Source organism: Eptatretus burgeri, chromosome 11 (assembly GCF_056783735.1).
Source record: "Eptatretus burgeri isolate ZD-2024b chromosome 11, Ebu_testis_v1, whole genome shotgun sequence".
Lineage (NCBI taxonomy): Eukaryota > Metazoa > Chordata > Myxini > Myxiniformes > Myxinidae > Eptatretus > Eptatretus burgeri.
The window spans coordinates 77,847,101-77,909,961 of record NC_140971.1 but is presented as its reverse complement, the minus strand read 5'-3'; the positions used below and the strand labels follow the sequence as shown (position 1 = coordinate 77,909,961).

Genomic DNA, 62,861 nt, shown 5'->3' with positions numbered 1-62,861 from the left:
TCGCTGCACGGCTCGCTGCACGGCTCGCCTGACTCCATGCACGAAACCGAACCATATAGTACGGTCACCAGTCACCGTTTTCATGCTGCGATACGCCAAAGCTATCTGCTACGGTAAGTGGTGCACAGTACAGTACATCATAGTACACAGTGCAGCACAGTACAGTACAGTACACAGTACAGCACGGTACAGTACACCGTGAAGCACGGTACAGTACAGCACAGTACAGTAGAGTACAGCACACAGCACAGTACAGTACGGCACAATACAGTACACAGTACAGCACACCACAGCACAGTATACCGCACAGCACAGTACAGTACACAGTACAGTACAGTGCACAGTGCAGCACAGTACAGTACACTACAGCACATTGCAGTGCAGTACAGCACAGTACCACCCAGTACACAGCACAGTACAGTACACAGTACAGCATGGTACAGCGCAGTACACAGTACAGCAAAGCACAGTACACCGCACACAGTGCAGTACAGCACAGTACACAGCACAGCACAGCATGGCACAGTACACAGCACAGTACGGCACAGCACAGGACAGCACAGTACAGTACACAGCACAACACAGCACAGCACAGTACTATCCTATTCGCAATCGTCACGCCATGCCCGTCTCTTAAACATGTATCTTACTATAAATTTACAAGGTGTGTGTGTGTGTGTGTGTGTGTGTGTGTGTGTGTGTGTGTGTGTGTGTGTGTGTGTGTGTGTGTGTGTGTGTGTGTGTGTGTGTGTGTGTGTGTGTGTGTGTGTGTGTGTGTGTGATACTTTTTGGTTATTAATTATGTACATCTATTCATTAATCACGCACTATTGGAATTTACCTTTTGACCCTTGAGACTGCTGAGACCTCTTCGAACTTTGAAGACCCGAAAGAGCCTGATGACCCAAAAGTCCCAAAAAGTGCTCGAGGACCCAAAAGTCCCAAAAAGTGCTTAAGGACCCAAAAGTCCAAAAAAGTTCCCGAGGACCCAAAAGTACCAAAAAGTCCCAAAAATTGGAGGACCCAAAAGTCCCTGAGAACTCAAGAAGTCCTTGGGACATTCCCGGTGAGATGTGGTGGAGAATATAGCATCTGTAGCATGGTCGAGCTCCTTGCGGCGCCAAGAACAATGGCCTACGCTGTGTGGTGCTCGAAATGGAGTGGCGAATTGTCGGGAGGCAGAGGTACGAGGGGGTGCGAGAGTATTTTTCCCGTGTGCGGGAGGCGTCTGCGGTCAAGATGGTGAGGCTGTTGAGTGAGATGAGGAGTGAAGTGGCGCTCAAACTCCTGAGGCAGGTTGTCTTGTTTGCAATGAGGAAGGCGATCCAAGCCACGGATCGCACTGCGACGTGCGTGCGTGCTTGTTGTTTACTGTGGCTCAAAGGGTTCGAGTAGAGGTCAGAGTAAGGATTAAATATATATATATATATATATATATATATATATATATATATATATATATATATATATATATATATATATATATATATATATATATATATATATATATATATCCGACCTAACTACGAGTCCCACACAATGCAATTTGTCCCGTCTACCCAATAGACGTGAGGCAAGGACTAATAGCACGAATACTAATGAAATAACTGTCTGAGGATCACTGTATGTTGGGAGCCATTGCCTTAGAGGCATGTGGTTTTGCAGAACCGCAACACTATGTATTTGCTTTCTTCTCCAAAACTACACATACAATTCCGATGAAACTTGACCACCATCAACACCACCCATGATGTACTGAAGTTCGTTCACGACATCAAAAAAAAATTGGGGTCTCGGAGGGTCTATGGGGAGGGGGGGATTGTCCCCCAAAATATGCATTTGCTTTCTTCTCAGAAATTACACACAATTTCGATGAAACTTGACCACAACCTTTATCACCGATGATGTACCAAGGTTTGTTCATGGCTTTAAAATAATTCCATAGGTATTTACTTTGTTGTGGAATTTTCTAATTTGTTCTATTAACCGACCTGGTGTAAATCCTGTTACTCGATTTGTAAGAAACAATTAATTCACTGTCCACAATGAAAAGTACATTTGATCAGAGAACATTTATTTCATGGTACCACAGAGTCCAAAACACTGAGATGGTAAACATCCACAATGATTTGCACGAAGCTAAGATTACATTTCATGGCATTTATATGCTTTTGTGGGAGTGGAGGGGGCTGATAAGCATTAGGCAAAATAACTCCAACTGCAATACGTGTCCATTGGGTGAAAGAGATTGACATAATCATGGCAAATGTTACAGTGTTATCAACCAGGTAACTTTGTTTCATAGTAAGACATTCCTTTTATCAACATTTAGGTAAAAAGACTCGTGGGTAAAGGGAAACATAATTGACAGATGATTCGACGATAATAACTAAATTAAATTTATAAAGCACCAGCAACAATTATGATTCTCAGTTGCATAAGTATTCAAACCCTTTGCCGAATTAACCCTAAATCACTTCCAGAGCAAATTATTTATTTGAAAGATTAGAAAACAAGTGTAGTAGGTTTCACTTGGATGTAATCAGTGGTTTAACTTAAACAACATTAAGCTCCCCCAGATATCTGAGGAGTTTAAAGATGCAACTCACTTGGTCAAACAACAAGGCAAAAATGAAGACAAAGGCACTTATCCCTCTACACATCACTTCTTCAGTCCTCAACCTTGCCCCCCCCCACCCCCGGCTCTCTGTACTCCCCATAGGTATTTCTCACAGCATTTTATTTTGCTTTCCCATCTGATGATCCATAAATCAGGAGTTTCAGTTCACTTTTCAACATCAGTTTCTCTTTGGGACATCAATTTTGATTCGTCATTGCAATTTTTCACGCGAATGGTGCACCAAAAAGTCAACAAAAACTATTTCTGGGGATTTTTTTTTCAGTTTTCTGAGGGGTCCAAACAGGGCTCGATTTTAGGCATGGGCAAGCTGGGCAGTTGTCCAGGGGCCTCCACAACCAGGGGGCCTCCAAATATTTCATGAAAAAAAAATTGTAAGGAAAATGTATTTGTGAGTGCCTGAATGGTAGTTGGTAGTTTGTGGAACAGATATAAGATATTCATCTATAACAGATATGATATTCATCTTATCTCATTCTCTATTTTATATAGAAGTTCAGATTCTTTGTTCTTGAAAAATATACTTTATTAACCTCCGCCATCTTCGAAGATGGATGGAGGTTACTGTTTTCACCCCTTTCAGTTTGTTTGTTTGTTTGTTTGTTTGTGAACAGTATTATGGAAAAACTCCTCGATGGATTTTGACAAAACTTGGTGGGGGGAGGGTTAGGTATGGTCCAAGGATCATGCCATTAAATTTTGGACTTGGTCCCCCCCCCAAAAAGAAATTGTTCGAAAAAATAAAAAAAAAAATTGCATTTCTACATGTTTTAAGTGATTTCCAACCCCCCCCCAAAATTTTTTTTTTACCCCCTTCCAAAAAAAAGAGAATTTTTTTTTTTTTGCATTTCTACATGTTTTAAGTGATTTCCAACCCCCCCCCAAATAAAATTGTTACCCCCCCCCCCCAAAATAGAGAATTTTTTTTTTTGCATTTCCACATGATTTAAGTAATTTCCAACCCCCCCCAAAAAATTATCAGAAAAATTTTTTTTTTGCATTTCTACATATTTTAAGTGATTTCCAACCCCCCCCCCCAAAAAAAATTGTTTGAGAAAAAAATTTTTTTTTTTTTGCATATTTACATGTTTTAAGTGATTTCCAACCCCCCTCCAAAAAAAATTGTTATCCCCCCAAAAAAGAATTTTTTTTTTGCATTTCTACATGTTTTAAGTGATTTTCAACCCCCCCAAAAAAAAACAATTGTTAGAGAAAAAAAAATTTTGCAACTTTTTTTCAACAAAATTTCGATTTTTAATTTTTTTTTTTTACATGTTTTAAGTGATTTCCACCCCCCCCCCCCCAAAAAAAAATGTTGGAGAAAAGAACTATAACTCTCAGCACTGTTGACATCATATTTAATGAATAAGATATAAGGTTCACTTGAGTGACCCAGCAGTATTGGCAGCAGAGGTTTTGCACTCCCGAATGCTCCCCCTCTAGTTGATGACTGTAAATATGTCTCGTCACCTTTTTAGTATTCTAAGGAAGGGTGGGCCTCCACGACTGAAGGCTGCCCAGGTGCCACCACATGTCTAAATCCGGTCCTGGGTCCAAAGTTGCTTAACGGTCTTAAAAGATCAAAAGGGGTTTAAAGGTGTGATGGGTCGAAGGGATCGAGGCGGCAAAAGGGTCTCAGGTGTCGAAAGTGTTTTAAGGTCATAAAAGGGTCTCAAGTGTTTAAAGGGTTGTTGCAGGTTTTTATAAGGGTCTAATGGGTCAAAATTGTTTGAAGGGTCTGAAAAGAGCCTCATGGGTCGAAGGGTCCCAAGGCAAAAGAGAAAAAGGGGTCCAAAGGGTCTTACAAAGTTGATATGTCCAAGAGGTGTCAAAAGGGCTGAAGAAGGTGTGTATGTCACAAAAGGGTCTAAATAGGTGTGAAGTGGTCCAAAGGGTGTAAAAGTATAAAGCAGTGATCTTCATTCTTTTTAGGAGGGGGCCACTTTTGCGATAAGATATCAGTGTAGGAGCTGCCACATTGCCTGCTGGACTCCATAATGGCTGCCATTAGGCCCTGCCTCCACGTACTCTTCTTTGTTGGAGTTTACTGGGCTATAAGCCTAATAAATGTTTGTTTACTCACTGCCACCTACTGATGTAGTTGTGTTACATTTTTGCTTTGCATTGGAACACTCATTTGAAACCATTGGGTCGATTTGATAGCATTTATGGTGGATTATGATGGGGGTATTTTCACATTTATGTATGATCGGCCGCATGCCAGGGGCCGCACTTGAGGCCATCAGGGGGCCGCCAGTGACTCACGGGCCGTACGATGAAGAACAGAGGTCTCAGGGGTCTCAATGGAACAATGGGGTCGAAGCGTGTAAAGGAGTGATGATGGACCACTCCCATCATAATTTAATATGTTACAACTAATATAACAAAATACAATGTCACAACCATTCCTGAGGGAAACAAATATAAACGCCGTTCTGATGTAACATCCTTATTGGGAGCAGCTTCGTATGGATCGAAATTCAAAATTATAATTGTATTGAGATATTTATGAAACCACCCACCCACTTTAGGTTCCGGCTGGGACCCCAAAATGTTCCACAGAAGGTTTGGCGGGACAAGCCCCAAAATTGAGGGATTACTTTGGGGATGGACAGACACACTTCTGCTTTATAATATAAATCCCAGAGCGCTATCTTCCTGAAATCAGCCACCGTTGCCATAAAATCTTGGAACCGCTCCAGACATAGAATATTTAATGATCACCTGCAGCAGTTCCCACTTACCTATAGTTGATGCAGTCAAGAGTACGTATCGGTGTACGATGCTGATGAATATTTGGTAAACCTGAATGGAAATGCATGGGGCCTCGAACATAATCCTGTAAAAGACCTCTTTTCGCATGAGATGGCAACTTTAATGGTCTACTGTTACCTGGCTAGATATCAGGGTGCTCGAAAATTATAAAGTCAAGAGTAATTGCTGACATTAGAGACTTCCACAATTCCCAGAGCCCATGGATTAGTGTTTGGAAATTCATGAGCTGTAAACATTCGACATCAGTTTGTTTTTGCCCCTTTTAAACAAAAAAAGGCGTTTCAATTTGTCGTCAAAAGCCTGTCTTCATATTCACGGTGCCATGATTTTAGGAACAGAAAGTCATGCTGTGGGACTGATAGAAATTTGAGTAATCTGGGCTTCTTTGTGGAACAGTTATCGAGGAACAAACATGGCCTCAGTGACAACAAAGCATACTTTTTCACCCCATAGTTGCCACTTTGAGTTCATATTGACACGATTTGGCACAGTATCTCATGGAGAACGTTTAATACAGGGCCAGGTATGTCATTGGCTCCGATAAAATAAACACATAGATCCACGAGGTCAAGAACGATACTCAATTTTAGCCACCATTTTGACGTTCAGCTGACGGCCTGTTGCGTTTTCGACCAAACTTAGTAAAATGCCTCTTTTTGTTATTTGGGTTGTTGACCCCTGCTGTAGGGTGACCATCGCCACCAGATGATCCACCCCATACTCGGGTGATGTATACAACTGCCGGGCAGACCTTTGTTGTGCAGTAAAATCAGCCAACACGTAAGTCCTTTGGCTCAACCATTTAATGGCGGCTCTCAACTCCACTCACTCGACAGCCTGCTGGCGTCACTCTCAGTTCCCCCTCATCAGTTCAGGCTCATCATGCATTGATTCATATTTGTGCTAGTCCCAATATCACATATTCCTTTTTGTGTAAAAATAACAACTAATAATGAAAAAAAAAAAAAACAAAGAACATAGTAAGCATGTAATTGTCATGCATTCATCAACATTCATGTAACTCCCAAAACCACATATTCCTTTTTTTGTGAAAATAAGAACTGGAGATGAACCCCTCCCCCCACCCCCCCCCCCAAAAAAAAATAGTAAGCATGTCACATGACAAAGTCCTTGGTCCATTCAGGGGCTCGACGATATCTTGTCTCACGAAAAACACCTCGGGTAAAAACTTGTGGAGGCATTTGTTGAACAGGGCTGTGGGCCCTATATAGCCGATCAGCCCCGGTCCGAAATTTTGGTCACCGGTATCAAATTAGGGGAGAATGCTCATAGTGTTTTTTATGAAGGTATAAACCCGTAGAGTTGGAAAACATGTGATAGCATTGTGGCGGTGGCAGCTTTATGGGAGTTATCCCCCTTTTTCCAAAATGGCCGCCAAATGCTCAATACCCTATATATAGCAGATTTTAGACCACCTAGAGCAGTGATACTGGTGTCTACGACTAGGTTGAGGGGTCAGATATATCATTTCTGTATTTACCTAAAATATTGGATACATCCTTAATATTAAAATTCAAGATGGCCACCAAAATGGCTGCAGACACATATTTAAATGACCGCGTTTAAGGTCCTAGAACAGTTACGACTGATTTTGGTGTACATTTCCAATATTTTAGGTAAATACAGAAATGATATATCCGACCCCTCAAACTTAGTCATAGACATCAGTATCACTGCTCTAAGTGGTCTAAAACCTGCTATATATAGGGTACTGGGCATTTTGGCGGCCAAGATAGTCACTATGAGTATCCCCTCCCCCCCCCCCGATTTAATACCGCCAAACCCCCCAGGCTGAATGTATGTATATATATGTATATATATATATATATATATATATATATATATATATATATATATGTAATATAATGTTTATATTCTCTTTTTCAGGTATCGTGGTAGCTGTGGAAGTTCTACGTAAGAGGCCTGGAATACAGTAGACTAGCATTAGATGTCCGTCAGCATGGAAACGCCCCAGGGACCCGCCAAGAAACTGTGCATCATACACCAGGCAGTATCTGACGAACATGAACATTGAATCATTCCTCAAAGTCATGACTCCTGGCTAACCTTACTTGAAGCCGCCAAAGTCAGGAACCATGTCCCCATTTTAGACGTTGCAAAAACGCTTGAGGACAAAGAAGTTCCAATTATGTTCTTGAAAGCTGACCGGTCTCTGTTTGGTCAAATCATAGTGATGGCATAAGGGCGCAATCTCACGATGGAGGACATCCTCTCTCACCCCTTGGGACCACTACCCTGGGCTCTCTCTATCCCAGACGGATTACTCAGGAAAACAAACAAAGCTTCCTTAGCCACTACTTTGCAGAAGAATGTGACCGTAGCAGACCAACTCCCACAAAATCCGGCTTCTGTGGTCGATGGAATGAACTTAGTTCAAAGAGTAAAGGGTGATCAAGCTACGTTTGGAGTCATTGCCACTACAATACTGTCTATGGCATTGCGTGAAGGAAGTAAAAGTACCAGAATAGATGTTGTGTTCCACACGTATCGCGAGAATTCTATCAAGAACAGTGAGAGATCGGCACAAGGTGAAGAGACTGGATACCAGCTGCAGGGTATCACAAGCGCACAGGTTGTGAGGCAATGGAGAAGTTTCCTGACAGGAATAACTAACAAAACCAGTCTGATTAGCTTCATTGTCAGTGAATGGAGGAAGCCAGTGTACAGAGAGAAACTACATGAGAAGATTCTGTATGTAACTGTAGATGACAAATGCTACAGAATTACATCACAGGGCAGTGAAGAGGTACCAGATCTCCAGTGCCAGCAGGAGGAAGCAGATGGGCACCTACTTTTCCATGCTGTCCATGCTGCTAGAGAGGGCTACCAGGCTGTCGTGATATGCACAGAGGACACAGATGTCTTTATCATGTGTTTGGCATTCCATGACAAGATAGGAGCTCCGTTATTCCAGAAATATGGAACTAGAACCAGAACTAAATTAGTTGATATCGGGAAAGTCGCTGCCACTGTCGGCATAGATGTCTGCAGAGCTCTTATTGGTATACATGCATACACTGGATGTGACACTACCAGTGCTTTCGCAGGTAAAGGGAAGGCAAGTGCTTTAAAATTAGTGACCAACAACAGGGAAATCAAGAACACATTCACAGAGTTGGGCCAGGAATGGGACCTCTCCTCAGAACTGATGAACAAACTAGAGTGTGTCACATGTCTCCTCTATGGCCCCAAAGCAGCATTCACCAAGGTCAATGATCTCAGGTACAACTTGTTCTGTGTTAAGAAAGGTGAGATAGAGAGTCATCAGCTTCCACCCTGCAGGGACTGCTTAGTCTAACATGCACAAAGGGCAAACTACCAGGCTGGAATATGGAGAAGATGTCTTGAGCAAGACCCAGGTGTACCAAGTCCCATTGGCAGAGGGTGGGAAATTGACATGGATGGAGTCGATAAATTAATGGTAGTGGATTGGATGGATGGTCAGCCAGCACCTGAGGCTATCTTGGCCCGACTGGCCTGCAAATGTTCAAGGAAGTGTACGCTGCCAAATTGTGTATGTCTGGCAAATGGACTTAAATGCACTGATATGTGCAAACTGTCAGACTGCGAGAATCGCTCATCAGATGATGTGGAGAGTACGGACGAGGATGACGATGTGGATGCCGATGAACAGTAATTATTGACAGTAAATGATGAGTATTAGAGTCATCACGTACATTTCACTACAGTTGGATATATCATTTCTGTATTTACCTAAAATATTGGAAATGTACACTAAAATCACTGTCGTAACTGTTCTAGGACCTTAAACGCGGTCATTTAAATATGTGTCTGCACCCATTTTGGTGGCCATCTTGAATTTTAATATTAAGGCTGTATCCAATATTTTAGGTAAATACAGAAATGATATATCTGACCTCTCAAACCTAGTCGTAGACACCAGTATCACTGCTCTAGGTGGTCTAAAATCTGCTATGTATAGGGTATTGAGCATTTGGTGGCCATTTTGGAAAAAGGGGGATAACTCCCATAAAGCTGCCACTGCCACAATGCTATCACATATTTTCTAACTCTAGGGGTCTACACCATCCCAAAAATCACTATGAGCATTCTCCCCCAATTTGATACCGACCAACCCCCCAGGCTGATCGGCTAATAGTCCTCAGAACCTGCAGTACTTCCAGCAGAAAGTCCATTTGAGGTCAACATTAATTGCATTCCACACTTTCACATCAGAGAGTCTGGAGGTAGCAGGACCTCACTGTTCACCGATCTTGAGGGGTTGGGTAAACTTGTTTTGTCCTTTCTGGTGAAGTCCAGGTTTCTGAACTCGCACGAAAGAACCACATTGAAAGGTGGGAGGTTTTGCTCCCCGACGCTTGTCTGTGTATTGTTTAGACTTCTTTTGTTTCTGTTGAACACAGCATCTCACATCCTTGAGTCATGCAGCAGGTGCGCTGATTTGACGGTCCCCAACGTGCAACTTGGTGTGCAATGTACGTCCATGTAGAAGTTCAGCAGGGGTCTGATGAGTTGTTGCATGTCTTGTAGCTCGATACGTTTGCCAGAAGTCAGGTACGAATGATTCCCAGGGCTTCCCTTCGACATTTGCAGGATATAAACAGTCCTTAAACACTCTGTTGAATCGTTCTATCTGCCCGTTGGCTTGTAGGTAAGAGATAGAATAGATGTTTCTTTCCTTGCAGGAATGTTTCAAACTCAGTTGAAACAAACTGAGATCCATTGCCAAAGATAAGTTCCCGAAGATTTCTTTCACCACTGAAATCTGTAGTCAGGAACTTGATAACTGTCGCAGATGGTACTTGGGACATAAAGGCTATTTCTGGCCATTTGCTGAAGTAATCAATTAAGGTAATGGCATAGCGACAGTCCATTTGGCCCTTTTCAAGTGGTCCCATTATAATCGATGGCAAGCTTTTCCCAAGCAGCATTAGGGAGCGGAACTGGTTGCAAAGGTGGAATCCAAGTGACAACTGTTTTATCATGCATTTGACAAGTAATGCACGACTTGATGGCAACTTCCACTTGGCATTCCATCCCAGGCCACTAGTTGAGCTCACCCAGCCTTAATTTAGTCCTTACAATGCCTTGATATGTATCATGAACAAGTTGGATTAACTTGGGTTGAAGTTCTGTCAGCACTATCACATGCTGAGTGCCCCAAATCAAGTAATCCTTCTGTACAGCCAGTTCATTCCCATTGCGAAAGTAGGGAAGTACTTTGGGTCAAGACCCTTCGCATTGCAAGGCTATCCTCTGGACACATATCCTCGCACCTTCTGGAGAATAGGGCATCTATTGCAAGTTTCCGTGAATTGTTGCACAGGTACAGCAGCGCAGTCACCGGACACTAAAGCCACCACTTCCACATCCGGTTCATGGTAAGGCTTTGTCATGGGGAGTGGTAACCACGATAAAGTCTGCAGTCACATTTTTATGGCCAGGTTTGTGCACAATTTCATAGTTAAATGACAGTAAGTGTGCAGGCCAACGTGCAATTCTCATTCCAGCTTGACCAAGACCTTTCGAAGACAGTTGTGTGGTCAGTGGAATGTGGTCTTAACAGGATCAATTCCAGCCCCACAGGTAAGTATGCCATTTCCCAGTTGCCGAGTCGCAGACTAGTGCTTCCTTCTCTACTGTAGGTTACTTGCGTTCGCATTGTGCGAGTGTTCGTGAGACAAATGCTCGTTTCCTCTGTAGAGTCCTCATGAAGTTGAGTGAGCACTGCTCTGAGTCCATAATCAAATGTGTCTGTGGTCACAATGGTGGTCAGAGTAGGGTCAAACAAAGCAAGTGCAGGGCTCTTGGCAACTTTTTTATCCTTTCAAATTGAGTGTGTGCAGCCTCGGTCCAGGAGAAGTCAGCATCCTTGTGCAGTAAGGCACAAAGTGGCTCCAGGACTGTCGCATAATTTGGAATGAATTTGGAGTATCAAGAAGTCAAACCCAAAGAATATTGAAGAACAGATGCATCCTTTGGGGGTGTTGCTTGTGTGACTGCCACCACCTGTTCGGTGTTTGAGCTCATGTCATTTTCTGAGATCACGTGACCCAGAAAAGAAAGTTCAGCCTTCCTGAAAGGACATTTGTCATAATGCAGTTTTAAGCCTGCTTGATCAATACGATTCAAAACAGCTTGAAGACGTTCCTCATGTTTCTCAGGAGACGACGTACACACAATTATGTCGTCTAGGTAACACTGGACGCCCTCCTGGCCAGCAAAGATCTGTGATGTCATTCGCTGGAATGCACTGGGAGCAGAAGCAAGACCATAAGGAACACGGCAAAAATGGAAATGTTCCTCGTGTGTTATGAAAGCCGTAAGACCTCCGCTTTCCTCATGCAAGTGCACTTGATGGTATGCACTCTGAAGATCAAGAGTAGAGAACATTCTCGCTCCCCAAAGTTCTGTGAATACCTCCTCAATTTGTGGGAGTGGATGACCATCTATTGTGATCACCTTATTGGGTTCACGAAGATCCACGCACAGTCGTATACCTCCTGTTTTCTTCTGCATCACGACAATAGGGCGAAACCCATTCGGAAGCATCAATTCTCTCAATGATACCCGCTTCTTCAAGCATTTTCACTTCTTGCGAGACAGCATCACGGACAGCAAAAAGTAAACGATGAAGCTTCTGCTGGATTGGCACCACATCGGGCATTATCTTCACTCTGTGTGTACAAATCCTTTTGCATAGCCTAGAGTTCCAGTGACATGAGGATTAGATGTCTACCAAGCCGATGTTTGATGCACAGAGGTACTTAGCACAGATGCAGGAGTAACACATCTATAAACAATCTTCAGTCCAAGAGCAGTGAAGAGGTCCATGCCAAGTAGAGGTGTTCCAGAAGGCACAATTAAGAAATCAGTAGGCACAGAAACATGGTTGTCACACCTGTACTTGAAGACAACCAACTCCAGTAATCGTTTTTATATTTTAGGTAAGTCACCGAGTGTAATTTTGGTTCTGTAACAAGTGCATTCTTGAAATGCTCCAGGTAGGTAGATTCTGGAACAATGGAAACGACTGGTTCGAACTCAGGACCCTAAGATCCCAAACCACCACCCTAACCGCTAAGCTAACGCCAGACTTCCAGGGCATTTGGGGGTAATTGGCTAAGTGCATTGCAGATCCACAACAATGACAAGTACTCTCTTGGTGTACCTTTTGAGCTTGTGAAATATTTGGGTTTGCAGGTTCATTTGATGTGTCCATGTGGATGGGGCCACGTCTGTATTGTCCCGCGCTGGTATGTGCTGGTGTAGTATTTACATCCTGAAAGCACGTTGATGTGCCACGTGTAATCGCTTTTGCTTCTCCCATGGCTGATTCGATTTGTCCCGCCATTATGAGGGCTTCCTGCAGTGTAAGCTCTGGTTCCAAAAGCAACCCTTCACGTGTACGAGCTGAAAGGGTTTTTTTTTCCACGAGCTGATCTCGCATCATTTCATCAGAGAGGTCACTAAACTCACAATTAACCGCAATCTCACACAAAGCAGCAACGAACTGAGCAGTCGATTCACCCAGCCTCTGTGCTCGTTAGCAAAACTTATATCGTTCCAAGACAACGTTCAACTTTGGCATGAAAAAGGTTGTTAATGCACCGATAGCAGCAGAGTACGTGTCCCCATCAACTGGGAGGGTTTAGAATAAACGCTGCCCTTCAGGTCCGCGTCAGTGTATAAGCAATGCATGCTTCCTCGCATCAGAATTTCTGCATCGTCATTTACCGCCAGCATGAAGTTCTCGAACATGCGCATCCATGAGGGTAAAAGGTATCGAAGGTTAACCCGGACAAGGTAAGAATGCAGCAGGCGCTGTAAGAGCAAGGTGAGCCATCCTTGTCGCCAATATGTTGTGTAGTAAAATCAGCCAACACGTAAGTCCTTTGGCTCAACCGTTTAACGGCGGCTCTCACCTCCTCCACTCACTCGCCAGCCCGCTGACATCACTCTCGGCCCCCCCCCCCCGGTCAGTTCCAGCTCATCATGCATTCATTCATATTGATGCAACTCCCAATTCCACAACCTTACAGTGCTGCTTAACCCCCAGGGATCTTTGCCTGGTTGAGGGTTAAACCATAACCATCATCGCCACGCCTCAGCACAGAGCGCCATTTCCTGTGTGTTTTATATTTCACGGCGATGGCCCCGCTTCACACAGGAGCGACAAAGGCTTCATTGGCTTGAGCCGTGACTGATGGCCGACTGAACTACAACACAATGATGGGGAAATCTCAGATATGAAAGGGCGGAAAAAATCAAAAACACTAAACCCAAAACATTTATATTCCTTTTGTTTATTCCCTTCTGGTTGTGTCCAACTGTCCCCACAGTTGTCCCCACATAGAAACTGAATTTCCTCCTGATGTGCTAATGGCAGAGGTAGTTTTGGAAGGAGTCATCACTACCCCTGGTATCTTTACAGGTATATGGGATCTGCTTGGCGAACTCATCGCTGATCTTTTCACAAAGTTTTGACTGAAATATATTGGGATCTCAACTGACAAAGGCATGTTGCCTTGTTCGGTTTAATTTTCTGATCCTAGTGAAACCGGATGGTTTTCAGGATCAGAACATCCCTGTCGCTTCGGGACTGAGGAAGAAATTTTATCTTTCGGCATGTCTTGAGTTGATGCAGATGAGCCCAGTGCATTCTTACAGCCTGACTGTCCGTGTTCATGCTGTTCAGGTCGAGATATTCCTAATGTGTTGTGTGTTCCAATTCCTGCTGATGCCGATTAAATGATAGGCCATCGATTGTTTACACATCAGGTCGACTGAACCGTGATTACTTCCTGATTGTTTGTCGTGAACAAGCTCAACGTCAAATTGAGGATGGTACCAAATTATATATATATATATATATATATATATATATATATATATATATATATATATATATATATATATATATATATATATATATATACATTCTCCTTTCCATGAGACCCAAGAGAAACATTCTTCCTGGCCTCTGATCTGATCCCATATGATCTGAAACCATCCTGAATCAGTGTGGATACAACATGATGGCTCAGAACCATGGACGTCTGATTCTGCAGAGCTGTCTTGTGCTGTAATGTCACACATGATTGGGATGTGTGATCCTGTTGGAATTAATTGGCACAAGAGCATTCACTCCCGGGATCTCAGAATCCCATCTTCTGGTGTTTCTGCTTCTCTGTGTGGATTTAGAGCAGTCTGTGAATGAGAACAAAATCATTATCAGATGGAATTATAATTCCTCAATTTAAATAAATTTTATTATTCATGTACTTGAGTGAAATGTGACAATCTCGATTTCAGTAACTTACAGCACTTGTTGTGATATTGGTGAATCTGGAGTGCAAGTGTGATGATCTGTAACACAAAGTGCAGCAAACAATACACCGTTAGAGAGTACCTTGTGTCACGTGACATCCTGTTTGATTTCACACAAGTTCTGAACAAAGCTTAATGAAGAATCAATTTGGCTTGTCATGTATGTAACCCCACACTGTTATGTACTGCATACATTAACTTACTTTCTCCCTTAACCTGATCCAGAATTGTCCCTTACAGTTGTCGACTCAGGTTTTCACTCCAGAGAGATGTAATGGATTCTGAATTAACTAAAACATAAACTAAACATTTTTAATGGACTGTGAATAGTCACCAGGTAGTCATCAAATGCATACCTGGATGTTGACATTGAGGCACACTACAACAGCAGTGAAAATTTGACATTTCACAATCACATCCAATTGCCGCCGGCATTTCAATAACTCATTCCAAGACGATGATAGAGTCGATGTCAATCCTGTAAAGAATAGCAAAGAGAGTGTTAAGACTTATTCTTACTTACGTTGATGTAAAGACAATGGAGGAGATCATACGTCCATCAAATGGGAGAGGAGGAGATTAATATAAATATCTCTGTCCTTCAACGTGAACTACAAAGACATTGGTGGACAATGAACAATATTTGTGAGATTTGAACTCATGTAGTTAACTCACTCTCACAAAACACACACACACACACACACACACACACACACACACACACACACACACACACACACACACACACACACACACACACACACACACACACACACACACACACACACACACACACACACACACACTTCCAGTGCATCTTGAAAATGAGCAACAAATTTATTTTGGCCCTGTGCAGGAGGCAAATATAGCTGCTGGACCACCTTCAGCAACACAGCTGACAGCTTGGTTTGATTATACAGCTTCACACAGGGGCCAAAAAGCAACTTTACTGTTACCGTCCATGCTACTATACCTGGGATCAGGCTCTAAATGAGGACAAATTCTGTTCCCAGAATCATTTCCCAGAACAGCTCACATTTGGCATGACAATAAATAAATGAATAAGGCTCTCGATCAAGCTTTGTAAAGATTTGGAGCATTCCTGCATGATCCAGTTTTCACACATGGCCAACTTCATATTTTTGCTTTCCACATTTGTCATCCACAAAGTATTTGGTTTTCAGTTGCAACAGATTCATTCAACAAAACCATAAATGTTCCACATGGAGAAGTGCTTTGAATTTTTTTGTTTAAATAAAAAGAAAACTACAAGTGCACTCTTCAATGTCACGACTGCCAGATATGCGTCTGCCCACAGTCATTATTACATCGTAAAAGATAGTTGTACCAAGTTTGATTTAAATCCCTGAACACAGATTCAAAATATTAAATAATTCTGACTGCCAGACCATGCGTCCAATCAGGTTCAAATTTAAAAACATATTCCCCATGGCGACTAGATCATAACTGTGACGTTTCATGTTGATTGATGAAGCGGTTCAAGAGAAAGAATTTTTCAAAGATTTTCGTTCTATCCAATATGGCTGACAGACCTTGTGACTGATTGATTATAATTTGTAAACACTCGTATCAGCAAGGCTTGGGGAACATGTGGGTGAAGTTTCCCCTCGATCTGTCAAGCCGTTCTGGAGACGATGATTCCTGAAGGTTTGAGGGTAAATCCAAAATGGCTGCCAAACCATGTGACCTATGATGTCATAGTTGGAGAAATTTTTGTTCCTCATGGATAGGTGATCATACCTGTAAAAATTCGCCTCAATCTGTTCAGCCGTTTCAGAGAAGAAGATTTTTGAAGGTTTTGATGTTAAAAACAATATGGCTGCCGAACCACGTGACCGATGACATTATCATTTTTTTTTCATCCCCAACACAATTTAGCCCGAGATTACCTTCAAAAATATTCATACTGATTGGATAAAGCATTCGATGTATGCAATTACGACGCGTTTCCCATGAGCAGTACTTCACATGTACAAGTTCCAATTTTTTCCATGAAGCGGTTTTTCAGAGTTGCAGAGGTCCAACGTTTTTCCTTTTTTACAACATGGCTGCCACACGATGTGACCTATGACATCTTAAATATCAAAACATTCCACATGAGTAGTCGCACCTATAAGGAAAATTTTGTGTCAATCGGATAAGCGGTTGCAGAGAAAACTAGCATGGAGAGATATAGGTTTGTACATACGGACGGATGGACAACTCAAAACCATAACGCCACTGGCGACTTCATCAGCAGAGGCATAAAAATTTGTCATATGAATCTTAAAATATTGTTGCGGGCCGGGGTTCGGCGGTGAGAACGACCGCGAGGTGGGGGAGGTTACGCCATCTCCCACCAGACTCCCCGGAATTGTAGGCCGTCGCTCCGGATAATTCCGTGAGCTGGCGGGTCGCTAAACCGACCGTGGACGCCAATATCTCAACCGCGTAGCATAGGGTCTATTTGTCTCTAACCAATTTACCTAATTAACTACGCGATTTCGACTACTGGGGGAACCACGCCCTCGGCACGTCTTGCTCGAACTGGGTCACTCTACCGACTGCGATAGAGTTTCAACTACCAACTACCAACAACGGTTCGGGTGCAGCCGAGCGGAAACTGCCAAAGCCGTGCCGGCTGGAATGAACGGATTATCGGGGATAAATCCCCACCTAAACTCAGATCCGAACAATGCTGGACCAATGAAGGAAAATACGAAAACGAACTGGGGACATTTCTACAATTGTTTATTTACAATAAAAAGACACAGGGAAGACTTATCGGGGATATGCAAGTAATATTTACAATGATCAAAAACAAACACTTAAACAGTTTCTACTTATGAGACGGGCCCACACGCACACACACACACAAATGAAAATAAACCCAGAGTTCTTTATTGGACCCTCGCAGCCGAGGAGATAGACGAGCTGGGGGTCAGAGTCTGGCTGGGTACCTGACGGTCGGAGGAAGGGGGTGCTCCGTGGTGTGGCACCTGGCAATGGTCGTTGGTTTGGTCCCCAGTCACACGTGTGGGACTTGTGGTTCGTAGCGGAGCTCGGGTGGTGAATAGCGGGGTCCACGGAGGGGGGTCAGGGTCGTTCTTTCCTTTCCTTGTAGAGGGCCAGCAGGGACATGTTCACCACCTTCACAACCTTCTGCTCAACTCTCCGCTTCAAAAGAACTGCACTCTCAACAACAACCCTCAGATCCCTATCCAAAACCTTGTCAGAAACCCGTGGAGAACTTCCCCCAAGACCTTTCTTCCTCACTCGACTCTCAACCACCACAACCCTGTCAAAAACCTCAGAACAACCTTCGTAATAACCCCCTTCCTCAGAGATTCCTCGGCAATTTATGGTCCTCCCTCAACGGGGAGGGCTCGCTTGTACACATGTCACTCCCCGCCCTAATTGGACAGGGTCCTATGGGTTCGCCCTTTCTGGGCGGGGTTTCGGTCCCTGCAGGAAACCCCACTTACTCTTCCATGCGGGTTCATACTTGTCAACCAACAGTATCAATGTTGCAAAGGTCGTCGTGAAAGAGTTAAAACGTTTGTGGAAGCTGAGAAACTGGAACCGCGAGATCCCGCCTCGGCACGTCAGGGTACGAGAAGGCAGCCGGTTGGCGGTGGATCGTGACGGGGGATGGGATGGTTGTTAGATGGCTTGTTAGATGTAATAACCTAACTAAAAGAAATCGCAACGCACGCCTTTGATTCTCCCACTAGACAAAAGGAAGGGGATCTGACTACACACATACTTAACGACGTAACTGACTTTTGGGACATCTGTATGTTGAATGCAAATGGTTTCCAGATCCGTAACAGCATATATATATATATATATATATATATATATATATATATATATATATATATATATATATATATATATATATATATATATATATATATATATATATACACACACACACACACATACACAGGGTGTCCCAAAATTCACCGAGATTTCGAAATTAAATAACATTTCTGTTTTTTAATAATTTGTTTTTCTTTTCTTTTCAGAATTTAGATGCACATTTGGAAATTACCCATGGAAAAATTCACAACTAAACAAAGACCCAAAATCGTGGAATTTTATTCTATATTTCAATGAAAAATTATTCTCACCCGAAGAGCGTGGACACCAAATAATTTCACGAAATTCAGAAATTTCTTGGCCATCACGTTCTCCTGATTTGATGCCTCCCGATTATTTTCTTTTGGGTTACCTGAAGGAGCGTGTATTCATCAATGAGCCCCATACAATTCAGCAGCTCAAGGACAACATCCATGAAGAAATTGGAGGGCCGCAGCCAGAGTTATTGTCCGTTGTTCTAGAAAATGCTGTCAAAAGAGCCCGTCTCTGCGAAGCCGAAAATGGAGGACATCGAAGCTGCATCATTTTTCATTAATAAAGGAAATTTATCTCCATTTTGTAAATTTTCTATTGGTATAAAAATAATCATAAATTATTAAAAACATAAATGTTATTGAATTTCTAAATCCCTGGGTGACTTTTGGGACACCCTGTATATTGTTGTGGTTGAGGAAATTCGCAAACCACCATTCAGGTCCCGTAGGTGAGATATCTCTGTAAGTACATGTGTAGTTAGCCCCAAACCCGTTGTTTAGAGGGAATAAATGTGATTCATTCGGGCTGCGACCCTTTAAGATAGCCGTTTTTCTGTTCTATCTTTATTTTGAGCCAACCACGTCTCAACTGCCATCACACAACAACCACCAACCGCAACGCCGCTTCACAACAACAACAACGCCAACAGCCACGACCTTTACCGTCACAACTCGCTCTCGCAACCATCGCATCACCGCCATTCCAAGCGTCACCGTGGCCAGGGACCACCACAATAAACCCTCCACCACCTTCACCTCTCCTCCTGCCGCCATTCCCGCACCGCTTGTGGGCACCGATCCTGGACTCGTACAGGGCGCGCGCCGAGCAGCGGGTGCAAAAAGCGGCCTTTCCGGGGAAGTCGGATCAGGAATGATTTACGCCCACTTCCGATCCGTACAATCATTAAGCGCGGGGCGATTTGGCCCCGCCTCCAGGCGCGTCGGAGTAGAATCGCTATATGCAAATTCGCGGATCAGGAATGATTCACGCCCACTTTTCCTCCGTCCAATGGGCGAGCGTGGCTCCGCCCCCGAGCCGATCCTGATCCGAAAATCTTCATATGGTTTCTCCTGCTCCACTACAAAGCGCCGAGAGCAGGGCGAATTGAGTAGGGATGTTTTTCTGTTTCGGGCTCGGGCGAGTCGTGGCGGCAGCGGAGTGTGGCAGCAGCAGTCAAGACGGGTCTGGAGGAGAGTCGGTCTGTCGGGGAGCTGCAGAGAGGAGAAGCCGGGAACGCGGTCGAGGGCGCAGTGGAGTCGCTCGTTGCGGGACCCAAGCAAGCCAGCTATCCTCTTTCCCCAGAGCATCAACAACCCCCCCTGTTTCCCCCGCGCTGAGATAGTGCGAAAAGGGGGCCCCGTTCCCACCCCATTCCAGGCAGTGCCAGCGAGGCCCGCGGAGGAGCGCGGAGTCGGGGCGCCGCCGCCATTTTGCGGCTCATCACAAGACGGATAGGCTCCACGCGGTTTCGGCCCCAGGCTCGTCTGCCCCCTTGTCGTAGAGGGTGGCCCTATTTCTTTTGATTTTGAGTATATGTGTTGTCGGCGCCGTCTGTAAAGTAAAACCGTGTAAGTGTTGCCGTGTGCTCGCGTAGTCGGTGGTAGATCTGCATTGTGTTTCTTTTGTTGCATGTGCTTTTGGTGCATAATTGTGTTTCTTTTACATTTGCTTTTGGTGCATAATTGTTGTAATTGTATATGTGTGCTTTCCGTTTGCCGCGGAATAAATGTGAATTATGTTGAACTGTTTTTCCCGTTTCGCTTCGTCTTTTCTTTAATTGAATCTCCATCTTACTTCACGTAAAGGGTTGGTAGTGGGCTAAAAAACGCCCGGCAATTAATCGGAACCGTCGAGGTTGACGATAACACCGCTCGGTTATCCCGATAGTACGGAACGGGTCGCTTAAAGTGGCCCGTGTCCGAAGTCGACCTGCGGGGAGGTGCGATCGCCCGGTCTACCCTCCGTGTGGGTACTTAGGTAGGTCGAATTTGGCGAACAACCCTATCCCACGCGGGGGGCCGATTGGCACGATCGTGGTGAGGCCGAAAGGCCCACCCGTGACTAGTTCCCGGCGTTAGTCCGAGAGGGTCACGACGGGATTGTCCGTCCGGTGAGCGACGTGCCGCGATTCGAGTTACGTGGCCGCTCGCACGCCGGCGGGCGCGAATCCGCAACACTGGTGTCAGGAGTGGGATACAAACTCATCCCCCTCCTCGCGGCACTGGTGTCGGAGAGCGGGAAAACGGGCTCTCCTGTCTCCAGCTAAATTCACGGGAATCGGTCCAGGGGTGAGAGGAGCGACCCCCGATTCCCTCCAAATTACGAGCGATTTAAATTAACCCTTTACGAGAAATAAGATGGCGTCTCAAGGTGAGCGGGAGCCGGGGGTATTAGGTATGTGTAGTCATGTAGGATCCATGGCCCAGGTCGGTTCTTTTTATAATTATAACCCCACCACTAACTGTGGTCAGTGGGAGCGGCTTGAGCACGAACGTTGCCGGCAAACGGAGTCACACAATGGCAGCGCGATCGCACCTCAGCGCAGCAAGGAGCGGGCTGATAATGGCACAGCACGAGGCGTGAGCTCCCAGTCACCGGTTCAAGGCATGTGGTCACGGCATGTGCCATGGCAGGCATGGCAGGATGACTATGCGAGCATTGGCAGGCTTCAGACACAATTGGGGGATGTCTTGGAAAAGGTGAAGCGTTATGAAGAATATATCGAGGAGGTGCAAAGTGGAGTGGACGAGTCACAACGGCACGCAGACGCGCTTCAGAAAAATTACGTGTACAGGGGGACACAGCGATTGGACGATTTACTGGAACGAATTCGGTGGCAAAAACATGACTTGGCCAATAGAGTCGACAAATTATGTGGGAAAAAGAATTTGGTAGTGTTTTATACCCGTCATTTGGAATATGCAAAGAGCAAACTGAACAAAAGAATAGAGGAACAGCAGATTGGTATCTCCCAGGAAAGGAAACAATGGGAGGAAGAATGGAAAACCGAACTTGAAAAGAAACAAAAGGAGCACGACTTGGAAGTAAAACAATTCATGGAAAAATTATTGGAGCAAGCAAGGCGGTTCAAAGAACTAGAGGGGAGAGTGAGGGAAATACAGTTGGAAGATAAAAAATGTGAACACGATGGGGAGTTGGAACAATTGAAGGAAGAAATAAGAGCAGGCAATCAGGAAAGAGAAAGCCTAGAATGGAAGATAAAAAGAGGAGAGAGACAGCTGGAGGAAAGGGCGGAGGAATTGCTTGAAAAGTCAGAACAGTTCGAAGAACTGCAGGGAGAATTGAGGGAGGAAGGAGAAAGGAAAACAAAGCTCGAAAAGGAAAAACGCGAACAAGATGGGGAATTGGAACTACTGAAGCGAGAGGTAAGGGCAAGCCAGTTTAAAAGAGAAATCCTGGAACGGGAGATAAGAATGGGAAAGGAATGGCAGAAAAAACTAAATGAATACAGTAAAAAAAAGGGACGAATTGAGGAGGGAAGCGGTGGAAAGAAGAGATGAAATGAGTGAAGAAGCATGCAAATTGAGGGAGGAATTAGAAACAAAAACTTCTGAGATACTGAAACACGAAAACAAAGAAAGAGGATTACAAGACGAACTGAGGATGTTAAAAGAGGAAAGGAAGAGAACAGAGAATGAAACGTTAAGGAACCACACTGAGCAGATTGAACAATTAGAAGCCAAAGCAAAGTCGGAGTGTGCGGAGATGAGAAAGGAATTGGAAAAGAAAGTTTCTGAGTTACAGAAACACCAAAACAAAGAGAGGGAATTACAAAACGAGTTGAGGATGGTGAGAAAAGAAAGAACGACAGCAGAGAATGAAACGTTAAGGAACCACAGTGTACGGATCGAACAGCTGGAAGCGAAGGCCAGATTAAAGAATGAGATGCAAGAAAGAGTTATGATGGAAGAACGAATCAGACAGGAGAAGGAAGTCAGCCAACTGAAAGAAATAACGAGATTGCAGAATGAGGAACAAGGAAGACAGTGGAATAGGAAATACAAAGAACAAGGAATGAGACAGGAGAAAGAAATCGTTCAATTAAAGGAAACGATGAGATTGCCGAACGAGGAACAAGAGAGACAGTGGAATAAAAAACTGAAAGAGTATGAATTTGAAACTGAACGACAAAAGGGAAAAAATAGGTTGGAATACGAGGAGAAGTTGAAGGAGCAAGGAATGAAGCAGGAAGGAGAAATCAGGAGATTGAAGGACACAAGGAGATTGGAGAGGGAAGAACGAGAGGAACAATGGAATAGAAAACAAAAAGAACATGAATCTGAGGTTGACCAATTGAAAGAAAAGCTGAGGCTGGAGTACGAGGAGATAGACAAAGAACAGCGAATGAAACAAAATGGAGATGAACCAAATGAAGAAAACCATGAAACTGGATAAGGAAAGACAGGAGAGGAAACAAGGAAGAGTAATGAGACAGCAGCAAATGAAACACAAAAAGGAAATTAACCAAATGAAGCAAACCATGAAACTGGAGAAGGAAGGACAGGAGAGGAAACGAGGACGAGTAATGAGACAGCAGCAAATGAAACACAAAAAGGAAATTAACCAAATGAAGCAAACCATGAAACTGGAGAAGGAAAGACAGGAGAGGAAACGAGGAAGAGTAATGAGACAGCAGCAAATGAAACACAAAAAGGAAATTAACCAAATGAAGCAAACCATGAAACTGGAGAAGGAAGGACAGGAGAGGAAACGAGGACGAGTAATGAGACAGCAGCAAATGAAACACAAAAAGGAGATTAACCAAATGAAGCAAACCATGAAACTGGAGAAGGAAAGACAGGAGAAAATAATTCGGGGTACGTATTGGGCGAGAAGCGTGACGGTGACCGAGAGGGAAAAACTAATTGGGGTGATGGAGACGTGCAAGAGGGAGATAAGAGACGAGATGAAAGGAATTGCGAGGGAGAGAAAAGAACAATTAAGACGGAAAGCAAGGATGAGGTACGCGGAGATCGTGAAAGAGCAAGGAGTGAAACAGAGGGAAGGACGGGAGCGACTTAAGGAGAAAGCAAGGTTGACCTACATAAAGATAAGGGAAAGACGCCAGAAAGAAGCAGAGACTAATAGACACGAGGGGACAACAGAAACTAATAAATGTACAGAGACACGGGAGATGGGAACGATAGAGGGAAGACTACACGATGAAGACAGGGTTAGAGACGCACACACACACACGGAGGTAGTGGAGGACAATGGGGGTGAGCTGGCGGACTGGGTGGAGACCCAGTGCGAGCAGCTGGATGGCCTCCTCCAGGAACGAGGGGAGGGAGTATGCCCCCTTGAGGCGAGTCACGACCAGGTGGGTTCGGTCATGCTTTGCGAGGTTGAGGGGACGGGTGCTGTGGACAGGTGCACGACAGCTTGGGGGATATAGAGGCCCCGGAGACCCTTGTGGGGACACGAATCCCCAGTGTGGTTGTCCTGGTGTGTGTTGTGCAAGGTGTGAGTGCGTCCCCGTGTGTGGAAGCGACCCCGTGTGTGAGTGGTGTGGTGGCAAGTGTGCCGAAGGGCGTGATCCCCAGCACGCCGTGTGTGGATGAGGCACCGCAGGCGAGTGCCCCCGCGTGTGTGAGTGGAAGGCCGCGTGTGCGCCAGAAACTGCACGCGTGTGCGAGGCACGGTGTATGAGGGAAATGGCACGAGTGAGTGAGCGGCCGAGTGTGAGAGAGACAGTGTGTGCAAGGTCGCTTTATGTGAGGGAGATGACGGTGGGCATGCGTGAGCATGCAGCCGCGTCTCCCGGGGTGAATGTAATGGAGTGGTGTATGAGTGTCGTGACACGCAGGTGTGCGTGGGTCGAATGGCGACGACGGCGACATGTGAGGGACAAAAGCCGGGTAGCGGCTGTAGCTGTTTCGGGAACCGCGCCGGGTTCACCCAGCAGCGAGCACGAGGTCCGTGCTGTACAACGCACGAGGCCCCCACGTGCTCGCTTGCGGGAGTGAAGTCCCGGTCCGGAAACGCACGCGGTGGATTTGCCGATCCCGCGGATGGACAAACTTTTGGCAGGATTTCGGATTTGGACCGGACGGGTTCTCCACACGGGCGTGTGTGTTACGCTCCAACGGGCAGAGCACATGTGTTCGCGTGGGGAACCCCTCGAGACGTGGGGCTTGTGTTTTTTTTTTATGCGCACGGTGACGTCATGGCTGCACGTGGGGTTGGAATCCGGCAGGAGGGGTATCCCTGCCGGATGGTACCGTCCAAGGAGAGACGAGGTACACGTGCAGCTGCATGACCTCACGGGCAGGTGCAAAGTGCGCGAGCTGTGAGTTTCCGCGCTGGTGCTGCGCATGTGAAAAAAAAAAAGCAAGCCTCGCTTTCGGGTGAAAAGGATTCCCGGGCAAGGGGTGGAAGACACCCTTACCTGGGCACAGGATGAAACTAGTTAGGGGGAAGGGTTAGCTTAGCTAGACCGACTTCATGGGGCAGGGGTAAGTCCTCATGGAGTCCGTGAAATGGATTGGGTAGAGGGATTTAGTCAGATTTAGGTGGGGAAATGAGTTGATGACATTTTGGAGACAGTGACACACTTTGGATGTGTAGAGGGGACGTAGTTTAGCTACGTAGTGTTAAATGGAACGTGCTATAGTTTAAGGGACGACGTGGGAGCACGAGTTAGTTAGGGGTTGTAGTTAGAAGGATGGCAGAATTCAGCGGTGTGTGTGTTGAAGAGTTGGTGAGTGAGGTGGAAGCATGTGCTTGGTGAGTGAGTGAGGCCAGCGGGGCTGTGTGAGTGGAGCGAATGGGGAATGCATGGTGCGATGAGTGATTGGGGGGAGGAGTGACTCCCGCCCAAGGGACCCCGGGGTCAGTGTAAAGTAAGTTAGCTGGGTTAGTCAAATTACAAAATGGAGGTCGTTTTGCTGTTGGTGGGAAAATAGGCTCGAAACCCGTTTGGAGGGGTGCAGGAGGCTCGGAGGCAGTGTAGTGCCCGGGGGTGCCAACGTAGGGGAATTGGCAGAGGGTCGTGCCTGCCAAAGGGAGCCACGCGTCCCAGCCATGAGACCGTGTGAGGGCACGGAAATAAAATTGGGGGGCAAGGCCCGAAATTGTGAGGACACCAACACAGGTGACGGGAATCTGGGTTGTTAGAACCAATAGTTTAAGCGAGGGGCGCTTGTTGAAAGCCCCGGGGTAGTTTAACAGTGAAATCGTTAGGGTAGATTAGGAAGTGTACCCCTCTGCACCATCCATCCCCTCGCTCTCGTTGTGGGCCGCTGGACACACTTTGGGTTAGATCGCTGAACTCTGGGGAGGCCATCCTGAGGCTTCGTTGGGCCTCGACACAGGACGCTAGCTCTCCCTTGTTCCCCTTCGGGAAGGGAACGTAGGGGTTGGGAGTAGGCTAGGTGACAGGATAGGTTAGCCGAACAAGGACGATAAAGGGGGTTAGGGGACGATTTATAGTGGGGAAGTAAACATAAAAACAACAAAAAAATAAGTTGGGGCTAAATTGTGTTTTTTACAAATTAAGGGGGTGGGTATGGACAGTGACAGGCAAAGGCGATAGGTTGGGACGGAGACCGTAGGGTAGGTCCGAGCCCGCCTTCCGAGTGGCCAGCACCACCGCACTCCCTCCACCAACCTCCACTGCAAGGCAAAGGCCGGCCCACTTCATCGGCAGCTGTTGTTTTGCTGCAAGGCCTGTGCCAGCTGGATCGTCTGCAGCTGTTTGCTGCAAGGCCTGTGCCGGCCGGATCATCTGCAGCTGCTGTGCTTCACGGCCTGTGCCGGCCAGATTGTCTGCCGGCTGTGTTTGCCTGCAGCGGCACTGTTCTGCCGGCTTTGTTTGCCTGCTGCCTTTGCCATGCCATGCCCACTGCCCCTGTTCTCCAGCCCCGTTCAAGTTTGCTTTGCCCCCCCCCCTGTTCATTTCCATGTGTGCTAGGATCAGAAAGCAACAGTTTGCAAGGTGCCAGAACTGCCCTGTTGGCAGCTACAACACGGGCCTGCAGTGGCGGCCCGTGCACCGTGTTTGCGTCCATCCATTCATTCATCCATCCATCCATCCATCCGTTGTGTTCATTGCGTGTGCCACTTGAGCTGGCACGGAGACTGCGTTTGTGCAGCCCATGCACCGTTGTGGTTCACTGGGTTCATTTCAAAAGGGAAGGCCTTGGACTGCGTGTGAGCAGCCGGCCACGTTCCTTGTCACCTGCATTTTTTGAGCCAGAGACTGCATGCGAGCAGCCTGGCTCCCTGCTAACTGCTTTCTTTTTGCAGAGTCCATTGATCCTGGGCCATGATTTAGTGTAAAAATTTTAAGTTAAGGTTAAGATGTACTGTACATATGAGTGCGCCCCCGGCATGTATGTCTTAGCGCCGGCAATTTTATTTAAGTCGTCCGTGTGAGTGGGTTTGTTTAGTTAGTTACTCAGCCCCCAGGTTATTTATTTTGGGGACACGAATACCATGAATGTCGCACTCAGGGATCCGTAGGTAAAACGTACTAGGGGAGAACTACACATGATGGCACACGAAAATTTGACGACTCGGGACGAGTCTGTAAAAAGGGGAGGGGGTAGTGTTGTGGTTGAGGAAATTCGCAAACCACCATTCAGGTCCTGTAGGTGAGATATCTCTGTAAGTACATGTGTAGTTAGCCCCAAACCCGTTGTTTAGAGGGAATAAATGTGATTCATTCGGGCTGCGACCCTTTAAGATAGCCGTTTTTCTGTTCTGTCTTTATTTTGAGCCAACCACGTCTCAACCGCCATCACACAACAACCACCAACCGCAACGCCACTTCACAACAACGCCAACAGCCACGACCTTTACCGTCACAACTCGCTCTCGCAACCATCGCATCACCGCCATTCCAAGTGTCACCGTGGCCAGGGACCACCACAATAAACCCTCCACCACCTTCACCTCTCCTCCTTCTGGCGCCATTCCCGCACCGCTTGTGGGCACCGATCCTGGACTCGTACAGGGCGCGCGCCGAGCAGCGGGTGCAAAAAGCGGCCTTTCCGGGGAAGTCGGATCAGGAATGATTCACGCCCACTTCCGATCCGTCCAATCATTAAGCGCGGGGCGATTTGGCCCCGCCTCCAGGCGCGTCGGAGTAGAATTGCTATATGCAAATTCGAGGATCAAGAATGATTCACGCCCACTTTTCCTCCGTCCAATGGGCGAGCGTGGCTCCGCCCCCGAGCCGAACCTGATCCGAAAATCTGCATATGGTTTCTCCTGCTCCACTATAAAGCGCCGAGCGCAGGGCGAATTGAGTAGGGAGGTTTTTCTGTTTCGGGCTCGGGCGAGTCGTGGCGGCGGCGAAGTGTGGCAGCAGCAGTCAAGACGGGTCTGGAGGAGAGTCGGTCTGTCGGGGAGCTGCAGAGAGGAGAAGCAGGGAACGCGGTCGAGGGTGCAGTGGAGTCGCTCGTCGCGGGACCCAAGCAAGCCAGCTATCCTCTTTCCCCAGAGCATCAACAACCCCCCGTTTCCCCCGCGCTGAGATAGTGCGAAAAGGGGGCCCCGTTCCCACCCCATTCCAGGCAGTGCCAGCGAGGCCCGCGGAGGAGCGCGGAGTCGGGGCGCCGCCGCCATTTTGCGGCTCATCACAAGACGGGTCGGCTCCACGCGGTTTCGGCCCCAGGCTCGTCTGCCCCCTTGTCGTAGAGGGTGGCCCTTTTTCTTTTGATTTTGAGTATATGTGTTGTCGGCGCCGTCTGTAAAGTAAAACTGTGTAAGTGTTGCCGTGTGCTCGCGTAGTCGGTGGTAAATCTGCATTGTGTTTCTTTTGTTGCATTTGCTTTTGGTGCATAATTGTTGTGTTTCTTTTACATTTACTTTTGGTGCATAATTGTTGTAATTGTATATGTGTGCTTTCCGTTTGCCGCGGAATAAATGTGAATTATGTTGAACTGTTTTTCCCGTTTCGCTTCCTCTTTTCTTTAATTGAATCTCCATCTTACTTCACGTAAAGGGTTGGTAGTGGGCTAAAAAACGCCCGACAATTCATCGGAACCGTCGAGGTTGATGATAACACCGCTCGGTTATCCCGATAGTACGGAACGGGTCGCTTAAAGTGACCCGTGTCCGAAGTCGACCTGCGGCGAGGTGCGATCACCCGGTCTACCCTCCGTGTGGGTACTTAGGTATGTCGAATTTGGCGAACAACCCTATCCGACGCGGGGAGCCGATTGGCACGATCGTGGTGAGGCCGAAAGGACCACCCGTGACTAGTTCCCGGCGTTAGTCCGAGAGGGTCACGACGGAATTGTCCGTTCGGTGGGCGACGTGCCGCGATTTGAGTTACGTGGCCGCTCGCACGCCGGCGGGCGCGAATTCGGAACAATACATATACATATATATATATATATATATATATATATATATATATATATATATATATATGTATATACATACACACACACACACACACACACACACACACACACACACACACACACACACACACAAGTCTGAAGACGACGATGGTTCACGAGCGGTATTTGACGATGTAGATTGTTTCAGAAGTCAAGGATGAGACAATGTGATAATGTTTGACCAAGTTATAAAAATGATCAACATGATGTGGTACGGGTGACAGGTTATTCGCTGCAAAATGTCGAAAACCCGGTTTCGTTCAACAACTTAAAAAATTTGACCTTTGCATAACCTTTAAAGGTCACAAAATAATGTTGTGGACATTAAAATAAGGAAACAGGATACGTGCTATAGCTTATTGGAGTTAGTTCGTCGAAGAAGGTCGAAAACCCGGTTTGATTCGCACAACTTTGAAAATTTGACCTTTGTGAACTTTAAAGGTCAAAGGTCAAGGATTATGACCTTTGGTGCAAAACTTCCTCTGGAACATTCCAGGAACAATATAACGTCATATAGGCTATATGGCATTTCGCACTCCTCGGATTATCCATACTTTGATGAAATCAGCGTAAAAACAAACTTGAAGGGGGCGCCACGGGCAAAGGTGTTCGAGATAGAGAAAAATGGTTTCAACACTTTAGGTGGGGAATGACCTCAAGATTATGCATAACAATATTGTCATCCTAGCTCTCAAAGTTTGCGCGGTCGTATGATTTTTATGTCAAAATTCGAAATTTTCTAAGTTTGTGACCTTGTGACCTTGACCTTGGGACGAAAATGAAAAATCGAGCTCCGTGGGGCTATGCAGGTGCCATTGGGCTAACCAAATACCGAAACCCCTGTCAGACTCGACAAACCCCTCGGAGAAGATGAATTTTTATGTCAAAATTCGTAATTTTCTAAGTTCGTGACCTTGTGACCTTGACGTTGGGACGAAAATGAAAAACAAAATCGAGCTCCGTGGGGCTATGCAGGTGCCATTGGGCTAACCCAATACCGAAACCCCTGTCAGATTCGACAAACCCCTCGGAGAAGATGGATTTTTACGTCAAAATTCGCAATTTTCTAAGTTCGTGACCTTGTGACCTTGACCTTGGGATGAAAATGAAAAATCGAGCTCCGTGGGGCTTTGCAGGTGCCATTGGGCTAACCAAATACCGAAACCCCTGCCAGATTCGACAAACCCCCAGGGAGAAGATGCAAATTGAAATCGGCTACCCCCTAAAAACACAATTCGCAATTTTCTAAGTTCGTGACCTTGTGACCTTGACCTTGGGATGAAAATGAAAAATCGAGCTCTGTGGGGCTATGCAGGTGCCATTGGGCTAACCAAATACCGAAACCCATCAGATTCGACAAAACCCCTTGGAGAAGATGCAAATTGAAATCGGCTACCCCCTGAAAACACGTTTTTTGGGCGTGGCTCCGCCCATAATGGGTGCACCACGCCCATTTTCAGGAAAACACAACTCGATCATGATATAAACCTCTCTCCAAAATTTTATCAGGATCGGATCAAAACCCACGGAGCTATGCTCGGGACAGACAGACAGACAGACAGACAGAAATAACGAATGTAGTGGTCACTTATTTTTTTCGTGAACCAATATACATATATATATATATATATATATATATATATATATATATATATATATATATATATATATATATATATATATATATTTAATTATGAAAATCAGGAGATCATGATTTCGGATGCAGCCTCTGGCGACTGTTTGCATAATTGCTGGGAGCACGGCTGTGCCGCTGATGCAGGGCCCCCTACTTCCTCGAAGCTTGTCCTCATTTTGCCGATCTCGGAAGGATGACGGACTGAGTCAAGACACCTGGTGTTATTTAACATCAGAACAAGGGCTCAAACTCAAGACCCTCAGATCTTGTAGGCGATATTGGTATAGGCAATTTCCATTAGCGGCGATATTATGACGTCACCTTTTTTTCTCGGAAGAATTTCCAAAATCGGAGATGGTTACTGCCTGCGCGTGGGCTTTCTGCATATACAGGGAAAGTTTCACGAAGATGCGATGAAAACTCTGGGTTGTGAAACAAAAAATAGGAATGACGTCATAAAAATTGATCGACGTCATAGTGATGTATCATACGTGCGGTAATTAATCTCTGCTAATGCCCTGTTCGATTCCCGCAAACAGAATTCAAAAAGCTTGCCTCGTTTCGGAGATAATTTTTTAGGCGATTTCCATTAGCGAAGATATTTTGACGTGATAACTTTTTTCTCGGAGGAATTTTCAAAATCGGAGATGGTTACTGTCTGCGCAGGATATTTTTACATGTATATGCCAAGTTTCAGGAAGTTTCGGTGAAAACTGTAGGCTGTGAAACAAAAATGTCCACAAGAAGAAGAAGAACAACAACAACGTGAGTAAGACTTGGAGATCCTCCACGAAGATCTAAAAATTAAGGAAATAGAGCACATCACTCCTGTGCTGGTAATTCCTTGCCAATATCACATGAAAGCCAATGCCGCTGTTCGGAGAAGTCACCAAGCCGATTGTCATGTCTCGTCGTCATGTGTTCTGTTGTGGATTTTAAATATCCAGACGGTGTGTTTTTGAAAACAGTCACCCAATGTGTGTTCGTGAAATTCCTTATCACTGTCCTGGTTGGTTTGGTGGGGGTCACTCAATCGATGGCCTTAAAAGGCTGAGGCTAAAACACTAGGTTTGTGATTCTTCAAAGATCCATGCGAGCCATCTGTCACCGTTTGTGAAGTGTTGGTGCCACTTAGTGGCATTATCTATCCTTTACTGCCACTTAGTGGTGTGATCTCGTCGTGCAGCCAAAGTTGCTGATGTCCATGATCCTGGAATGAATCAAACTCAAAACACCACAAATGTTGCACCAAGGAACACCAGCATTCACCAACGAAGCGGTGACTCGGACACCGATTCTTAGTGAAAGACGCAACAGGACCATTGACATCCAAGAGCAGTTTAAAGCAGACTGGACAGCCATGTCATGTTCAAATGTGGTGGTGTGCTCGCTGATCAATTGTCTGGTCCAGATTTGAGTCTTGATTGAGTCGGATTCAATAAAAAGTTCCTGTTCCGGGTTTCTTCACGTGTGATACCGGTTCTTGAGTTTCTCCCTCCAGCTCACCAAAGTCAATTTCCTGGACCAAAAACTTGTGTTTTATCGTTTTGCTTTCATTCCTGTGTTGTCGGTCACATTTTCATCCAATCTTTCCGCACTAAACTGAACCTAGACGTGTTGAATTGTCGAATTTGCGTCCATGTTGAAGTCCAGCCAACTTCTCTTGTGGTCGGCCAGTCGGCTTGTTGCTTCTTTCTCTGTTTATACCCTGTTTATACATATGATGAAATAATAAGAGATCCCACTATTCTCACCCACCTTATTGTCAGGTCGTCCCAGGAACATTTTTGGCTCAATTATCTCACAAATCGGCTGGACAGGCCTGACGTTCAACTGAAGATGGCAAGAATCTGTAATTTAGCCAGGATGCCGTGATGACTCGTGAATACTATTCGTGAATGAGGATGTTTTTTATCTTTGCAGAGAGTGAGACTCAAAAGCTTGAATGAAAGGACCTCAACAAAAGGATTGTTGAGAAGGTAGAGAGTGGGGGGGGGGGGTTCAGATGGTCCTTTCGGAATGACATAGTGAGAGTGTGACAATTGTCAGGATTGCAAGACATGTTCCAAATGTTGGACCAGTTTGTGATTTTACCCAGATCTGCAGAGAGTGAAGAGGCTGCTACTTGCCGATCTGAGGGATGATAGATGGTGCAGCAGAGAGTGGAGTCATCAGCAAAGAGATAGAGGATTTTCCAGAGTCAGAGAGATCATTGATGAAAAGCAGAAAAAGAACAGGGCTCAGAACACTGCCTTGAGGAACTCCAGCCTGGACAGGAAGAGGGGATGAGACAATTCCATTAAGGGCCACACGTTGGCTGCGACAGTAGAGGAAGTCTGCGAGCCACGAGTGGAGATGTCCTTGGATGCCATAGGAAGAGAGTTTGGTGAGCAGGGCAGGGTGCCAGACTGTATCGAAAGCACGCGATATGTCTCGGGAGATGGCTCTAATCTCATGTCTGGCACTGAGGACCTCCATCCATTGTTGAGATAGCAGCAGCAGCATATCCAGGGTAGAGTGACCTCATTGGCTGCCAGGTAGGTATTATTTTGTCGGGGCACAACTATGCTGCTGATGCCATGCCCCTATACCAGCACATTGGTATTCACTTTGCCAACCTCAGAAGGATGACAGGCTGAGTCAACCCGACCTGGTGTTAATTCAGTAGCCAACAGGACTCAAACTCCGGACCCTAAGATCCCAAGCCAGACACCCTAACCACAAAGCCAACACCAGGCTAAAGAGGTTTGTTCACAGTGTTCAAGTAAATTAATTCCAGGTTTTACCGCCATTTTACCCAGTGTCTATTACACCACTCAATCGGACACCTTGCATTAGTTCATCGTACCCATTGTTTGTGTCCTTTATCACGTCCTTAAAACGGTGAGTTTCCTGTTTGTAATGATTTTCAATTTTGTTTGGCTGCCAGACAAGGTTAAAATATTTTCTCATTCCTCTCTGTGCATGCGCAATCGGGATGGATTCAGAGACAACGTACGGTAAACTGACAGACATGGCTTCCTATTCTATTAAATAAGTTATTCCTGATTATAAACTGACGATCAGACGGACAGACGGATGGACATGAACCAATTGCTTAACCCCGCGTTTCGCTTCGCGTGCGTGGAGTAAAAATGAAACGGAGAGTAGAGTGGTGAATGCGCTGAGTAAATGTGTGTGCCTTCAGACACACATGGCTGCAAAATGATCGCATGTAGTCAGCTTCCCTCAGAAGAAGGAAGGAGGAAGATAGAATGAGAGATAGTAATTGTGGAAGACTTATTACTGCTGTCAAAACAAAGTTGTGGAAAGTCGTAACTAACTTATCATGCGATATAGAAGCCTTGACATTTGTGAGCTACTACATTCTGAACAGCTATGCTTTATCTTTATTATCTAAAAATGGACAAAAATTCATTATAGCAACCAAGAAGTGGGTAAATAAATAATGTTGATTAATATTAGGTGACAAATGGTTGATCGATTTTTACGTGGGAATACATCTAAAGCTCATTCTAAACACTGACTCACTTACTGACTGACTGATGTTAAAGTTCAGAACCTTCCGGGTGACGTAGAAAGCTGATATTTTGCGTGCCGATGGTCATCGAAGCCGATCCACCAGGAAAAATCACAGAACCGTCGGAAAGCATCCGGAAATGAAAATATAAATGAACGAAAAAATTAATGAAAATAAATTAATGAAAGATCAAATGCAGGTGAGCGACCCGAGACGATGGGGAAGCACGGTAATTTTGTGTGCCGACAGACATTGAAGCCAACACACCGGGAAATATCAGAACTGTTTGAAAGCATCTGTAAATAAAAATATAGACTAGAAGGGAACTCGGGAGAGCACGTACCTCCGCCACATAATGCTTGATACACGAGAACATATCGGGCCCAATACATTTTTGAAATATCGTGCTATCCAGTACTATTGTTGTGGGGCCGAGTTTTGGCGGCGAGCGCGACCGCTAGATGGAGCAGTAGAGTCGGCTCCACCGAACACCCGGAATTCAGATCGTCACCCTCGGATAACTCCGAAGGTACGGGTCCCTTACAGGACCGTGAATTGTCAATAAGCCAACCGCGTGGGCACAGGGTTATTTGCCAAACTTCCAAATACCTAGAGGCCCACGTGGTGAGTTACCGAGTATTCACACCCTCGACGGGGCTCGAACGGGACGAGCCGTTACCGTGCTCGGCCCGTGCGTAACCCGAGCGGATGGTTACCGAGGTCCCGTCGGTCCAAATGTACTTCTACAGCAGCAACGGCCTTTTTAATTTCCCAACACGCACCGTGTTAAACCAATGAAGAAAACACAGAAACGAGCTGATACATTCAACAAATGGATATTTATTTACTATAGGTGGGGAAGGAACACATAAAGGGCAGAGTTATCCGACCATAAGAAATGCAGTATGTACAAGGCAAAAAGCACTTAACAGTTCCTACTTAAAGATGGGGCCCCAAGGACACACACACACGTACACAGATACCCAGAAAAAAAAAATGGACCTTCCCTCCTCGTGCGGTTTGGCCGAGATGAGCGAACCAGACCGGCGTCGAGATGCGACCAGCCCAGCGCCAGCGAGATGCGACCATCCCGGCGTCGACGAGAGGCGACCCACGCTCCAGCAGACGAGAGCAGCGTCGAGATGCGACCAGCGTCGAGAGAAGCGTTCAGCGCTCGAGCGGACCAAACGCAATTATCCTTGTTCTTCTCGCGCTCGTCCCGACAACCACGCTCCCCGCCTGTCCGATCGCGCCGCAACCTTATTTCCACTTGTCCAGGGGGGGCAGGGGGGGAGGGGGGGCTCCTCGCTACCCGCTCTCCCTCACTGGACGGTTTTGGCGCGCAAATGTGCTCATCGCCTCTGTCATTCGCCGAAACGGGTGCCAACTCCGCTGATTGGACCGGAGGGGCGTGACGGCCGTCGAGGCGGACCACCCTTCAAACAAGGAGAGTAATATTGTCCTGCGTGGGCTCCGCCCACGTACGTGCTGACACGCACGCGTGCAATGGTGCCGGTGGAGGATGGTGGGAGGAATGAAGGCAGGTGTGTTGTTGTAGTTATAAGAGGTGTAAAAATGAAAGAAAACCCTGACTATAAATAACTCCGCAGCGCACGACCATTTAATTCCCATTCGACTAGGGACGGGACCCTAACTAGAAACACACACTTATCGAAATAACTAAGCTACGGGGACGGCTGTCTGTCTGTGTGCACAAGGCTTCCAGATTCTTAACAATATATCGTTTTTGGCTTTATCTCTCAATAGTGAAGAATCACTATATATTAAATGATTCTCGTATCCAGATCTGGATTCGGATCTTCACCAAAATCGAATCAATTCGTCCTTGCCACACACCCAACCTGTCCACTAAGTTTTATCCGAATCCGTCCACAACTTTTTGAGATATTGTTCTATATATCGTTATTGGCCATATCTCTCAATGGTGAAGGAGGAGGAGGGGAGGCGGGGGAGAAGGAGGAGGAGGGGAGGCGGGGGAGGTGGAGGGAGAGGAGGGGAGGGGGAGGGGAGAAGGGGGAGGAATAGGGGAAGGGGGAGGGGGAGAAGGGGGAGGAGGAGGAGAAGGGGAGGGGAGGAGGAGAAGGGGGAGGGGAGGAGAAGGGGGAGGAGGAGGAGGGGAGGTGGGGGAGGAGGAGAAGGGGGAGGAGGAGGAGGGGAGGCGGGGGAGAAGGAGAAGGAGGAGGGGAGAAGGGGGAGGAGGAGGGGAGGCGGGGAGAAGGAGAAGGAGGAGGGGAGAAGGAGGAGGGGAGAAGGAGGTGGAGGGGAGGTGGAGGGAGAGGAGGAGGGAGGAGGCGGGGAGAAGGGGAGGGGGAGAAGGGGGAGGAGGAGGGGGAGGAGGAGAAGGGGGGAGGGAGGAGAAGGGGAGGGAGGAGGAGGAGGGGAGGCGGGGGAGGAGGAGGAGAAGGGGGAGGAGGAGGAGGGAGGCGGGGGAGAAGGAGGAGGGGAGAAGGGGGAGGAGGAGGAGGGGAGGCGGGGGAGGAGGAGAAGGGGGAGGAGGAGGAGGAGGAGGGAGGCGGGGGAGAAAGGAGGAGGGAGAAGGGGGAGGAGGAGGAGGGAGGCGGGGAGAAAGGAGAAGGAGGAGGGAGAAGGAGGTGGAGGGGGGGCGGGGGAGGTGGAGGGAGAGGAGGAGGAGGCGGGGAGAAGGGGGAGGGGAGAAGAGGGGAGGAGAAGGGGGAGGAGGAGGAGGGAGGAGGAGGAGGAGGGGAGGAGGAGGAGGGGTAGGAGGAGGGGGAGGAGGAGGAGGGGGGAGGAGAAGGGGGGAGGAGAAGGGGGAGGCGGGGGAGGTGGAGGGAGAGGAGGGAGGAGGAGGCGGGGAGAAGGAGGAGGGGAGGAGGAGGGAGAGGGAGGCGAAGGGGAGGAGGAGGGAGGGAGGAAGAGAGGGGAGGGGAGGAGAAGGGGGAGGAGGAGGGGAGGAGGAGGAGGGGGGAGGCGAAGGGGAGGAGGAGGAGGGGAGGGGAGGAGAAGGGGGAGGAGGAGGGGGAGGAGGAGGAGGGGGGAGGAGAAGGGGGGAGGAGAAGGGGAGGGGAGGAGAAGGGGAGGGGAGGTAAAGGGGAGAGAGGAGGAGAAGGGGGAGGGAGGTAAAGGGGGAGAGGAGGAGAAGGGGGAGGGAGGAGGAAGAAAGGGAGGAGGGAGGAGAAGGGGGAGGGGAGGAGGAGGAGAAGGGGGAGGGAGAGGTGAAGGGGGAGGGAGAGGTGAAGGGGGAGGGGAGGAGGAGAAGAAGGGGAGGAGGAGGAGGGAGGCGGGGGAGAAGGAGGAGGGAGAAGGGGGAGGAGGGAGGAGGGGAGGCGGGGGAGAAGGAGAAGGAGGTGGAGGGGAGGCGGGGGAGGTGGAGGGAGAGGAGGGGAGGAGGCGGGGAGAAGGGGGAGGAGGGAGAAGGGGGGAGGAGAAGGGGGAGGAGGAGGGGGGAGGAGAAGGGGGGAGGAGAAAAGGGAGGCGGGGAGGTGGAGGGAGAGGAGGGGGAGGAGGCGGGGAGAAGGAAGGGGAGGGGGAGAAGGGGGAGGAGGAGGGGGAGGAGGGGGAGGAGAAGGGGAGGAGGAGGAGGGGGAGGAGAAGGGGAGGAGGGAGGAGGAAGAAGGGGAGGAGGAGGGGGAGGAGAAGGGGAGGAGGAGGAGGGGGAGGAGGAGAAGGAGGGGAGGAGAAGGGGAGGGAGGAGAAGGGGGAGGAGGAGGGGGAGGAGAAGGGGAGGAGGAGGAGGGGGGGAGGAGAAGGGGGAGGAGAAGGGGGAGGGGAGGAGAAGGGGGAGGGGAGGTAAAGGGGGAGAGAGGAGGAGAAGGGGAGGGGAGGTAAAGGGGGAGAGGAGGAGGAGAAGGGGGAGGGAGGAGGAGAAGGGGGAGGGGAGGAGGAGAAGGGGGAGGAGGAGAGGTGAAGGGGGAGGGGAGGAGGAGAAGGGGGAGGGAGGAGAAGGGAGGGGAGGGAGGAGGGGGAGGAGAAGGAGGCGGGGAGGGGAGGAGGCGGGGAGGGAGGAGGAGGGGAAGGGGGAGGAGGAGGGGAAGGGGGAGGAGGAGGGAGGGGGAGGGAAGGGGAGGAGGAGGGGAAGGGGAGAAGGGGAGGAGAAGCAGGAGGAGAAGGGGGAGAGGAGAAGGGGGGAGGGGAGGAGAAGGAGGAGGGGAGGAGAAGAGGTGGAGGAGGTTCCGCTCTGATTATTACCAAAGGCGTCAATGAACAGGTTCATTACTTTAGTGTAAAACGTCGCTCCAAACAAGACAAGTGTTATTATTATTTTTATTTTTTGATCATCAAGTGAACTCCGCCATTCGGGAAGATGGATTCTGAATCGATCGTCACCCCCAACCTCCCAACCCGGTTTTTTTTTCAACTTTTAAAATGTCTTTCAACTTTGGTGGTGCACAATGAGATTCCACACGGCACAGTCATTCTCTTCTACTCATCCGGTGTGTCCCCCAACCTCATCCGGTGTTCCCCCCAAACCTCGTCTGGTTTGCCCTCTCAACATCCGTCCCAGCAAATCCCCCTTCTCACCTCTGCATTCTCCCTCCCTCTCGCACCCCTCGGTCCTCCCTGTCCTTCTCGTACCTCCCTCTCCCCGCGCCCCTCGTTCACCCCCATCATCCCCACATAGTATACACATCCTCACCCACATTTGTCTTCATCCACATCCACCCCTGCCCCCTCAACCCCACCACCCCTGCACCCTCACAAACACACGCACCTTATCCTAGTTATTGTTTTGTTTTGGATTCCCAGAACAATGAAGATATTTTGTCCATCTTTCCTCGGGGCGAAACCCGAACATCTTGCGGACAGATGTGTGAAACTGTGGAAACGAACATTGTGATTGTAAGTAAGAAATGAGTGAGTCGTGACGAAGGTGAACGATCCGCCGTGTTACATCCGCTGTGTCATTCGACGCACCTCGAGTAAAGTGTAAAATCGATTTTAAATGCGTAAATACAAGTGACGGATTTTTCGGTGTTTGTTTCCATGTCGACTAGTGCGCACGTGATTCGATTGGCATCGAATGGGAATTAAAATCCAATAAGATACTTCAACCATGGCGTTGAATGTAGTAATTGTGAGGTAGAGTATGTAGTCGGAGTTAAAGTTTGTACTTTTCAAATTACCAAAGGGGGAGGGGAAGGACGAGGGGACTCGGAAGTCCTTCGTCATCACAGGAACACTTCCCCCCTCAGCGTATAAATCACGTGAGGCGGACTCTTCTTCCTCTTTCTTCCCCGTTTTGGTGAGTGTGCCTCGTTTCTGAGCGAATCCTTCGCCATCTCTGTGGAAATCTTTCCTCCGCTCACCCCACATCCCATCGAACGTGTTCGCTAGTCGTTCGTTTCTTGAATATGCTGGAAATTCCGAGCCGCCTCGTTGTTGGTTCGTATGTGAAAGCAATGACAATGTGTGGTCTCTTCGGGGCTCTGTTCGTCGTCGCCATGACGGGTTCGCCACGACTGTTGCGTTTTACGATTCCTTTTTTTTGTTGTTGTTTTTACTGTTTTCATGTCCATCCTGAAGGTTCTATAGTGATTTTGCCCGTGAGATTTTTTTTTGTGTGGATATAAAGCGTTTGGTGTATTCGTTTCAAGGTGGATTTCTCCGATGCCATTGTGTGTTTCCTCGGCCGCCATGCCTTGCGGTGCGGTGCCGGGTCAGTTCCAACCTGCCAGCTCAACCTGTGTGGACCCATTCTCTTGGTTGTTCCAAGTGGAGCTTCAAGTTTCTGAACTTTAATGGCGTTTTGTACGACTAACGCATGGTTATTGAGAGGCCTAACTTGCATGGTGATGCAGGGTGTGGTTTTGAGTTCGCTGGGTCGACTTGACCTCCTTCCCTTCCCTCACCAATGTCCTTGAATCCAATGAACGTCCTTTTGGCTCTCCATTCGACTTTTCGTGTTAACGGCCTTGGTGTGAAAGTAGTTTAAAGAGGGCCAGAAGCTCCAAGCAATGGCGTTGCAGTGCTATTCCACGTTGCACGCAACTTGCCGCCATTTTGTGACCACGCTGTGATTCAGCATCACCCCCATATCCCTCACCCTGTTCACCCGCCCTCATATCCCTGTTCACCCGCCCTCATATCCCTGTTCACCCGCCCTCATATCCCTGTTCACCCGCCCTCATATCCCTGTTCACCCCCCATATCCCTCGTCACCCTGTGCACCCCCTCCCCCATATCCCTCGTCACCCTGTGCACCCCCCCATATCCATATCCCTCCTCACCCTGTTCACCCCCCCCATATCCATATCCCTCCTCACCCCCCATATCCCTCCTCACCCTGTTCACTCCCCCATATCCCTCCTCACCCTGTTCACCCCCCATATCCCTCCTCACCCTGTTCACCCCCCATATCCCTCCTCACCCTGTTCCCCCCATATCCCTCCTCACCCTGTTCACCCCCCCATATCCCTCCTCGCCCTGTTCACCCCCCCATATCCCTCCTCGCCCTGTTCACCCCCATATCCCTCCTCGCCCTGTTCACCCCCCATATCCCTCCTCGCCCTGTTCACCCCCCCATATCCCTCCTCGCCCTGTTCACCCCCCATATCCCTCCTCACCCTGTTCACCCCCCCATATCCCTCCTCACCCTGTTCACCCCCCATATCCCTCCTCACCCTGTTCACCCCCCATATCCCTCCTCGCCCTGTTCACCCCCCCATATCCCTCCTCACCCTGTTCACACCCCCCATATCCCTCCTCACCCTGTTCACCCCCCCCATATCCCTCCTCACCCTGTTCACCCCCCATATCCCTCCTCACCCTGTTCACCCCCCATATCCCTCCTCGCCCTGTTCACCCCCCATATCCCTCCTCGCCCTGTTCACCCCCCATATCCCTCCTCGCCCTGTTCACCCCCCATATCCCTCCTCGCCCTGTTCACCCCCCATATCCCTCCTCGCCCTGTTCACCCCCATATCCCTCCTCGCCCTGTTCACCCCCCCATATCCCTCCTCACCCAGTTCACCCCCCATATCCCTCCTCACCCAGTTCACCCCCCATATCCCTCCTCACCCAGTTCACCCCCCATATCCCTCCTCACCCAGTTCACCCCCGATATCCCTCCTCACCCAGTTCACCCCCGATATCCCTCCTCACCCAGTTCACCCCCGATATCCCTCCTCACCCAGTCCACCCCCATATCTTCCTCCTCACCCTGTTCACCCCCCATATCCCTCCTCGCCCTGTTCACCCCCCATATCCCTCCTCGCCCTGTTCACCCCCCATATCCCTCCTCGCCCTGTTCACCCCCATATCCCTCCTCGCCCTGTTCACCCCCATATCCCTCCTCGCCCTGTTCACCCCCCATATCCCTCCTCGCCCTGTTCACCCCCCATATCCCTCCTCGCCCTGTTCACCCCCCCATATCCCTCCTCGCCCTGTTCACCCCCCATATCCCTCCTCGCCCTGTTCACCCCCCCATATCCCTCCTCGCCCTGTTCACCCCCCATATCCCTCCTCGCCCTGTTCACCCCCCATATCCCTCCTCGCCCTGTTCACCCCCCATATCCCTCCTCGCCCTGTTCACCCCCATATCCCTCCTCACCCAATTCAACCCCCATATCCCTCCTTTCCATGTTCGCCCCCCCATATCCCTCCTCACCCTGTTCACCCCCCATATCCCTCCTCACCCAGTTCACCCCCCGATATCCCTCCTCACCCAGTCCACCCCCCATTCTTCCTCCTCACCCAGTTCACCCCCCATTCTTCCTCCTCACCCAGTTCACCCCCCATATCCCTCCTCACCCTGTTCACCCCCCATATCCCTCCTCACCCTGTTCACCCCCCATATCCCTCCTCACCCTGTTCACCCCCCATATCCCTCCTCACCCTGTTCACCCCCCCATATCCCTCCTCACCCTGTTCACCCTCCCAATATCCCTCCTCACCCTGTTCACCCCCCATATCCCTCCTCACCCTGTTCACCCCCCCATATCCCTCCTCACCCTGTTCACCCCCATATCCCTCCTCACCCAGTTCACCCCCCGATATCCCTCCTCACCCAGTCCACCCCCATATCCCTCCTCACCCAGTTCACCCCCCATATCCCTCCTCACCCATTTCAACCCCCATATCCCTCCTTTCCATGTTCGCCCCCCCATATCCCTCCTCACCCTGTTCACCCCCATATCCCTCCTTAGTTTGTTCACCCCCATATCCCTACTTTGTTCACCCCCCATATCCCTCCTTAGTTTGTTCACCCCCCCATATCCCTCCTTAGTTTGTTCACCCCCCATATCCCTCCTTAGTTTGTTCACCCCCCCATATCCCTCCTTAGTTTGTTCACCCCCCCATATCCCTCCTTAGTTTGTTCACCCCCCCATATCCCTCCTTCGTTTGTTCACCCCCCCCATATCCCTCCTTAGTTTGTTCACCCCCCATATCCCTCCTTAGTTTGTTCACCCCCCCATATCCCTCCTTAGTTTGTTCACCCCCCATATCCCTCCTTAGTTTGTTCACCCCCCATATCCCTCCTTAGTTTGTTCACCCCCCCCCATATCCCTCCTTAGTTTGTTCACCCCCCATATCCCTCCTTAGTTTGTTCACCCCCCATATCCCTCCTTAGTTTGTTCACCCCCCATATCCCTCCTCACCCTGTTCACCCCCCATATCCCTCCTCACCCTGTTCACCCCCATATCCCTCCTTAGTTTGTTCACCCCCCCCCATATCCCTCCTCACCCAGTTCACCCCCCCACCCCCATATCCCTCCTCACCCAATTCAACCCCCATATCCATCCTTTCCACGTTCACCACCCCATATCCATCCTTTCCACGTTCACCACCCCATATCCATCCTTATCCTGTTCACCTCCATCCATCTGATGATAATTAAATAAACCAACTCGTGTCCAAACCATCTGTAACTGACTTTTACATGCTGTGATGGCAGTTGCTGGTGATTGCTTGTGGTGTGGCTCTCAGTGCATGTTCTTGAATTTGCTTAATCATATTTGTAATTGAAATTGCTAGCCCACCAAGGCATGGTAATGTTAGTATAAATATTTCAATCTTGTATTGACATTTAAACTTTTTTGTTTGTTTTTACCTTCATTTATCATTCCCCCCCTCCCCCCCCCCCCAAAGCGTTCACATTTGCTGGCAACTTGAGCCTCCAGCACTGCCAACATGCCCAAGGAGAAGATTCACATCAACATTGTTGTCATTGGCCATGTCGATTCTGGGAAGTCCACAAGCACTGGCCATCTTATCTACAAATGTGGTGGAATCGACGTTCGTACCATCACCAAGTTTGAGAAGGAAGCCGCCGAGGTACCATTGAGCAAATTGTCTCCGTTGTGTGAATTTAATTGCTTGATTAATACTCTTTACTATTACTTATTGTTGCTTTTCCGAGTGCTCATCTATTTTATTTTGCAGATGGGAAAGGGTTCGTTCAAATACGCTTGGGTGCTTGACAAACTGAAGGCAGAGCGTGAGCGTGGTATCACCATTGACATCTCCCTGTGGAAGTTTGAATCTGTCAAATACCTTGTAACTATTATTGATGCTCCCGGTCACAGAGATTTCATCAAGAACATGATCACAGGAACGTCTCAGGTGTGGTTTGGTTCGTTGTTGTTTTCTGATTGGTGCAGGTGGGAATTGAATGTGAAAATAATGGTATTTACTTATTTTAACCTCTCTCTCAGGCTGACTGTGCTGTGCTCATTGTTGCTGCTGGCACGGGAGAGTTTGAGGCGGGGATATCCAAAAACGGGCAGACCCGTGAGCATGCGCTTTTGGCTTACACACTTGGTGTCAAGCAGCTGATTGTCTGCGTGAACAAGATGGACTCAACCGAGCCCCCCTATAGCGAGGGACGCTACAATGAAATAGTCAAGGAGGTGTCCAGCTACATCAAGAAGATTGGTTATAACCCAGCAACTGTTGCCTTCGTGCCAATTTCAGGCTGGCACGGTGACAACATGCTGGAGCAAAGCAAGAATGTACGTTCTGAGATTTTCTTGTTTGTGGACATTGTCTTTGGTGAAGGGGCTTTCAAAGCATGTTCTCTAAACTATCTCTAAAATTGTGCTGTTGCAGATGGCGTGGTTTAAAGGCTGGAAAGTGGAACGCAAGGAAGGAGTAAGCACTGGATTCACCCTCCTGCAGTCCCTTGACTCTGTGGTACCACCATCCCGCCCAACCGATAAGCCTCTGCGTTTGCCTCTGCAGGATGTGTACAAAATTGGAGGTGTGTAGACTACGTTAGTTTTTGGAAATGATTGTTGTATATTGCTTTTTAAAAATATTTTTATTTATGTTTATGTATTTTATTGATTTCCTCCAGGCATTGGAACTGTGCCTGTGGGCCGTGTTGAGACTGGCATATTGAAGCCTGGTGTGGTGGTCACATTTTCTCCGGCGGGCTTAAGCACGGAGGTGAAGTCTGTGGAGATGCACCATGAGGCACTGTCCGAGGCGCAGCCTGGTGATAATGTGGGCTTCAACGTGAAGAACGTCTCTGTGAAGGAAATCCGTCGTGGGAATGTCGTTGGAAACAGCAATAATTGCCCCCCACAGCAATGCAGCACATTCACAGCTCAGGTAAGTTTTTTTTTTGTTTTTTTTTGCTTCCTGAATGACGCTTGGTTTGAGGAATCTCATCGTGTTGATGTGAACCTTCTGAATCATTTTTCAGGTGATTGTTCTGAACCATCCTGGTGAGATTGGTGCCGGATACACGCCGGTGCTGGACTGCCACACTGCTCACATTGCCTGCAAGTTCGCCGAGCTTCAGGAGAAGATCGATCGCCGTTCTGGCAAAAAGCTGGAGGACAACCCATCAAAAATCAAGTCTGGAGATGCAGCCATTGTGTTGATGATCCCCTCAAAACCCATGTGTGTGGAGTCCTTTTCCGAGTTTCCACCCCTCGGTACGTGAACACTGACTCCTGACTGGTTTGCCAATATCTGTTGCCATCATGATTTTGCAGTTTGGCTGATTATTTATTTGTGTGCTCGTTTCATTTTGCAGGTCGCTTTGCTGTTCGTGACATGAGGCAGACCGTGGCTGTTGGTGTCATAAAGTCCGTCGTGAAGAAGGAAAAAGATACCAAGGTGACCAAGTCTGCTTCGAAAGCCGCAAAGAGATGAACGTGCTTCCCCATTGAATGCTTTGTTTGCAGACGGCTTTTCGTTAAATTCAGACCATCATACAAAGTGTTGCCGTTTGGAAGTGTGTGCGACTCGCTAGTTGCAATTATGGTGTTTTTGATTTTGATGCAGTGGAAACATCACAGGAGGAAAAACTGAAGTATGGCATTTGTGACGCAAATTTAATAAACATCCCGATATGAAGCACGAGTTGCTTTTGTTTCTTTGTTTGTTACTTGTTATTCAATGTACCTTTTCTTTTGAACATGGCTTTGTTTATGGGAGAAGGCAGCATTGAGAATGATAGGTGAATCACCCATGCTTTATGGGAGAGGAAAAGAAGGGGGTGGGTCCACTCCATCATCCCCCCTTTCCCCAAACATGTCATTGTGTCTGGTGTTCAAGATTGGTGACATCAGTGCCCAGACTTCCTTCAGTGTGGCAGATACTCTGGTGCTGCTTGCAATTCAGGGTGAGAATTGATGAAGTAGCTTTTTTTTTTTATTTTTTAAACCAGCATCTGTAATTTTTACGTTGAATCTTGGAGTTCAACGGGTGTTCCATCACGAATTGGCTGAGAGGGCTTGCCAAAGCTTTAAGCACTCAATGAAATTGTGGGTTTGGCAAGCGAGATGAGGCTCATTGTTAATAGAACACATCCCAGCTTAATGACAGGTTTTGCTCGAGTCTTCCAAGTACCAACAGCTGCTTCTGCAAGTTTAGTGAATTCCAGCCACCAGGGTGAGGTGAGCCATAAGCCTCGAGTAGTATAACAGGAGTAATGCAATAACAATATCGAGTGCATCTCATGTCTGCCGTTGTCATGGTACACGATAATGTTCTCCATGTGTGGTGTGAAAACCGAGGTAAAATACCATGTGTTATGTTGTCAAATGCTTTCTGCATGCGTTGTTTTAGTTCAACATATACCATGTGATGTTCTGTAATCTTGGTTTCAACGTACCCTCACATGGCATTGTCACAAGTGGTCAGGTGAGGACTGCGCAGTGGCCACAAGCTCACACCGAGGTGTTCACGAAAACCTGCCAATCCAACAGTTGGGAAAAAATTGATTTCGGTGTATTTTGTATCGCACAGGTGCCCCACTTTGCTGGAAATAAATCTCACGGGCTCGCCCACATTGTTAGACAAATTGTGTGAAAGAAGCTCAAACAGTGTCTTGGGACACCGTGTCGTTTAAATCTATCCAATGGCTCTGCTGCCACCACCTTTCCAGGGTGGCCATTCCATGCAACCACACACCAAGTGAACGACCCGTTCACAACGTCTTGATACTTCTCTGGGCGGTGTTTATATGACCCTGTTTGTGTACGCTTTCTGACAGCTTGTGTTGCAGCTGTTGCAGTCCCAATTGTCTATGGGAGGTGGTATGTTGTGGAAAAATGGATATCGAAAATCCCAGTTGTCCAAAGAAAAATAGGGCATGAGACGAGTCTGAATAATGGTTTCGTTTTGAGATTGGGGGGGGGGGCAGCCGAGGGGATGGTGTGGGCCCCAGCCTTTGAGTTTGGTTTGCAAGAATCACACTCAAAATGTGAAAAGTGGTCCAGAACCAACTGTGTGTGTCATGATTTTTGTGGAGTTCTGTTGAAGCTTTCTGATGTGGAGTGATACACCGACAAGATCATAATTATCTCCTGAGTTGATTTGGCTAATTAACTGCAAAGAATCCAGAATAATTCCGATGTTTTATACGCGTGCCATGTTAAGGTGTATAGAGCAGCTTAAAGAGCAGGTTTTGGGTCGCTGATGACCGGGTGATTCGAAGGTTGTAAGCACATTAATAAACATGGGGTATTTATTTTCCTACATTTGAAACAAAAAATATGCTAAAATTAACTTTTATGTCAAAACTTTTCTCGGTGATCGAAAAACACCGGAGATGCTATGACGTCACGTTCTCCGAAAACTTCGTGAACATTCAGAAACAGCGTGTAAACAATGGCGAGATGCGAATCAGAGAGTGATTTCAGCAGCGATGAAATTGAGTGTGTTCATTCTGATATTGCCGAGGACGAGTCTCAGGATGATGGGAATTTATACTTTGGAGTTTCTGGCCCTGAGCCATATAAATTTGAGCCACTTGCAAGTGCCAGAAAACGGCCTATTTCGTGTGCGAGTGACAGGACTGACTGTCCGGCAGTTCACACTGACAGACTCCACGAGACAGATTGGTTTGGAGATTTTCATTTTCTTGTTCGATGCATAAAATAATGTGAAGTTTGATTAATCTGTGACTTGATATAATAATTTTTTTTAACCCTCCAGTAGCCTGGTGTTGGCTCAGTGGTTAGGGTGGTGGCTTGGGATCCTGGGGTCCTGAGTTAAAGCCCTGTCGGCCGCTGAATTAATACACCAGGGGGCTGACTCAGCCCGCTCAACTCGACACTTCTTCAATGAGTGAGCAAGTGAGTGCCGCTTTCTTTTGGAGAACGTGACGTCACCATCCAGACAGTGGGGAGAACAAGTATTTGATACACTGCCGATTTTGCAGGTTTTCCCACTTACAAAGCATGTAGAGGTCTGTAATTTTTTTATCATAGGTACACTTCAACTGTGAAAGACGGAATCTAAAACAAAAATCCTGAAAATCACATTGTATGATTTTTTAAAGAATTTATTTGCATTTTATTGCATGAAATAAGTATTTGATCACCTACCAACCAGTAAGAATTCCAACTCTCACAGACCTGTTAATTTTGTCTTAAAGAAGCCCTCCCATTCTCCACTCATTACCTGTATTAACTGCACCTGTTTGAACTCATTATCTGCATAAAAGATAGCTGTCCACACTTAATCAATCAGACTCCAACCTCTCCACAATGGGCAAGACCAGAGAGCTGTCTCAGGACATCAGGGACAAAATTGTAGACTTTCACAAGGCTGGGATGGGCTATAGGACAATAGGCAAGCAGCTTGGTGAGAATGCAACAACTGTTGGTGCAATTATTAGAAAATGGAAGAAGTTCAAGATAACAGTCAATCTCCCTCGGTCTGGAACTCCATGCAAGATCTCATCTCGTGGAGCCTCAATGATCATGAGAAAGGTGAGGGATCAGCCTAGAACTACATGGCAGGACCTGGTCAATGACCTGAAGAGAGCTGCGACCCCAGTATCAAAGAAAACCATAAGTGACACACCACGCCGTCATCTATCTTTTATTCCAACAATGTGTGTGTGTGTGGGTGTGTGTGTGTGTGTGTGTGTCTGTGACCACTGTTTCTCGACAACCGCTGCTCCGATCTAATTGAAACTTGCCAGGTATATTCCTGGGGACCTGAGGATGTGCCTTTTCAAGGTTTGATATTAATCGGACAAGTGCTTCCCAAGTTATGGCCATATATTTACCAAACCAATGACAATACACGTTGTTGCGTGGGCCTGGCCGATGGGGAAGGGAAGGGAAGCCATGTTCCCCATTACGGGTTACAACGTACGGACTTCCGGAGAGTGATGACTTCATGTATTCTAATAATTTCTCGATTTCTTCTGCGCATTTATAGATAAACACAATGCCCCAAGTTATGATCGTTTTCATATGAGACGGTGCATAAATTTCGGTAACATCAGAGTGCTGGTATGCTCTGAACGAGGAAGTAATTTTTTTTCTCTCTTCTCTTCTCTTTTTGTTTTTCCTTGCGAGGACATTGCGAAAAGGCAAAATACGTTGGCGCAAATGGAATAATTGGCCATTAAAACCTAAATTGCGAGTCATCGTAACTGTGATATGCGAACTTCCGCGCCACCCACGTAAGGGCACATGAGAGCAAAGAAACGGCCTGTGTGGTTGTTTTTTGTTGCTCGCGGTTTGAATATTTATTTATTTATTTTTACGGGCAGCCACGTTCCCCATTACGGGTTACAACGTACGGGCTTCCGGATAATGATGACTTCGTGTGTTCTAATAATTTCTCGATTTATGCACATTTATGGATAAACACAATGCCCCAAGTTATGATCGTTTTCATATTTGACGGTGCATAAATTTCGGTGACATCAGAGTGCTGGTATGCTCCGAAGCAGGAAGTAAATTATTTTTTGCACATTTTTTTCTCCTCTTTCCTCTTCTCTTTGTGTTTTTCCTTGCGATAAAAGGCAAAATACGTTGGCGCTAATTGAATAATTGGCCATTAAAACGAAATTGCGAATAATCGTAACTGCCATATGTGAACTTCCGGACAGTGAGGACTTCACTTCCAGATAGTGACGATTACTGTATTGTGAAGTCCACGGGACTTGAACAGTGCCGCCAACGTAGAATGAGCCGAAACTATGGAGGCGATTTATTTGTTTATAACCCAAACATGGCGGTTCTAATCGCTCTACTGCAAACGGGACGAGGAAGGTGGCACGAGTCACTTTTCACTGAGTTGATGATGTTTATTCCTTTTTTATTTTTACTAGAAATAACAAGACTCGGCAAGAAGAGGGATCCGGGGCGATTCGAAGGGATGGTGTGGGATCGGGCGTGGGGAAAAACACAGACAATTCCAATGAATATACAGTTCTCAATCCCTCTAAGGCACCAAGCAGACACACACACACACACACACACACACACACACACACAAAACGTAGCTATCTCTGGTGGTCAGGCTGGACCGTGGTGTGGACGCAACTGTCCCTGGATCGGCGCCGGACGAGCCGGCCTTGCTCTCCTCAGGGGGCAGGAGAAACCGCGGTGCTGTCGACCTCCTGGTCCTGGCCCAAGTCCGCCCACAGCTGCCAGGGAACCAGCTCCCGCGCCAAGCCGCGAGCAGGAGAGGGAGGCAGGTCTGCCCGCCGCCCGACCCCATACCCCGAGTCAGCAGAACCCCAGAGCCAACCAAAGCGAGGCACGAGGCTCGGCAAGGCTCCCAGGCACGATCAAGAGCACGATCGACTCAGCACAGCAGCCAGGACGCTCTCTGTCGCCACAGGTTCAACACCAAAAAAACACGATCGTTTGGTTGTAATCTTCTTCTTCTTCCTTTTCGACCCCGAACAGAACCTTTTTATCCTTCGTCCTCGTCACTCCCAATCGAGCCGTTTATTGGCCCACCGCCATCGCCTTCCGCCAATCGTGATCACGGGGCGGAGCCATCCGCTGCACTGTCCTGTGACGTCACGGCCAGTCTCCAGAGAATACCAAAAGGGGTTTACGCAGACACACTTACCCTATCCCGTGTCCCTATCTAATTATGTGACATTTATCATTTCCCCCTTGAAGAAATGAACATTTACTAGACAACTTATCACCACTGAATTGCTACTTATTACATCGAGATCCTGGTAAACTCGAACAGCATGGCATACCTAATTAAACATCCTAATTACCCTTTGAATGCATACCCCACCCTCAAACGTAACACTGCCCCCTCTTCTGGTACCGCAGCTCCTGCAAGGTATATCACAGGCGCTACCGTACCAGCCTTAACACTTACTGACTCACACCTAATTAACCTAACGAAATAAAGTAGGAGGGGCAATGGGCAGCGAGTCGCAGCTAACTTACCTATCCTGATTAATGTACTACCCCCTTATGGCCTTATCCTCGCCTAAACAATCATTCGCAGCAATGCCAACCCTCCCGATTTCATCGGGAGGCTTCCGAAAATTCACCCAAACTCCCGCCCTTACGATCACTATCCTTATCCTCCCGAAATTTTGATATTTTTGCACTGTTCACTAATCAGAATGTACTAGTATGAGAATTGAATGAAAAGCATCGTCTGCTACGTATAGCATGTGGTAACTCCATAACGTTCGCTGCTACCAAATTGTACGTAAAAAATTGCAAATTCAAATGAGGAGCAGCGAAACATTGGGTCTGGATCTCGCTTATGCGATCATGCACTGAGATTTAGTGCATGCGGTATGTGTGCAATACAGTGCATGCGGTATGTATGCACAGTGTATATGCATGCGATACGCTCACTGCATGCAGCTGGGCCCCGTACCAGCCCGGCGGTCGCGACCACCGTGCGGTGTTTAACAGCCGCTAGAGTTCTACGAGTCGCGCTGCAGCTGTGGAACATCGACTTCGAAGTTACCGATGCTTCAAGCCCTCGATGTTGATTACGAAATGGCGGAAAAGAAGCTTACGAAGACCAAGAAATGGTCTCAGAAGTACAAGACCGAATACCGTCTCCAATACCCGTGTATTCAAAAGTCTGAAAGAGGAATTCATCATGCGTATTGTACAGTATGCAGCGTTGATATTTCAGTTGAGCACGGAGGTCGCGATGATATTCGGAAGCACGTTGGAAGCAAACGGCACACAGACATTGCAAAGGAGAGATCTTCGAGCACGAGTACCGGTACACTTCTGAATTATTTCACCAAACAAGGGACAAGCGAGGAAGAGGATGTTACCCGAGCAGAACTTCTCTTTAGTGGATTTATTGTGGAACATAACTTGCCCATATCAGTCTCAGATCATGCTGGACCTCTATTTCAAAAGATGTTTCCAGATTCAAAAGTTGCTTCAAAGTATGGATGTGCAAGAACAAAAACTTCAGCAATAATTGGTGAGTTGTCAAATGTTACTGCTTCATCTATTGCCGATATTGCTAGACTAGCTCCATTTAGCCTAGCTACAGACGGTAGCAATGACAGTGGTGAGGCCCAGCTATATCCTGTCCTGATTTCGTACTATGACAACAGTGCTGGGATTGTGAAGCAAGGTTTGCTAAGTTTGCCTGCGTGCAAACAAGATTCCACTGGAGAAAACATTTTCAAACTGCTTGATCATGAGTTCAGTGACAGGAAAATTCCGTGGGGAAATTGTGTTTCCTTTTGTGCTGATAATGCCTCTGTCATGGTGGGCAAGCACAAAGGAGTCGCTGCTTATATCCACAAACAAAATCCAGAGTGCTACATCATGGGATGCCCTTGCCATATGATGCACAATACGACCAAGAAGCGGCTCCAGGCCTTACCCATTGAATTAGATGACTTTCTCATCGATATTTACTACTACTTGGACAAAAGTAGTAAGCGCGTCAAAGGAGTGAAAGCACTGCAAGAACTCTGTGATGCCCGACACACAAGATTCTGAAGCATGTCACAACAAGGTGGCTGTCCCTTGGTCAGTCCCTAGACAGGCTGATTGAACAGTGGGAGCCACTTCGCCTCTTCTTCAAGAAGAAGTACGAAGAAAAATGCAACCAACTGTAGCCAAGACTCTAACAACGAGCAAGAAGGACGGCACTGTATCTACTGCCAGTACTGGCACTGCAGGATCAAGCACTAGTGGAGCAGCATTCACCACTACCACTGCAGTATCTGCTGCGAAGAAGACAGCAGGGACAGCACCAAAACCAATGCTGAGAGCAGGTAGCATCACCGGCCCTTCATCACGTTCATCTACAAAGCAGATCCCTTCAGAGTCGAGAAAGACTGTGATAGTCCCATCTACAGGCAAAGAAGGACCCAAGTTAAGTTCTGCTTTTGCCAAATCACTTGATAGAAGCTCAGCAAAACCTTCGAATCAGAGGTCTTCTTCCTTGGCTGCACCTACCTCAAGCTCTCTCCTCAAACGTAAAATTGGATCTGGTACTACGAGTCTGACCTCTCTTCTGCTGGCAGTAAACGCAAGTGTGATCGCCCTGCGGCTAAGTGTACTACGAGTTCTACAACTAAAAGCGCATCTTCCTCAAACACTGTGCAGGAATCTAGAGAAAAAACGTGTCAACAGGATGTTCTTGTCTCCACAAACAAAACTCTATTGTTTCTTCCTTCGATATGCTAACAAGCTTTTTGAGAAGGGAATCTTCTGCTCAAAGAGACGAACCCTGTATTTATCTCCTGCACGGAGAATTGAATGGTCTTCTGAAAGATATCTTCGTACGGTTTTGAAACCATCGGTGTCATCGGTTGCTCTGGTAAATGTACCCTTCTCTGACAGAAAGCATCAGAAGAATGATGAGGACCTCATGATTGGACAGAACGATGCCAAACTGTATATAAGGGAACAAAGGAGTCTCAAGAAATCCACCTTCACTCTGAGTGAGTCAGACATCCAAGGTTTCTTCAGTGCAGTTCGCTCATATTATGTGAAAGCCTGCAATTACATCTTCAAAACCTGGCCGCTAGATGATGAATTAGCCAAGCATGCTCAGGTGCTGGATGTTAAGCTACACCAAGAAGTGGGGTTTGACTGTGTTGAGTTTTTCATCAAGAAATTCCCCTGTCTGTTCAGTGGCGGTGATAGTGACATAGACAGTCTTGAGAGTGAATCGCTCACTACCAGGCAGACGCCTCCATAGCTACAATTGCTACTGAGACAGTGAGAGTGGATGAGCAGTGGCATCGGATTTCACAGCTCACAGATCCCTGCACTGGTGCCAAGAAGTATCCTAATTTGAGCAAAGTGATGAAGGGAATCTTGGTCATTCCTCATTCGAACGCATCATGTGAGCGGGCACTCAGTCTTGTACGGAAGAATCATACTGAATTTCGTCCCAATTTGAGTGTCAAAACCCTGGAAGCTCTCTTAATTGAAAAACTAGCTCATAGCACCGCTTGCTACCAGAGAGAATACAGCAAAGACATAATCAGAAGGGCTAAAAGAGCCACACAGCTGTCACTCAGCAAAGCTGCCATGGAAAAAGCAAGCAGCAGTAGTACCAGCCAGTAAGGTAAGAAAAATATTGCTTCTTTTGTGCTTTTTGTTAATCTTTGATTGTCCCCTAACTTACTAATATTAACATACATGTAACATTAAAAAGTGCACAATTTTCCCCTTTTTTGTTCAAAAAGTAGGAATTCTTAACATGTTAAATGCTCCAAAATAGGGCTCAGAGGGCACTAGAGAGCGTCTAGAACCCCAGAGCTTCCAGGGCCCGCCTTAGGGCCCTGGACCCCGCCGCAAGGGTCGAGCGCTCCGCGCTCGAGATGTGCGCTTAGCGCACATTATTTGGTGTCAGTTGCAAATCCTCCCTAATTCTGATTTCCAAAAGTTGGCATCTCTGCATTCGTTTTTTTTTTATTTTTAGTTTATTTTATCACATGAGAGCACTGAGCGAAGTTGCACTCCATCTTCTAGATCATCGCTCTTGCCCAGCACTCTTCCAGTGATCTGGGGAGGGGAAACAAATAGTTCCACAAAAACACAACACTTATACTTTATATTCCTACACTAAGCCTTAACGACACTATTCACAGGATATTTACACTTGACCGCCTCCCCCAGTGGATGCTAATAGACCCAGTGTTACCTGGGGAGCCAATTTTCAAATTTGCTTGCCCCAAAATTATGCGGACATCATGCCCTTGCTGCACCTGTCAAGTTGTGCGGGATCGGGTGGGACTCACACATCTTCACAACACTCACACCATGGTCATCATCACATTTCTAGGTCATGGTCCTCATTTTAATCATGCAGGCTGAATCCCGTCATGGCCGTGGGGTGGGTTACCACAAGATGATGGGGGGCATCTCAGGTGCAACCATGCCCACAGGTAAGCTTTAGTCCAACCCGGACGTTTCTCCGCCCCGCTCCCTTTGATTCCCTCCCCCCTGGTAGCCATCAGCTCTTATCCCGTACAACACTCTGGAAGGGGTCTCACTGGCTCCTCTGGCCTTTCTGGATCGCCAAGGTCCTACCCGCCTTGGTCGCCCAACCAGACCCTCTCCCAGTTGCCTCCAGACACTGTCACCATTAGCCACCAGGTGGTGAATCTCCTTGAAGGGGGTCGCAATTCACGCTCACCGTGAGCTTCAGCAATCCCTGTGGACAAGCACATCATCCCCACCCACAAAACCCACATGACTCTCCCACCCCATCGGCCTTACATGTGACACCTGCATTTCTAACACTTCACCGACCATGACCTTCCCTGTTACCACACCATGTCCAATAAAAAATCGATGTGTGCACCATACATTTCACTTCTTCACTTAAAACAACTCACACAGCACTTCTCACCCGATCCACGCACCAGCCATTGGACAGCCACTCGTGCCCGCTTTGTTTCCAATTACCCACTGTCCCGATTGTCACTCTAAAACCCAGCAGAACTTACAAACCCATGCCAATTTTCCCACAATTTATTTTTTTTTTTTTAACCAAAGGAGGCACTTCGCCACAATGTCAGCAGCCGAGCATGGCCGTATATGCTCAGCCCAATCTAGTCTCCCGGACCCCCGACAGTGATCTCCGGACCAGACCTATGAAAGGGCATCTCGGATAGACCTGGCGGTTCAGCAGGAGGATTCATCCTCTCCGGGCTTGAAAGTCTATTGGAGGGTCCCTCCATCGCCGGGTACCGGCAATATCATTGCATATGTGTCCTCTTCGCCCGCACCGGAAACAACTCCCCATAAAAGGCCCCCGTGGGTATCGGTGTAATGTCTCTTCCGGTTCCGGACCCCCTCGGCCATAATCAAATTGCTCTATTGGCTGGGCTGGACCCCGCCGCTTTGGCGCACTAACTACCGGATTATCCTTTATCAAACTCGACAGTTTCTGGCAAATTTCCTGAAACATTTGGGTAATGCCAATTTCTCCCAGCCCCTCTCCTTGATCCTGGATCTCCGCCTGTCGGACCATCACCGATGGTCTCTCGGGCACCCGACTCGGCCGACTCCACGAGGCCAGCCTGGCTGCGCACTCAGCCGCTCGGTGAACGGTGGGTGGATCCTGTAGCTCCACTAGCGCTCGGACCTCAGGGTCAGGAAGAGCAGCTAAAAATTTCTCTAGTGCCAGTTTGTCCCATGCCTCCACTGTAAGGTCCCGATACGCAATCCTGACTGATTGGTAAATGTCCTGTGCCAGCTCCTGCACTGTCTCACCCGGCTTTAATCTGCGGTGCTGGAGCTGGGCCCGCACCAGATCACAGTTTGCTGCAAACCCAAACCGACGGCTCAACGCCTCGCAAATGTGGGAGCTGGTAAACATCCCCTCCGCGATCACGTTTAACACATCTGCGGCTGGTCCCCGCAACGTTGCCACCAAATTCCCTGTACGTTCCCGCTCATTGCACCCGTTTAGTCGGGAAATGCACTCAAATTGCGTCAGAAAAGCTTCAACGCTCCCTGACCCGTCGAAATTTACCAGGGGGATCACTTTTACGGTGGCCCGCTTCTCAGTTTCTCCCTTGTCCGAATCCAGCCCAGGGATCAAACACCCTTGTGGCTGCGTATCCAATTTCGGAGCCCACTGTGGCCAAAGATGTTTTGTGGTGAGGGTCTCATGGGTCAATTTTGCCTCCTGTTCCAAACGTTGAATGGACCGATTCACCTCTTCCCGCAGGATCTTCTGGGCCCGCACAACCTCCTCCAAGGCTCTGTCGCGAGTTTGTAGCTGCTCCTCAACCAACCCGGACACTCTACTTACAAAAGACGGCTCTACCAGGCCTTTATCCAAGACTTCATCTTGGCTCATAATTTTATCTTGTTCCTCCAAACGAGCCTCCAATCCTTTTACCTCCTCCGCCAAATTCATCCCTTGCTTCCTCAGCTCTCCCCACTCTTCAACCTGCAGCTGCATACGAGCATCCACACAGGCACGATGGCGTTCCAGGCTTTCATCCACTTTATCAACCCGAATGTTCGTTGCATCAATTTTATCTACCAATTTTTTCCGTATATTTTCCCCCTCCAATGTAATTTCTACCTTTGTTTCCTCCAATCTATCCTCGAATTTACTTTGTATTTCTCCCAATTTAACATCCACACACTCCTGCATCTCAGTTTTCATTTTCTCCATCTTTTCCCCCAATTCATCCCTCATTAAATCAATCCGTGCACCCAACTGTACCCCCATTACCCCCAATTGATCTGTCATTTCTGCCCTCTGTGTCACGAATTGATTTTCCATTTGTGCCGTCATTTCTGCCCTCTGTGCCGTCATTTCTGCCCTCTGTGTCACGAATTGATTTTCCATTTGTGCTGTCATTTCTGCCCTCTGTGTCACGAATTGATTTGCCATTTGTGCCGTCATTTCTGCCCTCTGTGCCGTCATTTCTGCCCTCTGTGTCACGAATTGATTTTCCATTTGTGCCGTCATTTCTGCCCTCTGTGCCGTCATTTCTGCCCTCTGTGTCACGAATTGATTTTCCATTTGTGCCGTCATTTCTGCCCTCTGTGTCACGAATTGATTTGCCATTTGTACCGTCATGTCCGCTATTAAACGTTCCAACATTGTCCAGATCGTCATCGCACCGGTTTCCGGCACTGCCGGCCCCGTTACGGGCAATGAAACACGGTCCACGCTCGGAATGGGGGAGGTTCCAACCCTACCCCCGTCTCTCCCCTCTTCCCCCGACTCGCTGCCAGACACGTGGCCTTCCTCCTCAAACATCTGCACATCCGCCATGGTGCAGAAGTCCCATTTGCCGCCAATTAATTTAAATTTGAAAAATCCCGCCAAAACTTTCCCGCGCTCGCGCGCTTTTCTGAAGTAATTTTATATTCCAATTCATGGCGAGATTTTAATCCTGGTATATAATTTAGAGGGGTTCGAACATCCAACACCCTGACACCAATGTGACGTCCACGGGACTTGAACAGTCCCGCCAACGTAGAATGAGCCAAAACGATGGAGGCGGTTTATTTGTTTATAACCCAAACATGGCGGTTCTAATCTCTCTACTGCAAACGGGACGAGGAAGGTGGCACGAGTCACTTTTCACTGAGTTGATGATGTTTATTCCTTTTTTATTTTTACTAGAAATAACAAGACTCGGCAAGAAGAGGGATCCGGGGCGATTCGACGGGATGGTGTGGGATCGGGCGTGGGGAAAAACACAGACAATTCCAATGAATATACAGTTCTCAATCCCTCTAAGGCGCCAAGCAGACACACACACACACAAAAACGTAGCTATCTCTGGTGGTCAGGCTGGACCGTGGTGTGGACGCAACTGTCCCTGGATCGGTGCCGGACGAGCCGGCCTTGCTCTCCTCAGGGGGGCAGGAGAAACCGCGGTGCTGTCGACCTCCTGGTCCTGGCCCAAGTCCGCCCACAGCCGCCAGGGAACCAGCTCCCACGCCAAGCCACAAGCAGGAGAGGGAGGCAGGTCCGCCCGCCCCCGTACCCCGAGTCAGCAGAACCCCAGAGCCAACCAAATCGAGGCACAAGGCTCGGCAAGGCTCCCAGGCACGATCAAGAGCACGATCGACTCAGCACAGCCGCCAGGACGCTCTCTGCCGCCACAGGTTCCACACCAAAAAAACACGATCGTTTGGTTGTAATCTTCTTCTTCTTCTTCTTCTTCTTCTTCTTCTTCTTCTTCTTCTTCTTCTTCTTCTTCTTCTTCTTCTTCTTCTTCTTCTTCTTCTTCTTCTTCTTCTTCTTCTTCTTCTTCTTCTTCTTCTTCTTCTTCTTCTTCTTCTTCTTCTTCTTCCATTTCGACCCTGAACAGAACCTTTTTATCCTTCGTCCTCGTCACTCCCAATCGAGCCGTTTATTGGCCCACCGCCATCGCCTTCCGCCAATCGTGATCACGGGGCGGAGCCATCCTCTGCACTGTCCTGTGACGTCACGGCCAGTCTCCAGAGAATACCAAAAGGGGTTTACGCAGACACACTTACCCTATCCCGTGTCCCTATCTAATTACGTGACATTTATCATTTCCCCCTTGAAGAAATGAACATTTACTAGACAACTTATCACCACTGAATTACTACTTATTACATCGAGATCCTGGTAAACTCGAACAGCATGGCATACCTAATTAAACATCCTAATTACCCTTTGAATGCATATCCCCCCCCCCCTCAAACGTAACAGTATTCTTTCTCGATTCTTTCTTTCTCGATTTCTGTACTTTCTCGATTTTCTTAAACCCAATACCCCACTCCAGTCAGTGACGATTACTGTATTCTTTCTCGATTTTTTTCTTGATTTATCGACTTAATGTATTCTTTCTTACTCGATTTCTGTACTTTCTTAAACACAATGCCCCAATCCAGTCGTTTACGAGAGCGAAGGAACGGCCTGTGTGGTTGTTGTTTCTGGCACGCGGTTTGAAAGTTTTTTTTTTTTTTTGCATGTATGGCCACGCACGTACGGGCACGTGAGAGCCAAGGAACGGCCTGTGTAGTTGTTTCTGGCATGCGGTTTGAAAGTTTTTTGTTTTGTTTTGTTTGCACCTACGGGCATGCACTAGTGGATTAAAATCCTGCAGCGCACGCAAGGTCCCTCTGCTCAAGCCAGCGCATGTCCAGGCCTGTCTGAAGTTTGCCAATGACCATCTGGATGATCCAGAGGAGGAATGGGAGAAGGTCATGTGGTCTGATGAGACCAACATAGAGGTTTTTGCTTTAAACTCCACTCGCCGTGTTTGGAGGAAGAAGAAGGATGAGTACAACCCCAAGAACACCATCCCAACCGTGAAGCATGGAGGTCGAAACATCATTCTTTGGGCATGCTTTTCTGCAAAGGGGACAGGACGACTGCACCGTATTGAGGGTAGGATGGATGGGGCCATGTATCGCGAGATCTTGGCCAACAACCTCCTTCCCTCAACAAGAACATTGAAGATGGGGCGTGGCTGGGTCTTCCAGCATGACAACGACCCGAAACACACAGCCAGGACAACTAAGGAGTGGCTCCGTAAGAAGCATCTCAAGGTCCTGGAGTGGCCTAGCCAGTCTCCAGACCTGAACCCAATAGAAAATCTTTGGAGGGAGCTGAAAGTCTGTGTTGCCCAGCGACAGCCCCGAAACCTGAAGGATCTGGAGAAGATCTGTATGAAGGAGTGGGCCAAAATCCCTGCTGCAGTCTGTGCAAACCTGGTTAAGAACTATAGGAAACGTCTGATCTCTGTAATTGCAAACAAACGTTTCTGTACCAAATATTAAGTTCTGTTTTTCTGATGTATCAAATACTTATTTCATGCAATAAAATGCAAATTAATTATTTTAAAATCATACAATGTGATTTTCATGCTTTTTGTTTTAGATCGCGTCTTTCACAGTTGAAGTGTACTTCTGATAAAAATTACAGACCTCTACGTGCTTTGTAAGTGAGAAAACCTGCAAAATCGGAAGTGTATAAAATACTGGTTCTCCCCACTGTATATGGGCACATGGCTGTTTTTTCAATGGCCTCGAGAAATAACAACTTCGGAGTTAAATTTCATTAATTTTCCCAATAGTTAGGCAACCACAATTGTTTGCATCGAACTATTTAATGCACATATCATCATATTGATTAATTTTCAGAACATGTTTGGTGACCTGCAACCTGCTGTTTAATAGGTCCTTCCACGCGATGGCATTCAAATTATGAAATAAATAACAAAAATGATGATAACATTGTCACAAAGCATATATTAATAAACACATCTATCTATAATTCCAGCAATCTCTGTGTGTCTGTCTGTCTGCGACCACTGTTTCTTGACGACCACTGGCCCGATTTAATTGAAACTTGCCAGGTATATTGCTGGGGACCTGAGTATGTGCCTTTTCAAGGTTTGATATTAATTGGTCAAGTGGTTCCCAAATTATGGCCATTTACCAAACCAATAACAGGACACGGTGCTATGACGTCACAATTGACGTCACAATTTTTTTTTTTGCACGTACGGGCACCCACTAATAATATTAACAACAACAATAATAGTAGTATCATTTTAATAACGTATAGTAGTAGTATATATCTGGATAGTAGTATATATATATATATATATATATATATATATATATATATATATATATATATATATATATATATATATATATATATATATATATATATATATATATATATATATATATATATATATTGTTGTGGTTACCAAATTCGCAAACCACCATTCAGGTCCCTTAGGTGAGATATCTCGGTAAGTACATGTGTAGTTAGGCCCAAACCCGTTGTCTAGTGGGAATACATGTCATTTTTGCGTGCTGCGACTCTTCAGGATAGCCGTTTTTCTTTTACTATCTTTATTTTGGACCAACTGCCATGATTACCACCACCAACCACGTCTCAACAGTCATCACAACATCAACCACCCACCACAGCGCCGCTTCACCACAACAGCCACGACCTTTACCGTCACACCTCGCAACCGTCGCATCGCCACCGTTCTTGCGCCGCTTGTGGGTACCGGTATTGGACTCGTGCAGGGCGCGCGCCGAACAGCGTGTACAAAACCACGGATTTTCAGCTCCAAAAACGGATCAAAAACGACACACGCCCACTTTTGTTCCGTCCAATCGGTGAGCGAGGGGCGATTTGGCCCCGCCTCCAGGGCGTTGGAGGGCGATCGCTATATGCAAATTTATGGATCAAAATGCATTCACGCCCACTTTTTCTCGGGCCAATGGGGAGCGAGGTGAAAGGTCGAAGGCAGGGGGTCAAAGATGAGAGAGCGAAGTCACGGGGCTTATATAAGCGACCGCGTTCGTCAAGTCCGGGGGAGTTAAGACTTCGCAGCCGGTGGAGTTGGGAAGAAGAAGCAAGAAGGAGTTGGTCGTCGTCGTCGTCGTCGTGTGCGTTGGAGTCGGAGCGAAGAGGACGGAGCTGTGGAGAGGCGGCGAGGGCAGACGAGGGGGTGCTCGCGTCGTGCCGGGAGCTGCACACCAGGGAGGCCGACGGCGCGACCTGGTCGAGGTGGAGACGCTCATCGCGGGACTCGAGGCAGAGTAAAAATCCTCCTTTCCCCCGAGCATCAGCAACCCCCTCCTGTTTCCCCCCCGCGCTGAGATAGTGCGACCAAGGGGGCCCCTTTCCCACCCCCTACCAGACACTGCCCGCGAGGCCCGCGGAGTTGAGGCACCATTGCCGCTCCGCGTCTCATCACCAGACGGGTAGGCCCGACCCGGTCTCGGCCTCAGGCCCGCCTCATCCTTGAGGGTGTTCTTTTTCTTGGTTTTGGATATGTGTTGTCGGCGCCGTCTGTGAAGTAAAATTGTATAAGTGTTGCCGTGTGCTCGCGTAATCGGTATTAGATCTGCATTGTCGCATTTGCTTTTTGTGTAAAATTGCATTGTGTTTCTTTTCCTTTTCTATGTGCTTTTGGTGGAATTGAATATGTGTGCTTTCCGTTCATCGCGAATAAATGTGCTTTGTGTTGAACTGTTTCCCGCTTCGCTTTGTCATTTCTTTCATTGAATCCTCATCTTGCTTCACGTAAAGGGTTGGTAGTGGGCTGAATACGCCCGATAATTAATCGAACCGTCGAGGTCGACGAATAACACCGCTCGGTTATCCCGATAGTACGGAACGGGTCGCTTAAGTGGCCCGTGTCCGAAGTCGACCTGCGGCGAGGTGCAATCGCCCGGTCTACCCTCCGTGTGGGTACTTAGGTAGGTCGAATTTGGTGAGCAACCCTATCCCACGCGGGGGCCGATTGGCTCGATCGCGGTGAGACCGAAAGGTCCACC

The 62,861-nt window shown here is 47.6% G+C and overlaps 2 protein-coding genes across 5 annotated transcripts; one reads left to right on the top strand and one right to left on the bottom strand.

Annotated features, from left to right (window-relative positions):
- Window positions 1-14,371: 14,371 nt before the first annotated feature.
- LOC147017437 (uncharacterized) lies at window positions 14,372-39,241 on the bottom strand. 3 transcript variants are annotated; one of them, XR_015049501.1, is made up of 4 exons: window positions 39,127-39,234; window positions 15,124-15,245; window positions 14,761-14,806; window positions 14,372-14,647 (listed from the first exon to the last, which is right to left on the bottom strand). XR_015049501.1 is itself a non-coding variant. In XM_085847098.1 (4 exons), exons 1-4 carry the CDS (start codon window positions 39,071-39,073, stop codon window positions 14,529-14,531), a joined length of 309 nt encoding a protein of 102 aa, XP_085703224.1. In that variant the 5' UTR covers window positions 39,074-39,241; the 3' UTR covers window positions 14,372-14,528. The 3 variants fall into 3 exon arrangements, 1 of the variants encoding a protein (XP_085703224.1); XR_015049500.1 differs by lacking the exon at window positions 39,127-39,234 and adding an exon at window positions 38,937-38,999; XM_085847098.1 differs by having other exon boundaries at window positions 39,052-39,241.
- A 362-nt stretch (window positions 39,242-39,603) lies between these two features.
- Window positions 39,604-45,720, top strand: LOC147017436 (elongation factor 1-alpha, somatic form-like). Of its 2 annotated transcripts, none has more exons than XM_085847096.1 (8): window positions 39,604-39,657; window positions 43,504-43,689; window positions 43,798-43,977; window positions 44,070-44,366; window positions 44,464-44,614; window positions 44,711-44,967; window positions 45,062-45,296; window positions 45,398-45,720. In XM_085847096.1, the coding sequence occupies exons 2-8, from the start codon at window positions 43,546-43,548 to the stop codon at window positions 45,514-45,516; spliced, it is 1,383 nt and encodes a 460-aa protein (XP_085703222.1). In that variant the 5' UTR covers window positions 39,604-39,657; window positions 43,504-43,545; the 3' UTR covers window positions 45,517-45,720. The 2 variants fall into 2 exon arrangements, with proteins under 2 accessions (XP_085703222.1, XP_085703223.1); XM_085847097.1 differs by lacking the exon at window positions 39,604-39,657 and adding an exon at window positions 40,015-40,071.
- The last annotated feature ends 17,141 nt before the right edge of the window (window positions 45,721-62,861 follow it).

What these genes read in the sequence shown, in the direction of transcription:
- LOC147017436 (XM_085847096.1), top strand. Translation starts at nt 43,546, where the DNA reads ATGCCCAAGGAGAAGATTCACATCAACATTGTTGTCATTGGCCATGTC. An exon ending in TGCTGGAGCAAAGCAAGAAT is followed by an intron (nt 44,367 to 44,463) that starts GTACGTTCTGAG and finishes GTGCTGTTGCAG; the next exon opens with ATGGCGTGGTTTAAAGGCTG. An exon ending in TTCCGAGTTTCCACCCCTCG is followed by an intron (nt 45,297 to 45,397) that starts GTACGTGAACAC and finishes TTCATTTTGCAG; the next exon opens with GTCGCTTTGCTGTTCGTGAC.
- LOC147017437 (XM_085847098.1), bottom strand. Translation starts at nt 39,073, where the DNA reads ATGTGGATGAAGACAAATGTGG. An exon ending in GTGGATGAAGACAAATGTGG is followed by an intron (nt 15,246 to 39,051) that starts GTGAGGATGTGT and finishes TATTCTTTACAG; the next exon opens with GATTGACATCGACTCTATCA. An exon ending in GCCTCAATGTCAACATCCAG is followed by an intron (nt 14,807 to 15,123) that starts GTATGCATTTGA and finishes TTTGTGTTACAG; the next exon opens with ATCATCACACTTGCACTCCA.